This window comes from Ovis canadensis, chromosome 22 (assembly GCF_042477335.2).
Source record: "Ovis canadensis isolate MfBH-ARS-UI-01 breed Bighorn chromosome 22, ARS-UI_OviCan_v2, whole genome shotgun sequence".
In the NCBI taxonomy this organism is placed as follows: Eukaryota; Metazoa; Chordata; class Mammalia; order Artiodactyla; family Bovidae; genus Ovis; species Ovis canadensis.
Window position 1 is genome coordinate 54,540,997 of NC_091266.1, and position 64,856 is coordinate 54,605,852.

General features: G+C 45.6%; 3 protein-coding genes and 1 long non-coding RNA gene across 12 annotated transcripts; 1 reads left to right on the forward strand and 3 right to left on the reverse strand.

Annotated features, from left to right (window-relative positions):
- Positions 1-6,616: 6,616 nt before the first annotated feature.
- On the forward strand, positions 6,617-24,906 carry DENND10 (DENN domain containing 10). Of its 9 annotated transcripts, none has more exons than XM_069567263.1 (10): positions 6,652-6,809; positions 9,435-9,631; positions 11,002-11,081; positions 13,982-14,130; positions 15,079-15,190; positions 17,314-17,414; positions 17,542-17,703; positions 19,575-19,682; positions 21,800-21,894; positions 23,360-24,906. In XM_069567263.1, the coding sequence occupies exons 1-10, from the start codon at positions 6,755-6,757 to the stop codon at positions 23,534-23,536; spliced, it is 1,236 nt and encodes a 411-aa protein (XP_069423364.1). In that variant the 5' UTR covers positions 6,652-6,754; the 3' UTR covers positions 23,537-24,906. The 9 variants fall into 9 exon arrangements, with proteins under 9 accessions (XP_069423371.1, XP_069423373.1, XP_069423364.1 ...); XM_069567266.1 differs by having other exon boundaries at positions 6,661-6,809; positions 9,415-9,631; XM_069567270.1 differs by lacking the exon at positions 17,542-17,703 and having other exon boundaries at positions 6,617-6,809; positions 9,415-9,631.
- On the reverse strand, positions 24,613-26,298 carry LOC138427612 (uncharacterized). Its single transcript, XR_011252083.1, has 2 exons — positions 26,137-26,298; positions 24,613-25,627 (listed from the first exon to the last, which is right to left on the reverse strand). It is a non-coding gene; the product is annotated as an uncharacterized lncRNA (long non-coding RNA).
- A 1,067-nt stretch (positions 26,299-27,365) lies between these two features.
- Positions 27,366-43,879, reverse strand: SFXN4 (sideroflexin 4). The gene is made up of 14 exons (XM_069567273.1): positions 43,347-43,879; positions 41,591-41,656; positions 40,319-40,393; positions 39,376-39,402; positions 39,238-39,292; positions 38,250-38,275; positions 37,290-37,343; positions 37,149-37,205; positions 36,951-37,016; positions 36,215-36,293; positions 34,886-35,001; positions 31,997-32,082; positions 29,411-29,528; positions 27,366-27,777 (listed from the first exon to the last, which is right to left on the reverse strand). Exons 1-14 carry the CDS (start codon positions 43,383-43,385, stop codon positions 27,700-27,702), a joined length of 942 nt encoding a protein of 313 aa, XP_069423374.1. The 5' UTR covers positions 43,386-43,879; the 3' UTR covers positions 27,366-27,699.
- A 1,879-nt stretch (positions 43,880-45,758) lies between these two features.
- PRDX3 (peroxiredoxin 3) lies at positions 45,759-54,990 on the reverse strand. Its single transcript, XM_069567274.1, has 7 exons — positions 54,836-54,990; positions 53,245-53,380; positions 51,470-51,611; positions 50,326-50,461; positions 49,354-49,457; positions 46,926-47,091; positions 45,759-46,616 (listed from the first exon to the last, which is right to left on the reverse strand). The coding sequence occupies exons 1-7, from the start codon at positions 54,869-54,871 to the stop codon at positions 46,563-46,565; spliced, it is 774 nt and encodes a 257-aa protein (XP_069423375.1). The 5' UTR covers positions 54,872-54,990; the 3' UTR covers positions 45,759-46,562.
- Positions 54,991-64,856: the final 9,866 nt, after the last annotated feature.

Genomic DNA, 64,856 nt, shown 5'->3' on the forward strand with positions numbered 1-64,856 from the left:
CAATTCAATAGTGATTTATTTCAGATTACAGGCTTCCCAGGTGGCACTAGTGATGAAGAACCCGTCTGCCAATGCAGGAGGCACAAGAGACATGGGTTCAGTCCCCGGGTTGGGAAGATCCCCTGGAGAAGGACATGGCAACCCACTCCAGTATTCTTGCCTGGAGAATCCCATGGACAGAGGAGTCTGGTGGACCGCGGTCCAAAGGGTTGCAGAGAGTCAGACGTGACTTAGCACGCACTTTTAAAGAATGTCACCACCTCTAAATGAAAAACAGTCTTTGTTGACTAGAAATACTTTGGTGCCTCCATATTCTGGGAGAAGAAATTTATCTCCAACTTTCTTGGTAACTGATTGAATCTAAATGCCTGTCCTGCCATGACTCCGGCCACCAAAGTTTAGTTCATTCTCTCCACAAGGCTACTCTTATCTATAACACTAGCATAAAGATTTTTCTTGGTCCAACCCTTATTAAGACAAACACAGAGGAAAATAAGATTAGCCCCATTTGATCACTAAGAAAACATGCCCAGAGAAGATTGATTTAACAGCTGCGAGGGGCAGAGCTAGGATTAGAACTCAAGTTTGTGTCGCCACACCCAGCAGTCAGTCTTATCACCAAAAGTTGGAGTGTCTCTCCTCTCTCCACCCTCTGCTTCTTCCCCTCGACTCTGGAGAACCTGTCTGGCAGGTCTGACCACACCAGGAAGTAAAAGGGGAGGGAGAAAATTCCAGTCACACTTTGCAGAGACAACCTCTGCTCTCCCTAACCTCTGCTCTCCCTAGCCTGTCCCCCTTCCCTCCCGGTGGTATATACAACCATCTCCTTCCAGTCCTTTGGTTCAGTATCTACCTGTCATCATCTCATCCTCATTTATTTTCTGAATGCCTCCGGAATGTGCCAGAGACTAAGGTGACATCGATGGGCCTTGGCCACAGGGGGCTGTCCTTAACTCACTCTTAGAGGAAGTACTTAAGGTGCCTACAGCAGAGCCACCTGAACAGGGCAAGGAAGGGCTGTGCTCTCATCCTGCCCCACCTCTGAGGCTTTTTTCTTCTTTCCACAAGTTTGCCTCTCTAGGTCTGAAGGCCCAGAAGCAATAGATCTGGTCATGTGTTCCCTCTTCTGTTTTCCCGCCTGTTGTGAGATGGTCACAGATATGAACTGTGCTCTACCATCTCCCCAGCCTTTAGTCCATGTCACAGTCTGTTTTGCAGATGCTAGCACACTGAGCAAAGGAAATCAAGTCTTACTGATTCTACATTCTTGTTAATTTAATGGAAACTGGTTTCCCAAATACCATACCAGTTAGCGTGGTAATACTGGTTAGCCCAAATATCACACAAAATTATTATGTATTTTGGGATAAATGTGTCTTTAAGATTCAGCAAAGTGGTGAAGTGGAAAAGACAGGATATCTGGGGTCTACAGATTTAACAAATTTTCTTAATTTTTTTTCTATTTACCATGTTTCACCAAGTCTAGAAACGCCATCAATGATTAAGCATATCATTTTATATAGCATTAAGAAGAAAAACACTTCCAGTAATAATTATAGGATGTGTCCCAATTTCAGAGATGTAAAAATTTGAACTCTTGGATGTAAAAGAAATATAGCATTTTTTAAATTGTGAAATAAAAGCAATAAGAGGAGAAAAAAAAATGCTGAAGTCTTATCTACCTAAAGAAAACCACTATTACTAACATTTGAATTTTTTCCTGTATTTTTACAGTTATGGACCTTTGTTGTTATTGTTTAGTCATCCAGTCCTGCCGACTCTCTGCAACCCCTTGGACTGCAGCACGCCAGGCCTCCCTGTCCCTCGTCATCTCCCAGAATTTGCCCAAGTTTATGTATATTGCATCTGTGATGCTGTTCAGCCATCTCTTCCTCTGACACCATCTTCTCCTTTTGCCCTTAATCTTTCCCAGCATCAGGGACTTTTCCAATGAGTTATCTGTTCAAATCAGATGACCAAAATACTAGAGCTTCAGCTTCAGCATCTGTCCTTCCAGTGAATATTCAGGGTTGATCTCCCTTAAGATTGACTGATTTGATCTCCTTGCTGTCCAAGGGACTTTCAGGAGTCTTCTCCAGCACCACAGGTTGAAGGCATCAATTCTTTGGCGTTCAGCCTTATTTACAGTCCAGCTCTTATAATCATACGTGACAACTGGGAATAGCCTTGACTATATGGATCTTTGTCAGCAGAGTAATGTCTCTGCTTTTCAACACACTGTCTAGTTTTGTCATCGCTTTCCTGCCAAGAAGCAATTGTCTTCTGATTTCATGGTTGCAGTCACCTTCTGCAGTGATTTTGGAGCCCAAGAAGAAGAAATCTGTCACTACTTCCACCTTTTTCCTTCTATTTGTCATGCAAAAATGGAGTTCATTCTAAAACAGATGAGTCCTGAGTGTTCTTTGGAAGGAATGATGCTAAAGCTGAAACTCCAGTACTTTGGCCACCTCATGCGAAGAGTTGACTCATTGGAAAAGACTGTGATGCTGGGAGGGATTGGGGGCAGGAGGAGAAGGGGACGACAGAGGATGAGATGGCTGGATGGCATCACCGACTTGATGGACGTGAGTTTGAGTGAACTCCAGGAGTTGGTGATGGACAGGGAGGCCTGGTGTGCTGCGATTCATGGGGTCACAAACAGTCGGACACGACTGAGAGAATGAACTGAACTGAACTGAACTGAACTGAACTGAACGGAGCTGAATGCCATGATCTTCGCTGCTTTAATATTTAGTCTTAAGCTGGTTCTTTCACTCTTCTCCTTCACCTTCATTAAAAGGCTCTTTAGTTCCTCTTTACTTTCTGCCATTAGAGTGGTATCATCCACATATCTGAAGCTGTTGATGTTTCTCCCACCTATCTTGATTCCAGCTTGTAACTCATCCAGTCTAGCATTTCTCATGATGTGCTCAGCATATAGGTTAAACATACAGGGTGACAGCAGACAACCCTGTCATACTACTTTCTCGATCTTGAACCAATCAGTTGTTCCACACAGGGTTCTAACTGTTGCTTCTTGACCCACATATGGACCTTACAGATAGTATATTTAAAGCCTTTATGTACTAAATATACAAATTTATAAATATTTGTAAATATATATACTTATGCACTATACACCTTACCCTGACTCCTGAGAAACCTGTATGCAGGTCAAGAAGCAACAGTTAGAACCAGATATGAAACAACAGACTGGTTCAAATTTGGGAAAAGAGTATGTCAAGGCTGTATATTGTCACCCTGCTTATTTAACTTATATGCAAAGTACACCATGCAAAATGTAGGGCTAGATAAATCACAAGCTGGAATCAAGGTTTTTGGGAGAAATATCAACAACCTCAGATAGCAGATGATATCACTCTAATGGCAGAAAGTGAACAGGAACTAAAGAGCTTCTTTATGAGGGTGAAAGAGGAGAGTGAAAACACTGGCTTAAAACTCAACATTTAAAAAACTAAGATCATAGCATTCAGTCCCATTACTTCATGGCAAATAGATGGGGGAAAAGTGGAAACAGGGGCAGATTTTATTTTCTTGGGCTCCAAAATAACTGTGGATGGTGACTGTAGCCACAAAATTAAAAGATACTTGCTCCTTGGATGAAAAGCTATGACAAACCTAGACAGTGTAGTAAAAAGAGAGACATCACTTTGCCCACCAAAGTCCATATAGTCAAAGCTATGGTTTTTCCATAAGGTGGAGAAGGGGACAACAGAGATTGAGATGGTTGGATGGCATCACTGACTCGATGGACGTGAGTCTGTGCAACTCCAGGAATTGGTGATGGACAGGGAAGCCTGGCGTGCTGCAGTCCACAGGGTCGCAAGGAGTCAGACACGACTGAGCGACTGAACTGAACTGAACTGATGATTTTTCCAGTAGTCATGTATGGATATAACAGTTGAACCATAAAAAAGGCTGAGCACTGAAGAATTGATGCTTTTGAACTATGGTGCTGGAGGGCTCTTGAGAATCCCATAAACACCAAGGTGATCAAACCAGTCAATCCTAAAGGAAATAAGTTGAAGCTCCACTTTGGCTGCTGCTGCTAAGTCACTTCAGTCGTGTCTGACTCTGTGTGACCCCATAGATGGCAGCCCACCAGGCTCCTCCGTCCCTGGGATTCTCCAGGCAAGAGTACTGGAGTACGGTGCCATTGCCTTCTCCAATACTTTGGCTATCTGATGCAAAGAGCTGACTCATTGGAAAAGGCCCTGATGCTGGGTAAGACTGAGGGCAAGAGGAGAAGGGGGTGACAGAGGATGAGATGTTTAGATAGCATCACTGATTAAATGGACATGAGATAGTGAAGCAAAGGGAAGCCTGGCATGCGGCAGTCCATGGGATTGCAAAGAGCTGGACAGGACTTAGTGACTGAACAACATTTCTAAATATTTATATTTGTATTTTTATTTTACAGTCTATAGCCCCAAACCTTCCTTCACACTGTCCCCACAGCCCCCATGCTCCTCCTCTGAGGAGACCACTGTCAGCACTTAAATGTGCATCCCTCCCATCCTATACACGTTATATATACACATAAGTACACACAGAACTTAGAACTTTACCAGGCAGATATTTTACTACTGAGCCTCCTGGGAAACTAGCAGCACTGTAATGATAAAGTTTATGGGATTATAATGAGTTAGTTCAAATATGTCCACCTCACTTTCCTTCATAGCTTCATAGCATTCTGTTATGTACTATTGTTTTGATTGGCTAATTTTCACGTTTGATTTTGAAGCCCAAGAAAAGAAAATCTGTCATTGTTTCCACTTTTCCCCCCATCTATTTGTCATGAAGTGATGGGACATTTGTAATACTTTATTTCTGTTTATTTTTTTCCACTGGGCCTCACCGGCATGTGGATCTTAGTTTCCTGGGATGGAACCCTCGGCCCCTGCAATGGAAGCACAGAGTCTTTTCTATTGGACCGCCAGGGAAGTCCCTGTAATACTTGATTTCTTAAGCTGGGTGGTAGTCATAAGTTTTTCTTAGATTGGTATTTACGTATGAAATATTTCATATTAAAAACTTTTTTTAAAGATCAAATGAAATGAAGAGTGAATTGTTTGCCTATAGACTCCAAGGGCTTCCCAGGTGGTGCCAAGTGATAAAGACTCTGCCTGCCAATGCATCTCAATGCATGAGATGCAAGACTCAAGTTGGATCCCTGGGTCAGGAAGATCCCCTGGAGGAGGAAATGGTAGCAACCCACTCCAGTATTCTTGCCTGGGAAACCCCATGGACAAAGGAGCTGGGCGGGCTGCAGTCCATGTAGAGGCACAGAGTCTGACACGACTGAGCGCCAGTGCACAGGCTTAGACTAGACTCTAAGGATCCTTCCTTGATGAGTTTTGTGTGATTTGGGTTTGGAGACACAGAGAATCCAGAAGGAAGGATCCTGGAGCCACCCGAATAGTCTGGCTTCTTCCTATCGTTCAGATCTTTGTTCAAATATCCCTGAGGGAATCCTTCCTTAAAACCCACTTCAGATCACCACATGTCCATTCAACTCTTTAACAAACAGCACTATTTTACTGTAAGAGGTTTATCACTCTGGGCTGTTTTAGTCCCCCACTAGAATACTCTGTCTTGGTCAACCCGGCATTTCCAAAGCCAGTTTAAATCCTCAATTATTTTTCGGGGGGAGGGGGTATGTCTGGATGAATAAGCCAATGAATGAATGGGGAGACCTTCCCTTCAACCCGACACCTCTTTGGGGCCAGACTGGCAGGCAGAGGTAGAATGAGGAAAGCCTGAGAGGCTAAGATCATGGCATCCGGTCCCATCACTTCATGGGAAATAGATGGGGAAACAGTGACAGACTTTATTTTGGGGGGCTCCAAAATCATTGCAGATGGCGACTGCAGCTATAAAATTAAAAGATGCTTGCTCCTTGGAAGAAAAGTTATGACCAACCTAGACAGCATATTAAAAAGCAGAGACAAAAAAAAAAAAAAGCAGAGACATTGCTTTGCCAACAAAGGTCTGTCTAGTCAAAGCTATGGTTTTTCCAGTAGTCATGTATGGATGTGAGAGTTGAACTATCAAGAAAGCTGAGCGCCAAAGAATTGATGTTTTTGAACTGTGGTGTTGGAGAAGACTCTTGAGAGTCCCTTGGACTGCAAGGAGATCCAACCAGTCCATCCTAAAGGAGATCAGTCCTGAATATTCATTGGAAGGACTGATGCTGAAGCTGAAACTCCAATACTTTGGCCACCTGATGCGAAGAACTGACTCATCTGAAAAGACCCTGATGCTAGGAAAGACTGGAGGCGGGAGAAGCGGACGACAGAGGATGAGATGGTTGGATGGCATCATTAACTCAATGGACATGAGTTTGAGTAAACTCCGGGAGTTGGTGATGGACAGGGAGACCTGGCAGTCTATGGGGTCGCAAAGAGTCAGACAGGTCTGAGCGACTGAACCAAACTGAACTGAACTCAGGAGGCAGAGGATGAAGATCTGGATTAGAGACAGGAGACAGGGCTCGAGGGTGAGTCGCCTGGGGCGAAAGTAAGTGGCGAGGCAGGAAGTCCGGGAGAGCGGGTCAGGGAGGAGGTGTCTTCAGGGCAGGGGGCGGGGCCTGGATGAGGGCGAGGGGCGGGGCCTGGAGGGTGGGGCCTGCGAGCGGGTGGGGCTCCTGCGTGGGCGGGTCAGGAGGAGGGGCGGGGTCTACGGGCTGGGAGCTAGGATTTGCGCTCTGAGGTGGCGGCGGCTGCGGCGGAAAATGGCTGCTACCGAGGCTGCGGACACTCAGCTGATGCTCGGAGTCGGGCTGATTGGTGAGGACACAGGCACCCTGCCCCGCAGGCCCGCACCCAGTTCCGTCTCCGCCTGGGCCCGGGGCGACCCCTGCTCCCGAGGCCTGCAGCACCGCCAGCGGTGGGGAGAGCGCGGCCCCCTCCAAGTTGGGCCTGGGCTGGGGACTGTGGGCCCGACCTCCTCGGCGCAGGGGCCGGGCTTGCAGTCCTGGGCCCGTGCGCCCGCGGCCTTGTTTGGGGCCTGCCCGGGCTGGGAGGCAGGGCGGGGGGACCCCGGAGACCTCCAGAGTTCTATGAGGGAAGTCCTCCTGGGTGCTCTGGGCTGCAGACGAGATTGGACATGAAAGCTGAACGAGTTGCTCAGGCGAGTCCCCGGTGAGGCCGAGGGCAGCTTGCAGGCCGCACGTCTGTGAGGCTGCAGGGCCGGGGTCCCTCTGAGCGATGCAGAGACGGGCGCCACCCCGGCGCCCGGCTGGCCCCAGTCATGTGATCGAGCTGTTCCAGATGCAGTGGCCTGCTGCAGGCCTGGGGTGTTGCGCGTTCTGCATCGATTGTTTGCCCTTTGATTCTCACCTCGGCTCCAGGGGGTCTGGCTAATGTTTGATGCCCACTTCACGGAACAGATGGAGGCCCAGGGTGTCATTTGTGCAAGAAGGCACACTAGGAAGTGGTGGACCCAGGAGGGGAACCCTTGCAGTCTAGCCCCAGAGCCCCACCTCATACCAGGGGAGACTCCCTGCCTCCGAAGAGAGAAGTCGTGCATGTAACATGTAATATCATCATAGTGGGTGGAATCCCAGTTTCTTTTGAGGAAATCAATGTATAAGGAAGTGCGTTAGGATCTTTGGGCTGCCGGAAATGCATGCCCGAGACTTGTGCAATGGTTTTTGAAGCAACGTCCATCCTACAGCGACAGTGAGCATGGGGTTGGTTTAGGTGAACGTCTGTCGTTCTCTGCATGCCATTGTCCTTTGCAAAAATATTCTCCAGAGATTTTCACATATACCTAAACCCTAGTGCACAAGTAAGTTGCTTGGAATTAGCAAAACTGGTGGAAATGTGACTAAATGTTGCTGATTATTTTCACTGTCTCAAAGGAGTGCATTTATCTGGGAACAGATTCTGTGTTCACTTTTTTTTTTTTTCCTGTGTTCATTTCTAATGTGATTTTAAAACTGTTTCAAAACAAAACCTAAGTACCTAAGACATCTTCCACTCCAGTGTTCTTGGGCTTCCCTTGTGGCTCAGCTGGCAAAGAATCAGCCCGCAATGCGGGAAACCTGGGTTCGATCCTTGGGTTGGAAAGATCCCCACTCCAGTATTCTGGCCTGGAGAATTCCATGGACTGTGTAGTCCATGGGGTCCCAAAGAGTCACTCATGACTGAGCAATTGTAGTTAAGACTTGTTAGTCCTTGTTGTTAAGACTTCTTAGTCCTTGAAGGTACTTTTGAGTTAAGACTGAATTAAACCAAGACTTTATCTGGTATCAGCAAAGAAAGATGACTAGCTGCATTTTCAATTCATTAAAAAAAAATTTTTCATGTTTACATGAATTTAAAAGGGATTGGCTTAAAATAATGGGGCTGAGTGGAACTCCTTCCCCTTATGACCGGAGGAGGACCAGGTGTTGATAATTGCTGAAGCTGAGTGATGGAGGTTCATTTTATCATTCTCTACTTTTTTTTTATACTTGACATTTTCATAATAAAAGTTTTTTTTTTTAAGTCTGTTGATGAAAAACTGGATTTTTACTGATATATGTTCAGTTACTGTTTCTCTAAATTTTAGGCTGCTTTTTGCCTGGAGTTGTTTTTATTAGAAATTGCTCCTATTTTGTTATTGAGGTGTTGACTTTGGTGAAACTTCATGTATGACTGTAAACCATTATTATTAAAATTTTAAATATAGACTTCATACTATCAGTACATAGGATGATATTACAGAGATTTCCCCATTTTCTTAATTTTCAGTTTTCAACAAACCCTTTCTATGTATTTATTAAACATACTTCCAACTAGATTGTAAGGTAAGGTGATTATAAGTTTATGAGAATTTGTATGGGAGGAGATAGGGAAGACCCTGCTGCTGCTACTGCTGCTGCTGCTAAGTCACTTCAGTCGTGTCCGACTCTGTGCGACCCCATAGACGGCAGCCCACCAGGCTCCCCCGTCCCTGGGATTCTCCAGGCAAGAACACTGGAATGGGTTGCCATTTCCTTCTCCAATGCATGAAAGTGAAAAGTGAAAGTGAAGTTGCTCAGTCTTGTCCGACTCTTAGCGACCCCATGGACTGCAGCCTACCAGGCTCCTCCGTCCACGGGATTTTCCAGGCAAGAGTACTAGAGTGGGTTGCCATTGCCTTCTCCAAGGGAAGACCCTACCAAACCTCTAAAGCTACATTTTCACTCATGAATTGTTAGAAAAGCTTCTTCAGGTGGCCTAAAATTCGAAATCAGGAGAGCTAGCTAATGGGACCAGGAGAGGTAGATGAGAACTGAGGGATGGGGGTGGGGGATCTCACATGCTCTGGGCTTCTTTGTAAAATGGGGTGTTGAAACTGATTCCACGAAGTGCTTATAAGTAACCAATCAATTCACTTCCTTGCTGCTGTTTGACATTCTCACAGTGACCATCTTTCCACCATAGAAAAGGACACAAATGGAGAAGTTCTGTGGGTGTGGTGTTACCCTTCCACCACAGCTACTTTAAGGAATCTGCTGCTGAGAAAATGCTGCCTTACAGATGAAAACAAACTGCTCCATCCCTTCGTCTTTGGTCAGTACAGAAGAACATGGTTTTATATCACCACAGTTGAAGTTCCAGATTCTTCCATTTTGAAAAAGGTATGACTGTAGGAGGGTCAACAAAATGGAAAAATATTCTAAGTGATGTAAGATTATTCCAATAACCCTTAGCTTTAGACTTCCTCATTCGTAATATGTTTTGGGAAAATATTAAATACATGATTTTAATTGGGAATGTTCTCTTTCACATTTCACTCTCGATCATTACGTTGATTGGTATATATATATTGTTTGATTGACCTGTGGTTGGTATAGAGAAGCTTTTCCCAAGTTACACTGGATGGAGTAGAAATGTAGAAGAGTTTTCAAAGCCTTGACTCTGATTAAAAGTGGGAAGAAGTAATTTTCTGTAATTAAAAACTATTTTGAAGGATATAATTATCCTGGTTAAGAAAACTTTTTTATTGGTTTATGTTTGATAAGGGGATGTTAAGAATAGAGAAGATAACTAAGGAAATTTGTGTGTTCAGTAGACTTTGTGTGTGTGTGTGTCATTTGATATGGACACCATCAAGGTGACAGGCTAAAAGCCAGTAAGTGTGTGGTCATTTTGGACTTTCCTAGTCCTGCACAACCAGCAGGGTTTCTCAGAGAAAAGAATATTGGTACGGAGTGGCCGAGCCCCTGGTCGGCTTCCGGGTGACGACTTCTTTTAGCATTTTGGGGCTATTTCTATAGTCAGTCACCAGATGGTGTGAAGCATGTTCAGGATACCAGTTTAAATGTAAGGAATTACATTTAAAGTAAACAGGAAGGCAACAATTTAAAAACTGTAAGAGGTTTAAGACAAAACAGAGATTAATAATTAGAAAATGTGAATTGTAAAAAGATACTAATGGGAATAACAGGTATATGATGATCAGAAATCTGTGTGTCTAGTAATCGAGGCATATAAATAAATGAAGGTTATAACAATGCCCTTTAGCCTATATAACACCCTACAGAGACTTGAATATTTGCGGAACTGTATGATTTTTACTGAAACGTATATATGTTGTTTTCCATCCTTCTATTTCATTAATGAAAAATAGTCACTAAGTGGTAGGTCTGATATAGCATTCCTAATTCTGCTTTGATGAGGATAGAGGGTTTTAAATCAAAATTCACATTTCTGACATTTGAAATATTTTTATGTTTTTGAGGAAAAGAATTCTAACTAAAAGGAAATTAAATATGTATATATAATTTTTATGTATATATACACATAAAATATTTTTTATGTGTGTATATATTTATAAATAGTATACACATAAAAGTATAAAGAGGCAAGTGAGGACTTGTTACATTTTGGTCTTTTCTTTTTAATGCTGGTTTGTCTTATACAAGAGGCTTGTTAGGATGTAGTAATAAAGATTAATTCTATTAAAGTGTCTTTAAAGAGTGTACTTTTTTTTGTTTGTTTTGGACAGGTGACTCATTTTTCTATTGTTCTGACCGCCAAAGATTTTAATCCAGAGAAATATGCCGCCTTCACTAGGATATTGTGTAGGTCTGTATGAAAACTGTATTAAATGCTGATATACAAAAATGAGGCTCTTACTCAATAGTCATGTAGCAGATTTCTACATGAGGAAGCGTATTTCAGCCTTCTGTTTGGACACTTTTCTAAAGAGGAATTTTGTCTTACTTCTATGGTACTGCTCCTGTTATCAGGGAAAATAATAGACGGGGGGAGAAAAGGCAGTTTGCGCAACTGTTGTAGGTGCTGGCTATTTTGAGTCACTTGCCACTTTTGGCATTTTACTTCTGCTCATTTCCAAGCTGGAACTTTCCTTAGGACGGAAGTGGTAAGCTGGTTCATCTGTGTCAGTCTCTGTGTGGGAGTCAGTGGGGAAGGCTAACAGGCATTTTGAATTATGCTTAAGGACAGGAAAATATTTTTTATCTGGAATGCTAAGGAGCTGAGAAACTGATGAACTGGTTAATCATGATTCAAGTGGACTCCTTCAGTTTCACAAGTGTTGAAAAAATTAATCTAAGTATACTAGTTTGCTTTCTTGCCTTGATAAGTATATCTAGTGAAATCAATGAAATCTCTCTTATATATGAGAGACATGATCTTTTTCTTTAAACAAGACTTTTGCAGGGTTTCGGGTTTTGCTTTTTTTTTTTCCTAATATTGTCACTAGATAGAATTATAATTATAGTTCTAATTATAATTCTAATTCTCTCTAGTGACAGTGTTATGTATTAACCTCAGGTTTTTATGGGGGGGCGGGATAAGAGGCGTCGTTTTTGTTTTTCACGCTATAAGCCTGACAAATGGTTGCATTTTTGCCATTTTTATATATGTATACACATACATACACAAAGTGTAAGAATACTGTCTCCTGATCTAAATGTTACAGTTAGGGTATGTTTTGACAAAATGAAGTTTTACTGTTTTTGCAGTCAGCTGTGATAAAAACTTCTTGCTCTCCATGAGATAAATTCTAGGAGTGTGGCTCGCTGTGGAATAGACGCAGCTGTCTGCAAATAAGGCACTGACGCAAAGGGAGATTGTTACTGTTAGGGTCACTATCCAGAAGCCATAAACTAAAGACACTGCAGAGGTGTTTTTGAACAAACGGTGGACTCCCATTTCATTTGATTGAGTTGAGGTTAGGTTACTCAACTGAATTCACTGGGAGATATTCTGGGCCCTTCTGGGCCTCCAAAGGCCAGGGAGCTTTAGACCGTACTTCCTGCCCTGGAGGAAGCCCAGAGGGTTTCTCAGCTGGTGCCGTGCTGTGACATTGTCACACTCTGAATTCTCTCCTGTCACAGTTACAACAGGAATGAGGACTCAAGCTGATGCCAACCACTTCCTCTGCCCACCCCCCGCTAACACCCTCAAGTGTTTGCCCTGGCACCTGTCCACACGCACGTGCTCTCTGCACACACACTCAGGCTCCCCATGAACACATGTGCCTCTTTACACACACAGAGATAAACACTTTTTCACTTTCCTTTTTTTATTTTTACTAAGGTATAGCTGATTTACAATGTTGTGTTAGAAAAGCACTTTTTGATGGCGGGAAGGTGCCCTCTCCCATTTCTGGTGAGAGGTGCCCTTCATGGCATGCTGCACACAGTGGCCGGGGAATCCCCACATGGCAGGGTCCATTCCCTCTGTGGGATCTGGGCCCACTGCCATGACCCCTTTTTATAATTTTGAATTAATTTTTTAAATTTTATTTTATTTTATTTTTTAAATATGTAATCATTTTAATGGTGCCGTTTGGTTTTCGGCTCTGCTTTGGTAGTGGTAATGTAAGCACATAATAAAAAGAAATGCAAATAACACCAAAGGGTGTACAGTGAAGTCTAAGTCCCCTCTTTCCCCAGTTCCCAGTCTCCAGTTCTTCCTCCTGACCCCCCACCCCAGGGCAGCTCCTGAACTTGCCTGCCTTATGTCTTACTGGAGCTGTTTTCTTCCTCTGTAAGCACTGGATGAGTTCATGGGGTTGACTGTTTTCTCTATGTGACAGTTCACCATATTCATTATCTTTGGCCTCATGTCCCCCAGTGTGTGCACAAAAATAATTTTAAAACACTGACAGTTGATGAAATTTAACAAGCAGTTAAATCCCATGCTTTTTTTTTCACTTAATCTACAATAAATATAGTTTTCAAGTGAGCTGTCTTAAACAGTTATTTTATGTTCATCCCAATTTTTTGTACCCCTTCAGCTACTAAAATGCCCAAGTAGACCCAGGCCTGCTTCTCTAGAAGAGTTCACATTTAGTTTCTCACAGGAAGAGATTGCAGGGGAGGGGCCTGATATCACATGTGAGCTGTAAATGTAGCTGGCTTCCTGTCAGCATTTTCTGGACCTTTTTAATTTAATGAATGTATCTAGTGTGTATTTATCACCAGAAATTTAGAGGAGTTTGATTTCTTAATTATCTAAATATAGCTACCTCTGAGAACTCCAATAGTAAATATATGTTCTACAACTAATTGTTGCTTTCTCTGTGGACAATGCATAAACGCCTTTCTTATGAAAGGAAATCCAGCAATAAAACCGAGTTGTTATGCCCAACAACACCACCGTGAATGTAAGACATAAAAACAGATAAGGATACAGTATTCTTGAGAACAGCGGGGCCTCAGGAAGTCCTTAGTTCATTCTCTTGCCTAAGTGGACCTCACCCGGCCTCCCCAGATGTAACGAGAGCTGACTTCACAGAACTGTTGAAGGTTTCTCCAGTGGTGGTTTAATTTTCTAATATGTTTTCCAAGTAAATTTATGGAAGTAACCATGTCATGAAAAGATACAGGCATTCAGAAGTGTGTTAGCAAGTTGGCTAAGGCTCTTTAGAATGTACCCATGCCTGGCCTTGGTGCGTTACCCCAGGTGGTCTGTGCTAACTAGAAGCACGCTTGCTTTTTTGTCCTTTCTCACAGAATGTACCTGAAGCATGGGAGTCCAGTTAAGATGATGGAGAGTTACATCGCGGTTCTCACGAAGGGGATATGCCAGAGTGAAGAAAATGGCTCTTTCCTTAGCAAGGACTTTGATACCCGAAAGGCATACCTTGCAGGTTCCATCAAAGGTAAAAAAAAAAAAAAAAAAAAAAAAGATGCGAAAAAGAAACAAAAACCCATCCCAACAATAACAAAACCCCAGGCCAAGGACAGTCTCACATTAGAGTGTTATTTCCTCTTTCCACATGTTTTCATCTACATGATATTTGTTTCCTGTGCGGGAAGGTAGTTCTCCATTTCCTTATGTGGTTAGAACTCTGTCAGGAATGCAGACTTGTGTGGTGTTTCTTTCCATATGATTCCAGCTGTCTATGGAGAGTTCTTTCATCTGCACGCTGAAGTTCGCAGGTTGAAGTCTCCACTGATTTCCATCGTTTTCCTTTCCTTAGATCTTAGCAGTGACCTCTTCCTGTGGGGGAGCTAAAGCCTCTGCCCCAGTTCCCAGTCTAACTCCCTGCCTCTTTTTCCTTGCTGGAAAGTCCAGCCTAGAGCTGAGCCAAGAGTTTGTGTCCTTAAACAAGGAAAGAAAGAGGATTCTGCGGGCGATGCTGGCCTTCATTCTCATCCCCGATCCCACTGTTTCGTATGGTATCTAAGCATCCTTGAGGTGTTAGGTGTTTGTCCAGCTGTCTCTCACAAGGACTTGTGCAGTGATGTGTATGTAGGTTTGGGGGATCAGTGAACCTTTTTTCTCAAACTTAAGCTTTCACGACCGCAAAAATGGTGATTCCCTTCATATAATTCCCCTTTCTTGTGAATCTGGCTTCACCTCTGCACCCAGCATCCAGTCCCTTGTGGGAGTGGGTGTAGCTACTGTAGCACCCATCCTGGGGAGCAGATGTACGGAGTGATACGACCATCCACCAACTAAGGTGCTTCTGTACTTATAACATTTACCGAAATTTATTCTCTGTATTGAAAATAATTATGCGTTCATGTGATAAGAATTATTTCTGATAAAAACTTGATTTCCTTATATAATGTTTAATGCACTCACAATTTTTTTTTGTTTTAAGACATTGTATCTCAGTTTGGAATGGAAACTGTTATCTTACACACAGCACTGATGCTAAAGAAAAGAATTGTCGTCTATCATCCCAAAATAGAAGCTGTCCAGGAGTTTACCAGGTATGATCTCTTATCATTAACAAGTGTAAACTTTGTTGGCAGCCACTTTGGGGTCCTCTGTGTCACTGTGGGCCCTGTTGCTTTGCACGTTGGAATAAATAAGATGTGTTAGCTTAGGGGTGAAATGCCACTTGGGTTTAGATTTCATATTCAAGGTCACTGAGTTTGAACAGAGTCTTCTTTAAATTTTGAAATGTGAATATTTTGGAGCAGGAAGTTTGCACACATTCTCTTGCCAGAGAGTAGATATCAGCCTTGTAGCCATATGCTTTCTGTCCCAATTACTCACCTGCCATAGGTTGCATTAAAAACAGCCATGGACAGCCCATGCGTAGATGAATGAGCATGGCTGTGTTCCAGTGAAACCTTGCGTGTAAAGAAGGGCAGCGCACTCATGGGCCGTAGTTGCCTGACCCCTGTTTTTGGCAAGTTGTCCTTCTGTTATGTTTTATCGCAGACTCTTATTTATATAGTAAATATAGATTTGTGTTGTTTTCTTTGCAAAATCTAACTTAGATTTGTTCTTAGATTCTTTTGTAAAAGCAGAGGAGCTAGCATTTATGCTGTTCACTGTATGTGAGGTGTTGTGTAAGCCACTTGGATGCATTAGACTTACTCACAAGAAGAACCCTGGGAGGAAGTGTGACTGCCCTGTGTATAGATAAGCAGATCGAGGCTAAGTGGTTAGATACTGAGAAGGAAAAAGGCTTGCTGGGCAGAAAGACCTGGGGTAAAGTCCTGGGAGACAACTTCTTAGCCTTGTGACCACATAAAGGATATGTAATGTTTCTACACCTCAGTTTCTTTATCTGTGAAATGAAGCTGGTAATACCCACCTCATAAGCTTGGTTTCAGGATTGGAAATAATTTGTATAACATGCTCAGCACATGCCTTGCACATAGTGTGCACTCTAGAAATGACTATGGTTGTTAGGATGGTGATTGCCTTAGGTCACTGTAATGGGACCAGAGTTGTTATCCTGCTCTCACTCCCAAATTCTGTGTTTTTCCACCCATTTTCCCTCTTCCTCTACATTTATGCAAACCTGAGTGTCCTCAGTTTCTGAGATGTCTCGTAGGCCACCAGAGGGTTCACAAAACCACAGGTGCATTCAACGCATACTTCTTCCTGAATGAAGTAGCTGTCTCACTGAAAGTTTTTTAAGAAAACTTATTTTCGTATAAAAACAAACACAAAGTAGTTTGCAAGTTTGGCTGAATTTTAAATATGAAATGGGAGGCTTCAAAAAAATTTCTTGCTTGCAGGGCCCACTTTGGATTTTACCCCCAGACCGCTTCTGTGGCAGCCTGCAGAGTGGGGCATTGGGAAGAGCACTTTATTATTACTGTTGTTTTGGCTGCCTTGTGCGGCATGTGGGATACTGCCTAAGCAGGGATGGAACCCGCACCCCCTGCAGTGGAAGGCAGAGTCTTAATCACTGGACCGCAGGGGAACACTTTAAAAGCATCATTCCTTTCGGCTCAGATGATAAAGCATCTGCCCACAACGCAGGAGACCCAGGTTCGATCCCTGGGTGGGGAAGATCCCCTGCAAAAGGAAGTGGCAACCCACTCCAGTATTCTTGCCTGGAGAATCCCATGGATGGAGGAGCCTGGTGGGCTACAGCCCATGGGGTCGCAAAGAGTCGGACATGACTGAGTGACTTGACTTTCACTTTCTTTCCACCATGGAGATCTTTTGAAACTAATACTTCCAGTTTTTTGTAGCTTATCAGACAAAACACTTGTGCTTCCCTGGTGGTTCAGTGGTAAGGAATCCACCTGCCAGTATAGGAGACTCGGGAGTTCGATCCCTGGGTCAGGAAGATCCCCTGGAGAAGGAAATGGCAACACTCCAGTTTTCTCACCTGGGAAATCCCATGGACAGAGGAGCCCGGTGGGCTATAGTCCACGGGGTCACAAAGAGTCGGACACAACTGAGCAACTAAACAACAGCAAAACGCTGCGTTACTTTACTTTGAAGCCTCGAGGTGTTGGCACAGTGAGCGTTTGTTCTCCTTCTGCATCCGGAAGCCAGTTTCCTCCCCCAGAAGAGGGAACAGGACGGGCAGAGTCCCAGGGGTGGGCTGACAGCCATCTGTGTTCTCACTTTGACTCCCCAGGACTCTGCCTGCCCTGGTATGGCATCGACAGGACTGGACCATACTTCACTCCTACGTGCACCTGGATGCCGATGAACTGGAAGCCCTACAGATGTGCCCAGGTAGGCAGCGGGCTCCCAGGGGAGGAGAAGCTCAGCTTTAACCAGGGTTGTTGTTTGTTTGGGGGAGGATTTTGTTTTGTTTTAATTTTAGAGCATTCCTAAGGAGAATGTTGCCCTTTCTTGGTAGATCAGATAGTAAAAATCTGCCTGCAATGTGGGAGACCTGGCTTCAATCCCTGGGTTGGGAAGATTCCCTGGAGGAAGGCATGGCAACCCACTGTATTCTGGCCTGGAGAATTCCCATGGACCAAGGAGCCTGGTGGGCTGCACTCGTTGGAGTTGCAAAGAGGTGGACGCGACTGAGCGACTAAGCACGACATAGCAAGGGGAATGATTATTTAGTATTGATTATTTAGTATTTCTTTGGTAAATGCAGCCAGTTGTTTTTTCCCTTACAAAGTTTTTTTAATTAAAAAAATTTGTACACCTGAAACTAATAAAATGTTGTAAATCAATTATACTCTAATAAAAATTATAAAATTAAAAGAAATTGATAAAGTACACAAAATCACCTAAAAGTTACCACCATTTTCATTTTCCTTTTTATGGAGTGGTGCATGTTTCAAGACTTGTGGGATCTTAGTTCTCTGAGCAGGGATTGAACCTATACCCCCTGCAGTAGAAGCATAGACTTAGCCACTGGACTGCCAGGGAAGTCTCCCCTCATGGTATCTTTTGATGAATAGAAATCTTAATGTGTTGGGGTGTTTTTAGACTTATGATTTTATCTTTTCTATTTTGTTTAAGAAAATTTCTATCCCAATGGCAGAAAGATATTCTCCTATATTTTCTTGTAAAAATTTATAAAGTTTTTTCTTCATTTAAGCCTTTAATCTACCTGTAATTACTATTTTTGTAAGTAGGATGTGAGTTTCACTATTTTAGTTTTTTCCATCTGGATAGCAACTTGGCTCAGGAACACTTACTGAATAGTGTCCTCTCTCTCCAGGAATCTGCAGTATCATTTTTTTTTATATTTGATATATGATTTTATATATCATAGAAATCATGGTTTTATGAACCATATTTGATACATGACTTTGGTCATCATATATCACATTTTCTTATACCTGAGGGAATCTTTGTCTGGGTGCTCTGTGGTAGGTTTTTGCTTTTGTTACCGCCGTTGTTTTTTAAATGTCCTCACTTGGTAAAGTAAAATTGGTCCAAAAAAACAGTTTATTTTAATTGTATTGATCTGTGAAGTCTAAAGTCAGGGAACCTTTAACACCAGTTCCAAAAGTCTGCTGAATCCTTTTTGCTCATTTGTTTTTGGCTGTACTGGGTCTGCTGCTGCACCCAGGCTTTCTCTAGTTGCAGCGAGCGGGGTTTGCTCTCCAGTTGAGGTGCGCAGGCTTCTCATTGTGGCGGCTTCTCTCGTTGCGACTCATGGGCTCTGGGGCACACAGGCTTCAGCTGTTGCGGCCCATGGGCTTAGTTGTCCCGCGGCATGTGGAATCTTACTGGAGTAGGGGTCAAACCCATTTCCCTTGAATTGGCAGGTGGATTCCTAACCGCTGGACCACCCGGAAGTCCAGTCTGCTGATTCTTGAGTTGCTTTGATTCCTCTAGTGTTTATTGTATCTGATCTAAAGTTGGTGATGATGATGTTGTTTCTTCCATGCTATCCCTGAGGAACCTGAGTATTTGGCTGTGACTTCTTGGCAACAGAGACCTGGGAGGGGACAGTGGTCAAGAGAATCCTTGCTACACGCTGTTTTCTCTGTCACTCGCTTTTAAAGACTTTTTTATTTGGCCGCGCAGATAAAGAAAGACCTGTGGGATCTTAGTTCTCTAACCAAGGATTGAACCCGGGACCCAGCAGTGAAAGCACCGAGTCCTAACCACTGGACCACCAGGGAATTCCCTCCTCTGTCATTCTTGACCCAAATAGCGACAACTAAAAAGCTGATGCTTTACTTCAGTCTTCTTCCTTGACATAAAATCTAATTTGGGGACATTCTGAGGGGTGTGTGAGTTTCTTCAGACAGTTGGCAATAATGTCACCTTAAGAAATACCACGGATACGGCTTAAATGCCCTGGATAAGTAACGCAGAGAAGAAAAGCAGCTGATGAGCTCTTAGACTCACTCCCGTTTTGGTATGTTCACAGTGTGATTTCCTCCTTCTCCAGTAATGCTGGTCCTCCCTGTAACACAGGTTACATCGCTGGATTTGTGGACTTGGAGGTGAGCAATAGATCAGACCTGTACGATGTGTTTGTGAATCTGGCAGACAGTGAAATCACCATTGCCCCGCTCGCAAAAGGTTAGTTCTCTGTTCTCTGTTGTTGACACTGGATATAAGCCAAAAACAGTTGTATTTTTTAGGCTGATTCTCATTGCTTAAATACTAAGTACTCACCTGTTGTGCTGGATGGATTTTTCTGTGTCTAGAACACAGCACTCATTTTAGTAGACCTAACGGTTAAGAATATGTGTGAGTGCTTATGCTGTATGGTATGTATATATGAGTAAGATCAATGGTCTGTTCCTCTTGTTTCCACTTTTGTGTTTAAACAAAGTGTATTTGTTATCTATTGCTGCATAACAGATGACTGCTAAACATTGTGATTTAAAACACCAAATACTTATTATTATCTCGAAGTTTTGGTGGGCAAGAATTTAGGAGGGACTTAGCTAGGAGGTTCTGGCTCAGGGTCTCTCATGAGGTTTTAATCAAGATGTTGCCAGGGCTGCAGTCAAAGGACAGCTCAGCTGGGGCGAAGAGGATCCCTTTCCAAGCTTGCTCACACGGCTGTGGACAGGCGGCCACACCACAGGGGCCTTTCCCTAGCACAGCTTGAGTGTTCTCAGCACGTGACTGCTGGGCACCCCAACAGTAATTCAAGACAGGGGGCCACAGTGTCTTCTGCAACCTAGTCTCGGAAGTCACATACCGTCACTCCTCTGTATTCTGTTTGTTTAAGCAGGTCATTAAGGGAAAAGAATTTAGACTCTACCTCATGAAGGACAAAGTATCAAAGAGTGTGCAGCCATCTTTTACTACGCAAGGGTTGAATATGACTCCTGTGTGGAAAATCTTTTTGAACACTGTCTCAGCAAACGCCAGGGAATGAATATTCTTGGAGGCTAAAGACCAGGAAAGGGTGCTCTAGTGTCATAGGGTCACTTCTGGAAACTGTGAATCATCCTAAATTACAGCTGCATAAAGTAGAAAAGGTTTGGGTTTTACACATTTTGAGCCCAGGACATTGTGAAGTCTTGGTTTTAGATGAGAATTACCGGTAACAGCTTTTGTGTTGTCATTTTATCTTTCTCCTAAAATTGGGAGCAGGTGAATGCTAGCCAGTGAGGGATATTTGTTAGCTAGGTTCTGATTCTGTGAGGCTTTATCTAGCAACCTCCAATTAATAGAACTAAAACCTGTTTTCTCTTAATTCACTTGGAAATTGCAAGCATAATACGTATTCATGGTGAAAAATTCAAAATATAGTATCAGGTCTTTAGGAGATGTTGCCTTTTGTAAAGCTGGAGTGGTAGAAATCTAGCTGTGGCCAGGGCCACTGAAACTGCTGAAGCGTTAGGACCGGAAAGCATGGCCGCTCCCTGCTGTGCCCTGCGGCTCTGAGTCAATGAAATGGGCTCATCCCTGTGGAGTCTGTCCCTCTCGAGTGTTAAACAGAAATCTCTTGTTAACCTTCTTGCTGCAGAAAATAGCAATGTAGATACTGGGTTGGCTAAAAAGTTCGTTACAGAAAAACCTGAACAAACTTTGGTCAGCCCATAATTACTGTAACTTAGGTTGCTGCCTTGGCTCATTCCTAAGGGCCTTTACTCCGTGATTGTTGAGATGCTTCTGCAGAACTCACAGGAAGCACTGCTTTCACAATATTCCTGCCAGAAAGATAAACGTGAATTCCCAACTGTGAAGACGTGGACAGGAAAGTCAGGCTCTTGGCTTACAATCACAACCTACACGTAGTCAGTTTTCATTAGGTTTTTGTCTAGAAAGAAAAAGTTCTTACCAGAATTTTGGTCTGGCGTTGGTGTATTTTTACTTTGGACATGAAGTATATAAATCATGATCGTGCCTTGCCTTCTGTTGTGTCATCGTATTTGTGTGTAGTCAGTTCAGTTCAGTCGCTCAGTCATGTCCGACTCTGCGACCCCATGGACTGCAGCACAGCAGGCCTCCCTGTCCATCACCAACTCCTGGAGCCTACTCAAACTCATGTCCATTGAGTCAGTGATGCCATCCAACCATCTCATCTGTATGTAGTAACAGGATGGAGATGTGGGGGCTTGTCAATTGTTTTTTCAGAATCCCCTCTGTACAGTCGTTTGGGTTGCCATGTAGATGATTATTTTTCATTTTGTAAATGTCTAAACATTCACATAACATATTCTTCTTGATCTCACCAGAGGCCATGACAATGGGCAAACTGCATAAAGAAATTGGTCAGTTAATTGTCCAGTCGGCAGAAGATCCAGAGAAGTCAGACAGCCAAGTAATACAGGTAATGCCTTCATCTTCCCACCGACGGGGTCCCGAAAAGTCCCGCTTGGCAGCGGCAGGTTATCTGCTGCCCACGTAGTGAAGTGAGTGGAGAGGCCCATGGGCAGCTGCTCAGAGGAGGTCTTCAGGATGGGCCCAATGAAGTTGAGCCAGTTGGTCACCAGGCTCCAGGGAGAGACTGATACAGGGGGCTGCTGCCCACATCAGGCAGTTGTTGTGAAAGCTGTAGCCACCAAGGGGCGGGCAGGGCCACAGGTTTGGTGGGCACTTGGCAGCAACGCCTTTCTCTCAGTGCTGGTGGCCCATCTAGCCATGGCCGGGAAGGGTGGGCGGGTTTTGTCCTGAGAACCCAGATTCTTATGACTGTCCTACTGGACAGAGGGTCACTGCCCACCTATTCCACCATCAACATTGGAGTGAAAACAGTGTTGGTGAAATGTGTAAATTTGAGTTTTGAATTACAGTGTTTTTCATGGACTAAAAGTGATCCATAGATGGTTCAGTATAATGTATGACGTAGTGCCTGGTGTGTATTCAGAATTCAAAAATGTCCGAATGAATTAATGATATCAGCAAACCAGGAAAGAGACATGACTTTAATGCGAGCCCTGCTGAGTCCTCACTCAGCGTCCCAAAGGGAACGTCAGTCGGTGAAGGGGAAGGAAAACCTGTGTGGTGGGTGCTGGGCTGCTCATCCCAGGCAGGAGGGGACTCTGGGAAGAGATTTGTTCTAAAAACAATAGCAGATTCCTCAAAGAGCCAAACACAGCATTAATATAGATTTGGTAATTCTATATTAAAAATTGAAAACAGGAACTCAAATAGACCCGTGTCCATAGTAGCGTTATTCACAATGGCCAAAAGGTAGAAACAGCCTAGATGTTCATCAGCGGACGGATAGGTAAACAACATGTAGTGTGCACATATGGTGGCATGTTATTCAGCCTTAGAATGAAGCGCTGACGTGTGCTACAGCATGCATGAGCCTTGAAAACATTATGCTGAGTGAAGGACGCCAGTCACGAGAGGATAGATGTTTTGATTCCACTAGTACCTATTAATAGAATAGGCAAGTTCATAGAGGCAGAAAGTACAATGGTGATTGCCAGGGTCTAGGGGGGCCGGTGGGGGGTTATTGTTTAATGTGTACAGAGTTTTGGTTTAGGATGATGAGAAAGTTCTGGGAATGGGTAGTGGTGATGGCTGCACAACATGATGAAAGTACTTAAAACGCCACTGAGTTGTGCACTTAAAAAAAAAAGGTTAAAATATTCCCCCCACGCCCACCACCGCTGCTGCGCAAAGTTAGCCATGACATTTATTTTTTTTGTTTTAAATTTGTTGCATTTTTTATAATTTACAGATAGAATTAGTCTGATAAAGTTAAAAAATAGCAGGAAAATTTCTGGAGAGCTATTCAAATTATTGGACACTAGTGTATTGTATATTTTCCTATTCTATTAAAGGATATCTCCCTAAAAACAAAAGAAATCTTCACCAACCTGGCTCCATTTTCAGAAGTTTCGGATGATGGAGAAAAGCGAGTGCTCAATTATGAGGCACTAAAGCAAAGACGATTTCCACCAGCCACAGAAAACTTCCTCTACCATCTAGCAGCCGCGGAGCAAATGCTGAAAATCTGACGGTGGGACAGAATGTATCACTGATGACTGATCTAAAGCCCTAGCACCATGATTATCCATTAACTATGTAAAATACTGGAAATAACCAAGAAAATGTTATATTTTTAATGTTTTATTTGAAAGCATTGTAATTTGACCTGAAAAAGCACTGAAACACACATGAAAACACTTCTGATTTCCTATCTGATTAATTTCATGCCTACTCTCAATGTTTACAAAGTGCTGTAACCACCTATCTATGTAACTTTATAAAAGCCCCTCATCCCGGGGTAAGAGCAGAGCAGCTCTGTCAAGTTCTCTGCAAATCGCAGCAAATCTGAAGGCCTTCATTGTTGCAAGTTCCAGTTTATCTCATTGTGTAGCCACAAACTAACGATTTATTTTCAGAAAGCTGCCTGAAAGTTTGCTTTGAATTCTTCTAGGAAGAACTTTAATTCCTCATGAGGAACTCCACTTTCTGAGCCAAACTACTAAGTTCTCTGCAGAACCGTCTAGAAGATCATTCGAAAGACCCTGCAGTTGCACTTTCTTGTAAAAGAAATTTTTTTTTCTTCGCCTTTGAATATTTTGCCTATATTACAAGGGTTTTGCCTAGATTTTATACTTGAGTAGACAACTTTAATAATCCATATTTATACTGTTGCAGAGGTAAGCATTTGGCAAATTTAAGCCATGAGTACTCTTTAATTAACCTAGTTGCTAGCAATATTCTTTTGAAAAAAGAGGCCAGTCCTTATGTAGTAGCATAAGAGAAGCAGCCCATTTTGAATATAAATGTCTGTCTGACTGAAACAGCGACCAGTTATATAATTGGTGAGGGAGTGTGAGAATTAACTTCTTGTAAAGGCCAAAACTAGAGAGTATCTTCAAACAACATCAGTAAAAATAATTTGGCCACATATGAAGGTATCCATTCTCGTTTAGTTAGGTACCTTTTTCATAATTGGAGACCTAAAAATTGCAAAATAAGCATGGGGGTCGAAATTATGTTCTTGTTATATGTATTCATATTAATTATGACAGGTTATTTTTTTCACTCAGTACTCTTGTCCTCAGAAATCTTAACCAGAAAAATGTTTGCAGAAAAACTTGTCTTTATTGGATCTTTCATGTATCCTGGGTAATAGACATTTGTTAAGGGAAAAAATTTTTAAACAGCCCCTTCTTGGTTGGTGTCAGGGGAGGATTTGAAGTGAAATGATGTTTACTGGGGCAAACAATTGAAAATTAAATCTGCACTTTATGAAAATGAATATAACGTCTTTTTCACCCTCATTTTTTTTTCATATATTACTGTATTCGCTCATGATCAAAGTTGTTGAAATGACAAATTTATGATACAGAAATAAAGTGAAATATTTTGATATTCAGCGCTTTAAGGCATAAATTGTGCCCTTTCTCCCCACTCCAACCAAATGAAAGAAAAAACCCTCTCTGTCAAATGCGGACCCTCTGGGGATTATCTGAAGACCTATAGAAATGTTCAAGCAGTCTGGCTCCTTCCACCCCTGCCTTGGCCCTTCTTTCCTTACCTGGTCCTCCTCCACGCCCCCTTCCTGGAGCTGACTGTAAGGTCCAAGTGTCAGGTTTGAAAAGATTCCTCCCATTACTACTGTATCATCGATCAGTGGCTAAATCTTCACTTGGAGCCTTTGCACATTTGTCATTTTGTTTAGGAGAAACTTGTGGCTACATGGAGCTGACTGGTAGATCATTTTGACTGGTTTTGTCCTTTTAGGCTGTGGTGAAACACCTTTTACCAAATTTGGAGATAACTGTCATTGTGGCCTAGGGAAAACTGAAAGCCCCAGGTGCATTGTTTTTTTTTAAGATGTATTTTTTCGGCTTTGGTGAGTCTTCATCACTGCACGCAGGCTTTCTCTAGTTTCGGTGAGCGGTGGCTACTCTCCACTGCAGCGTGAGGGCTTCTCACTGCGGGGACTTCTTGTGGAGCGTGGGCTTGTAGGGCTCACAGGCTTCAGTGGTTTCAGCTTCCAGGCTCCAGAGCACAGGCTCAGTAGTTCCACAGCACGGGCTTAGTTGCTTCACAGCCTGTGGGATCTTCCCAGACCAGAGATCAGACCGGTGTCCCTAGCATTGCAAGGCAGGTTCTTAACCACTGGACCCCCAGGGAAGCCCCACAGGTGTGTTCTGAGATGACTTGGGGCAGGGTGTGTTAGAAACATCCTCCACCCAGTACACAAACATGGGTGCCTAGTCTACACTGTGCCCTGTGTATCGTATCCTGGGGCTTCCTTGATGCCCACGACAATGGTTCTTACTCTCAAGATGCACTGTCTGTAGGGGCATAGGGTCAGCAAACAGGCCATGGCATGGCCGTGTGGCAAGTGCTAGGTGAGACATGAGCACTGTGGGAGCACACTGGCTGCTGCTAAGTTGCTGCTAAGTCGCTTCGGTCGTTTCCAACTCTGTGCCACCCCATGGACAGCAGCCCACCAGGCTCCCCCGTCCCTGGGATTCTCCAGGCAAGAGCACTGGAGTGGGTTGCCATTTCCCTCTCCAGTGCATGAAAGTGAAAAGTGAAAGTGAATTCGCTCAGCTGTGTCCGACTCTTAGCGACCCCATGGACTGCAGCCTACCAGGCTCCTCCGTCCATGTGATTTTCCAGGCAAGAGTATTGGAGTGGGGTGCCATTGAGCACACTGGAGGGGCACCTAATTCAGTCCTGTGAATCCTGGAAGGCTCCCTGGAGGAGAGTGATTGACGTCCAAGTCAGACGTCAAGGCCAGGGAGAGGTTAACCTGGAACAGAGGGAACAGCGTGTGGGAAGGCTCAGAGACACTGATGGATGTCAGTCCAGTGTGAGGAGCGGGAGTGGCAGTCTTCTACCTGCCATGGCAAGGAATTTAGACTTGATCCTGGTGTACTGGGAAGCCGTTTAAGGCTTTTAAGCAGCTGTGGTTTAGCAGAGCAGGCTAGAAATGGATTGATGAACAGTACCAGCAGGGGATGCTGTTGGACTGAGCCATGGTGGTGGCAGACAGGGGGCTGAGTTCTAGCGGCTTAACACAATTGGCTGCTGAGTCTACTGAATGGGGTGGGGGGAGCAGGGGAGTCCGGGGTGATGCCAGTGGTCCTGACTAAGCCGGTAAGCGGCAGTGCCATTTCCTGAGACTGGGAGGGAAAGATGCTCCCACATGTATGTCCGGATGGCAAAGTGCAGGGGACAGCTGGACGTGGGCCTGTTGCTCAGGGGAGAGCCAGCCCCATGACAGGCCTGCCCAGCGGGCAGTGGCCGTGTCAACAGCACTGGGGGCACGGATGACAGCAGCCTTTGCAGTGGAAGGTGGGGTGGAAAGACTGAGGGCAGAAACTCTTTGAAAAACTTTGGCTACACAGAGGGGTGTTTGTTTTTTCATGAGCCAGGTGACTCATGCAGTTGAAATGCTCCTGGGGAGAAGCAGAGGAGGGAGGCTGGAGCCAGAGGGGGCAGTGAAGGCTGCAGAGCCAGGCCCCGAGGAAACAGGCAGGGTTGGTCAGGCCCAAGCCTAGGACACCGTTGATCACGCAGGGAGGAGGGGAGGCTGGGCGTGGGTGGACGGAGGTCAGCAGGCTTTGTGCCAGGAGGCCGATAGCCTTGGCTTTCACCGTGGAGGGCGAGAATGAGTCATCTGCCAGGGAGGAGAAAGAAGGAGCTGGGTAGCAGCTGGCAAAGGTTTTAAGCAGCTGTCCAAACAGGAGTAAGCTGAGAAGGGAAACACCATTGCTTTGGGGGTGGAAGGCCTTCACCCACTCCCCACCATTTTACCTGGAAGTGGGCTAGCAGTTTAATGCCTGTGCTTTGGGGCACATGGACCTTTCTCCTTCGTTTTCAAATACTCAACTCTAGACAAGTTTATTGGTAATTTCACAGTATCCTTTCACAGTCTGACAAACAAATAGAAAACTGAATCTTACATCATGCACACATCCCTTTAGCAACTGCACTTGGTGGGTCAGACAGGAAAGCCCCCGTTTCTCTTCTTCCATCCAAGCCTGTTTAACCCAAGGCAGGACCAGTCTCGGCAGGTGTCATCGTAAGCCATCCTGTCGGCACAGACACCTCTGGGGTTTCCAGGACACTTCTGGCAGGGTTCTTAAAACTGAAACCTTAGAGGAAGGTTTTCACGCAGGAACCAACCAAATGCAGCTAAAACACACACCTACACCCCTCTGTTATAGAAGAGTTCTGTTTCTTCGGTTGCTGACTGAATTTCCTTTTCAAGCTCACTGCACTGTATCTAAAAAAACAAAGTTAAATTCTTAATATGCATATTCAGGTTTTTTGCCTTAGAAGTTAAAAAAAAGAATTTTTTTCAGGAGTTTCCAGTGTTCTAGTGGTTAGGACGTTAGGATTTGGAGCTTTGACTGCCAAGGGCCCCCGGGTTCAATCCCCGGTCGGGGAACGAAGATCCTGCAAGCCATGTAGTGTAGCAAAAAAAAACGTTCAGAAAGCATCTGTTTCAGTCCAAGCTTTTCAGTTATGTCTAGAAAAAAAATTAACCTGGAATTCACTGGCAGTTCAGTGGTTAGGACTCCACTGCAGTCACTGCTGAGGGCGCGGGTTCAATCCCTGGTCAGGGAACTAAAATCCCACACACTGTGAGGCTTGCAGGATCTTAGCTCCCTGATCAAGGGCTGAGCCTGGGCTCCTTGCATTGCAAGTTCAGAGTTCTAACTACTAGACCATCGGGAAAGTCCCTTAAACACTTTGTTATGGAAAATTTCAAATATAAACAAACGCTGCAGCTCACACAATGTCTGAGGAGGTACCCTGGGCAGAGCCCTGGCGGAACCTCTCTTAGTCCCACACTCTATCTGTAAGCCACCCCAGGCAGGACAGGACCACCATTCAGCCACCTGATACCCACCTTGGATCAACAAGTTATGTTAAATGTCCAGCAAATGCCAAGTCTTGCTTGGTGGGGGTTGGGGGTTGGGGGTCGTGGGTGGTGATGGTGACAGCAACAAGCATTTCAGCCAAGAAATGCCGGAAATCTGTATCTACTACATCAGTAATGTCCTTGCTATCAGCAACAAGCCTTTGCAGAAGTATTATGACCTCCATCTGTCTTTAATAGAAACTAAGCCTCAGAGAGTTTAAGCAGATTGACCAGGGTTATGGATGAGCTGGGAATCAGTCCAGGCAGTCTGACTCATCACAGATTATAATATATCCTGCTCTATAGAGCAGCAGGGGCTTCCCAGGTGGCACTAGTGGTAAAGATTCCAAGTGGTAAAGAATCTACCTGCCAATGCAGGAGACAGACTCGGGTTCAATCCTTGGGTCAGGAAGATTCCCCTGGAGTAGGAAATGGCAACCCACTCCAGTATTCTTGTCTGGGAAATCACATAGACAGAGAAGCCTGGTGGGCTACAGTCCATGGGGCTGCAAAGAGTCGGACATGACTAAGCACGCACAGAACAGGTGTTACTGGCTGCACGTGAGCATTTAAGATTAAACTAGGTTAAAAATTCAATCCCTCAGTCATATTAGCCATGTTTCCAGTGCTCAACAGCCAGCTGTGATGAGGGTCTACACATACTTGACAACACATACACGTTTCCATCATTGTGGAAAGTCCCATGGGATGGGGCGTCATATAGTATCTCATGAAGCTTTAAACTATCTCAAAGTTGTTTTTTTTGTTTGTTTGTTTGAATGTCCCAGAAAAACACTTCGGATACACAGTTAAGAAAAACAGAATCCAAAACTGTGCAAGTCATCTGCAGGGTGGGATTATGCGTAAATGATGTTATTTTGTTTTATTCCTCTGTAAACTTGGCCTGATTTTCAGAGAATGAGTTATCTCACTCTGATAATGAGAAGAGAGACATTTTTTTTTTTAGAGGAAGTTGAAGTGGGACACTTACCCGTCCAATCTGTGGGAAGACACTAAAGGAAACTGGCACCATCAATCCCATGACGAGGATAGTACAAGAAAGCTTCAGGGTCCACAGTGACCATGGATTCTGCAGGAAAAACTGGGTCCTGTAAGAAAAAGGTACCAGGGCTTTTTAATTTAATTAAAAAAATTTAAAAGATGGCTTACTTAAATTTTTATTTATTTTTTTTGGTCTCACCACACGGCATGCAGGGTCTCAGTTCCCCATCCTGGGATTGAACCCAGGCCACCTCCCAGGGAAGCCTGGACTCACCCACTGGACCATGAGGGATGTCCCTTCAGGGCTTTTTTAGAGGCCCGCCCTGTGCTCAAACGGCAGGCAAATTGTTTTGTGAGCAGCCGCAGGCGCAGCCTCCGTTCCTAATCACCCCGCAACAGGTGATACCAGCAGCTGCACAGATGGAGTGCTCTCTACACATCAGGCCTGGGTCAAGCACTTCATATGCATTTGCTCACCTGCTATCCCCCGACCCTATGAGGTCTGTGTTATCATCATCTCCTTCACACCAACAGGAGGATGCAGCCACCAACCGGGTAAGGACCTTGTCTAACCTCTTCAAATTCTCAAAAGTGAGAGGTCAGATTCTAGGACCTGCGCCCTCCTCCCCTGGACTGTGACATTCTGACCCTGACCTCTGAGACTGTGGGAAGAAGGTGCAAGAAGGCTAGCCTGGGAAGTCAGAGACCTGGGGTCCTGGGGTCCATCTGGGGCTTGGCCACTGACAGACCCTGTGCCCTCCGGTAAGTCGCCTTCCCCTTCTGAGGCTTGAGATTTTTCAGAGGCAAAAATGAAAGGTTTGAGTCAGAAGGGCCACTGCGGCCAGTCTGTCTTGGATACTGTCATGGGTGTGGGACGAGGTCCCTTCCAGGTACCCCCAAGGCCCACCTGGAAATGAAGATCATCTCTCCCCATCAGGCAGGTGGTACCACTATGCAGGCCTTGGAGGATGAACCTCGAGATCCCAGCTTTCCCAGAATCCCCCACAGAGGTCAGCCAGAGAGGAGCAGGGGGACCCAACCCAGCAGAAGTCCCCACACCCACCCAGCTGGATCAATCATGGGAAGTAAGAGTTGGACAGAACACTGCTGCTTCCTGAAATGCACTCCTTGTGTGGTCCAAGCAGAGGCTTCCTAGCTCAGCAGCCCAGACAGAGCAGGCTGGGCCAGCACCGGGCAGGTGATCAACAGAATCCTTTCCCAGGAGTTTGTGAACTGCATGGAAGACAATCCCTGCCCTCAACCCCCCAAGGTTTGCTGTGTTTTTCTCTCCCATCCAGACACTGTGAGGACTTCCCTAGTGGTCTAGTGATTAAGGAGCCTCCCAGGTGACGCTAGTGCTAAAGAACCCGCCTGCCAGTACAGGTTAGACATGAGAGACGGGTTCAGTCCTTGGGTTGGGAAGATCCCCTGGTAGAGGGCATGGCAACCCACTCCAGTACTCCGCCTTCCAATGCAGGGAGTGTGGGTTTGATCCCTGGTTGGGGAATTAAGGTCCCATATGCTGTGGGGTATGGCCAAAAATTAAAAAAAAAAAAAAAGGACACCGAAGGATACGAGCTGGGAGGTGGCCACAGTCACGTGTCAACGTGAAGAAGCCCATGCACAGAGGGAAAGGAGGGGGAAAACACCCACAAAGGAGGAGAGAGGACTGTCCAGCACAAGAGTTCTGATCTGCTGCCGCAGGCCACTCCCCCCTGCCCTGTTCCTGGTATCTAAACCAGCGCCTCTCCTCCTGTCCTAAGCTACTTCCTGCAAGTGGGGCCTCTCACACTAGCTGACCCCAGGCTTTCCTCCTAACAGGCCATGGCAGGGACTTCCCTGGTTGTCCAGTGGTTAAGGTGCAGTGCTGCTAATGCAGGGGGCCTAGGTTTGATCCGTGGTTGAGGAATTAGATCCACAAGCCACAGCCAAAAGATCCTGCATGCCACAAGTAAAAACTGGCACGGCCAAATGAATAAATATAAAAATGAATAAATAAAGGAATGGCAGTCAACTGATTCTGGGCCACTTAAACTAATTTAGCACATGATTGGAACGAAGAGGGGAAAGAGACTTGAGCAATATCCATAGCACATGAGAGCTGGGAAAGAAAAGTGAAAAAGCGAAAGTGTTAGTCACTCAGTCATGTCTGACTCTGTGACCCCATGGACTGTAGCCTGCCAGGCGCTTTTGTTCCTAGAATTCTCCAGGCAAGAATACTGAGGTGAGTTGCCAGGCCCTTCTCCAGGGCCCGCAGATCCTTCAAACTCATCTTTCTATCAACAGAAACGAGGAATCGAGCCTCAGCAGGTGCAGGGACACGCCCATGGAGTAGATGTAACTGAGGACAGAGCCTGGGGGAGGGTCCAGGTTTGTTGGAATGTGTACATCAGGATTTCCAGACCTGCCCTAAATCAATCTTGCCATCTTAATGGTAATGAAGACTGTTTAGAAGGAAGATTTGTAAAGCAGCTTCTTCCCATCCTGCTCATCAGGTTCAGTATTTGACAGATTTTATATGATTTTGATGGTCAACGTGTTTGTTCCTTCCCAGGGATATAAGCATACCTCTTACCTTTTAAAAAAGTATGCGAAGACTTCAGGGATAAACGCAGAGGTCCCAAACAGCACAACTCTGGATGTTGCTGTATCTTTAACAGCCTAGAGGAAATGAAAAGAAAGCAGCTTAGCACATGGAGTGGGATGATTTCCAGGGATCTTGCAACTCACGACAGAGACTGGCAAGCTACCATTCTTCCCTCTCTGCACGTGCAAAGAGCTGGAAGCATCGCTTGACCTGCACATGTACAGAAGATGCCTGGAGTTGGTGCCTGGAGTGATCGGAGATGAGATTAACCTATCCCTGACTCCATAATGGTCTCCATCCCTGCCACCAGCCACCCCAAATAAAACGTTAAGTACAAGCAGAAGCAGCTGACAGATAAATCCTTACTTAGAACCAAGTGGCAGTCCCCTTGCTGGAAAAGCTTGATTTGCCACTGAGGACATCTCCACGTTTTTCTTTCAGTCCAGGACTCTGCACACCAACCTTCCTCTCCTGAACCGCCCCCAGTTAATCCCACTCCTTCCAGTAGGGGAAGCCCAGCTCCGAGTGCACTGGCATGGCATCATGTCCGCATGTAACATGCATGAGTCTGCCTGCACGCACCCATCTTTTGCTTGTGTGATGAACAGTGTGTTATAAAATTTTATTTTGCATAAACATGTATGTATAGTCTATACCGTGTTGCCATCTTTTCTATAATATACGTTACTCTCTATATTGAACCTTTAAACATATCACTAACAGTACGAGTTATATGCATAAAATCAGGTGTATTCAAGGGCAACATCGGAGATGTTCAAGGGAAATTTTGACTATAGATGACACTTGCATTGGAATGTCAGAACCCAACCCCTGGGTACATGCTCAGTCCAAGATAGACAGGCACTCTGCCCATTCTGCCCTCCCCTGAAATCTGTTTTGTGCACTTCTGGCCTTCTGTGACCCTGTGGCTACAGCCCATTGTCCAGGCTTCTCTGCTGTGGCCCACATGCCTGTTTTCTGCCTAGGACACTAATGCTCAGCTCATCTGATCCCCTGCAGGAATGCCCTTCCCCGACGAGGACAGAGGGCTGCAAGGAGGGTGGCTTTTAAAAATAACCTTTCAGGAATACAAGATAAAGTCACTCGACTCCAAGAAGAAAAGAGTGGTGGCTGAGCCTGGTGTGTTTCGGTGTCACCAGGGCAAGGCCGGCCTCTCTCCATTTGTCTTGTGTGGAAGGGAAGACATTCCAAACCAGACACCGGTCATGAGGAGACACTGTGAGACGTGAGATGGCCTGCAACTGATTACCCAACACAGCTAGTCAACGGGAAACAGCATGGACTAGGCTCCTGAAATCTGATCAAAGGTGCCCTATTACAATCAGATATTGCTGGTTACGCGGTTTTTGAAATTTTAGCTGAAGAAAAGAACCCTTCCGGTGACAGGGAAGTGACGAAAGAATGATCAAGCTTACGCACGGTCACAGACACTTTATTCTTAAGAGGAAGATCAGCTTTTTTAAGTAGATCATCAAACCTTTCTTTCACCCTAAATTGGCCGTGTTGCAAACAAGGAAGCTCCTCTCAATAAGATGGGCTAGATAACTGGGTAGCTAGCAGGGCCTGAGGCTCCCTCCCAGCCCCTGGAGAGAAGCAATGCTGACTGGTGAGGCGGTGGGTCTCCAGAGCCCAGCAGAGCGCCCGAGAGGTGGGAGTGCTTAAGAACAACCTGTGGTTTAAGCATTTGCTCTTGCGTTTCTCACCATGCCCTGCAGTTAAAATTCAGTTGAAGAAAAATGCCAACACACATCCACACACAGAGTTGTACACAAGTGGTCAGAGTGGCATCAGGGGCAACAGCCAAAAATTGGACACAATCCAAATGTCCATCGCCTGAGGAGTAGACAAGCAACACGTGGTACAGCCATACAGTGGAAGACTACTCGGCAATAAAAAGCAACGCACTATCAATGCATTAAAAGATGGATGAACCTCAAAAGTCAAAAGAGGCCAGACGCAAAAATACTGTGATTCACTTGCATGGAACTTCTAGAAAAGGTAAAACAATGAAGACATAAAGCAGATCAGTGTTTCCCTGGGGCTGGGGGTGGGAGTGGGACTGACTGAAATGGGCACCTGACAACATTTTCAGGGGGATGAAAATGTTCTAAAATTGGACTGCGGCAGGACTTCCCTGGTGGTCCAAGGGCTAAGACTCTGTGCTCCCAGTCTTGGTCAATCCCTGGTCAAGGAACTAGATCCTACAAGCTGCAACTAAGAGTTTCTGCACACCGCAACTAAGACCCAGAAGAGCCAAATACTAAAAATTGAAATAATAATAAAATAAATCTCAATATATATTTGGGTTCTCTGGTAGCTCAGCTGGTAATGAATCCAACTGCAATGCAGGAGATCCCAGTTCGAATCCTGAGTTGGGAAGATCCGCTGGAGAAGGTGGCGCTAGTGGTAAAGAACCCGCCTGCTAAGGCAGGAGACAGAGGAGACATGGGTTCAATCCCTGGCTTCAGAAGATCCTCTGGAAGAGAAGGGCGTGGCAACTGACTCCAGTATTCTTGCCTGGAGAATCCCACAGACAGAGGAGTCTGGTGGGCTACAGTCCATAGGGTTCCAAAAGAGTCAGACACGACTGAAGCGACTTAGCACAGCACACACTTAATGTATTTATATAAATGACTGATAGATGGTAAGATATTCTATTGGTTCTGTTTCTCTGGAGAACCCAGATACCATTTAAACATCAGAGTGCAAATGTAAACTCTCTCTGAGCATCATGAGAAAAGACGGATCAGAAAAGGCTGAAGGGAGATGTGAATTTGTTACCAGCTCTCAGACTGACAATTAAATTCTTTGCCCCAAAGGCAGGCAGCTTACAGCTCCAAGGCGTGCATCCCCTACCTTTGTCCCAGCTTTTCTGGAATAACCTATGACATTGCCTTCCTTGTCCATGACCTCGATCCCCCGCACGGGCTCCAAACTTCGGGAGGCAATCACATTCATCCCACTGAGCTGGGCTGTGGGCGTAAAGAAGGAAACAGAGGGATGAGTGAGGGTTCGGTGAAGGGACATGTTTTCGAGGTCACGCCTCTTTCTCTGATGGGTGTGCTTTGCCGATCCATGGGTGGTCACCTGACATGAGGTCAGCTCTCTCCTGGGCTGTAGTCAGGGTCAGAACTGCTGGCCTCTCAGTCTTGGATCCTGACTACAACCCAGCCCCAGGTCCCGACACCCTTGACGGGATTCCCAGAAAAACTCCGGGGCCCTTGAAATATGCCTGCCTTCTTTGCTGAAGCTGGCTTGACCTAGTTTCTATAACATAATTTCCCAGATTTTACCACTGACCTAATTCTGCCAACTCTTCAAGCTGCTTTGATTTCCAAGCCCAAATGCTGAATGTGAATTACTGAACTTGCAGGCTGGCAAATGTAAAACAGTTGGTTGATATCTCTGTCCCTTCCTTGGAGTCAGACCACTGGTTTGAAATCTCCAAGACTACTTCCTCCCTGTGTAACCCTAGAAAATCTCCCTAACCGCCCCTTGCCTCAGTCTCCTCATCTGTAAATGGGGATAATATTACCTGCCCCTAGGTTGTTGTCAAGATTCAGTGAAATAATATATGGACAAGGCTTGTATAGTCTTTACAAAAAGATGGAGACGTAGAAAATGGACATCAGAGAGGGGTGGGGAGGGGGGACGAACTGGGAGACTGGGATTGCCATACATATACTACCATGTGTAAAACCAAGAGCTAGTGGGAAGCTGCTTCGCAGCACAGCTTAGCTCAGCGCTCTGTGATGACCTGGAGGGGTGGGATGGGGCGGTGGGAAGGAGGTTCAAGATGGAGCGTAAATGTATATACACACACACACACACATATAGCTGATTCACTTTGCTATACAGCAGAAACTAACAACATTGTAAAGCAATTATATTCCAATAAAAATTTTTAAAATAATAAAATATTAATTGGAGTATAATTAATATTATAAATATAAACATATATTTATTTATATAAATATAAATAAATAAAATGTAATTTGTGTTTCCAGGTTTGTGTTCATCCTTTGACAACTTAAGGGGTATCTACAGAGAAAGCATCATTTCTCAAAACAAAGATCCCTATCTGGACCTGGGGGCACCAGCAAGCTGTAAATGGTGGCTCTCACCAGCTTCCATGAGGCCCGGGGACTGGGGTACCCCTGAAGATGGAGGCAGGCTCCTGCTTACCGAGGATGATGACGGGAATGACGTCTCTGCTCAGAATGCTATTCATTGAAAGCCTTACTTGGAGCAAACGAGGGAATAACTAGAAAATGAGAGAGACAAATCATTATTGCATGGGACCAGCAGAGAGCTAGTGTCAGCTTAGTTCCTGTTATAGGGCAAGACCCTGCAAGTGTCTCCTCATATTTCTTGTTTTAATTCCTGCGACACTGAAGTGTTCTCCCTGATCATCAGAGGAACACTTGGAGACTTAGGCTACAGAACGTGTCCAGAGTCACTAAGATGTTAAGGATTTGAGCCAAGATGTGAACCCAGGCTCACCAGACTCTGAAGTCTACATTTTCACTCATTACAGTATCCTGACATTGAAAGCAACACACAATTTGTATAACATGTTTACAAACATGACATTATTCTTTTTTTGGTCGCATAGCGCTGCATATGGGATTTTAGCTCCCTGACCAGGCATCAAACCTACACCCCCTGCAGTGGAAGTTCAGAGTCTTAACCACTGGACCACCAGTGAAGTCCCCTGAATTAATTTTTTTAAGAAAGATAACAGTACTGAGTCCATGCCTAGAAACTTAGGGGAAAAAAAATCACATAATTTTGGGGTTATAGGATTACAGGTAACTTTGATTTTCTTCTTTATGTCTTAATCATACTTTCTAAATTCAGTTAGAACATAAAGTTTTGATTCTGAGGAGTAAAAGATTTGACACATTTTAAAAATACATACGCCCAAAAAAGTTGAAGACACAATCACTCCTGCTCCTAGTAATAAGCTCTCATATGCACGACGATCCTAGGGAAAAACAAAGGTTCATATTTAGCAAATAGCACAGTTTTACCCAGAAAAGATAATTCCAACAAACACACAAAATCACCAAAAGAAAGACTGTGAAACTGCATGGCCTCTGGGCTTCGTAATACTCACATAGCTTGCATTTCCATTGACGATGTTGAAGACTGTACTGTAGGTGTAGAAGGAAGCCTGCAGGAAGACAGAGGCGAACACGTCACATTTTGGTTTCAAGTGCAACAAATTCAATAATTCTGAAATAGAAAGAATTGCTACCTGAGGTAAAATCATGGACTTCAGATTTTTCACTGGGAGCATTGACAGAAATAGCTGCAAAGAAAGTAAAGCAGATATAGACTACTATATATGAAATAAACAAGGACCTACTGTGTAGTACAGGGAACTATACCCAAGATCTTGTAATAACCTACAATGGAAAAGAATCTGAAAAAGAATACATATATAATGAATCACTCTGCTGTAAACCTGAAACATTGTAAATGAAGTACACTTCAATTAAAGAAAATAAAGCAGAGCTGAGAGTGTCTTGGGGGCAGGGAAGGAAGGCTTGTGGTTCACAGAATCTCCCCAGGGAGATGTGGAACAGTCCCCAAGAGTGGGGCAAGAAGCAGATGTAGATGCTGGGGGCAAGTGGCCAGTGGCCAGGTGGTGTTGGACAGGCCCCCATGGGCAGTGAGAGCTCGGGGCGGTGGGCGGGGGGGGGGCTCACAGTGGTCCCTGTCTCCAGACGTGCAATTGAGCAGGGTGGCTGAGAAGCATCATTTTAATTTATTTTAAATTAAATTTGCAGGCAGCAGACGAGTGCTGTCACTTAGTAAGCATGCCTCATGAAAGCCAAGGTGGACAGCCTCACTGGGGGTGATTCCGGGTCCCAGGGGAGGGCCTGCCTGATTGGGGAGGGGGGAGCTTGGGGAGAGGAGGTGACAGCCAGTGACATGGGCCTGTGCCACAGAGTATGTCCTAACTCATCAACCTTCCCCTTAGCGCTTGGCACATGGTAGGTATTCAAAGAAAGGGTTACTTTGTGACATTGTGTATCCTCAACAGGCCCTGATGCCCGGGGGGATAAGTAGGGGTGGGGTGTGGACAAGGGTCAGAGGTGAGAGGTCCTAAGCATCTATCAGGCAGTCACGGGACAGGGTCCCAGAGCTTAGGAGATGGATGGACGTCCTCCTGACCCCTTGGCTTCTTAGTGGTGAATGGCAGCTTACTCACCGTGGGCGCCGTGAAAGGCAGGAGAGCTGGTGAAAAAGACAAGAGGGTCAGTGACGGCAGAGAGGGTGGAAAACCGCCCAAGCCTGAAGCCTGAAGCCTCTTCTCAGGCACGGGAGTCAAAGGATATTTTTTATGCACTTTTCTTTCTAATAAAAATAATAACTACCTCGGAGAAGGCAACCCCACTCTAGTACTCTTGCCTGGAAAATCCCACGGACAGAGGAGCCTGGTAGGCAGCAGTCCATGGGGTCGCTAAGAGTTGGACACGACTGATCGACTTCACTTTCACTTTTCACTTTCATGCATTAGAGAAGGAAATGGCAACCCACTCGTGTTCCTGCCTGGAGAATCCCAGGGACGAGGGAGCCTGGTGGGCTGCCGTCTATGGGGTCACACAGAGTCAGACACGACTGAAGTGACTTAGCAGCAGCCTAAGGCAAAACTTAAAACCAGCACAGCAGAGGAAGACCTGACCAGGCTTTCTCTCATTGAGGGTAAGTGGTCACTTGTTGCAAGTCTTTGTTCATCCTTCCAGGTGAATTCAATCCATCTGTGACACTGTGGCTTATAATAAGACATATGCATTTGGTCTTCATCCCTATTCCTGGCACAGAGATCCTAAAACCCTTGAAATTTCCGAAGTGAGAAGGGGGATAAAGGTGAAAGGAGTGTCTTATTCTATTTTTTTTTTTTTTAATTTATTTGGCTGCACCAGGTCTTAGCTGTGGCACACAGGATCTAGTTCCCTGGTGAAGGATCGAACCTGGGCCCCCTGTATTGATAGCATGGAGTCTTAGCCACTGGACCAAGTGCCTCTCATTCTTCAAAGCAAGCCCCTTTCAACCACACCTGAGATAATGTCAATATGGTGACTTTGGGAAAGCACCGAAGGATGGGGCTGGTTGCCAGGGAAACCAACCACACGACTTGGCGGGAGGCAAGGTTTTCTAAAGTTACAAACCACTTATGAAAATTAGAATCAACTCACCTGCAGGTCGAAAAGGACCAGGGATTAGTCTGCTATTGTCAGGATGCACTGTGGACTTCAGAAGGGTAAACACAAAGGTGAGTCTGATGTTTGGTTTTGTTATTTTAGGCTAAAAATTAGGATGGGGCTGAAACTTACAAGACTTCTCTTCCAAGCTTCTTGTATCTAAAAAGAGAAAGACCAAGCAGTAGCTTTTAAAGGTGGCTCAGCAGCCAAAATAGCTCCTCTCCAGTTTCATTTCTGGTACCACCTTTGCTCCACCTTTCAGAGAGTGGAGGGTGAAGTGTTTTCTACCACAGAGGGCAAAGCAGATCAAAACAAGTAAATCAAATGAATAAACTAACTAATAAATAAACTAAGAAGCAAAAATAAAAGCCACACAAAAATGACCAAAACATTAAAAAGCCCCCCAAGCCTGTGACCTTGGAGAGGCCAACATCTAACTCGCCCCTTGGGGGAGTCCCTGAACGCAGCCAGCCTCCCCCGGCTCAGAGCGGAGCAGTCTGAGTGCACACCATGCCATTAGCCAAGTCACTGTAACAGAGCCAGGTGTGAGTTCAGAGGCCCCAACAAGTTCTTAGAAAAACCAAGTTAAACATGCAAGCTTTCCGCAGGCTGCCTCAAGGGACTGATGTTTGTGGGCTCTGGAAAGCCCCATTCACTGCAAGGTAGATAACAAACACTGGGCTTAAGACTTTGGGCAGGGGCTGTAACCCCACCCCGTAACACTGCTTCTAACAGGGAGCAGATTCTGACTTCAGAGGCCTGCCAGAATTCTGGAATTTGCCATGGGGCTCAGGAGTCAGCTACAGAGAACACTCATAGCAGATACTGCACCGGCCAATCTCTGTTGCACAGGAGGAACCTATGCTTTTTTCCCCTTAATACTAGTTCCTAACAGTCATATCTCATATTGATCTAGCTTACAAGAAGGAGTCCTAACTATATTTTAAAAGCTAACGCAACTGAGTAGTGTTTATGATGACAAAATCCCACCTGAGTTCAGACCATGCAGTTGGAATTACCTGAATGTAGCCAAGCCCAGCCTTGAGCCAGGCACACCTGGGAACAAGAAACATACCCTTTTGTCCTCCAGGTCACCTCTGGATGCATCCTCATTTGTTAACAACAGTTGCCTCGATTTTTCTATTTTTTCCTACAATTAGATATAAAGAAATCAAGCAATGATCTCAACTTCAGATTTATCCACAGATTTAAGAATCACATGCTTACTAACACCTGATTTTAATTTTTGTTTTTTTTTTTGACTTCTCCAAGAGGCTTGCAGGATCTTAATTCTTGATCAGGGATTGAACCCACACTCAGTATTCCACTGCATGAATATACCATTTTATATTTCTCTATTTCCCTACTGATGTGCATTCAGCTTGTTTCTTATTTTTCTCTATTATGAACAAAATGACAGGGAACATTTATTTGAGCACAAAGATGGGAGTGTCCCTGTGGATCTGGCTGAAAGTGTCATTGCCGATCTCTCATGAAGGGTTTCTCTTCCTCTTCATCCCTCAGCCACACCTGGTTCAAACTCTCATCTTTCACTTAAACAATTGAGACATCACCTGACATGATCATAGTCTGGGTCCCTCTGGTTACTCACATGGCTAAGTAAAAATCCCTCTTGTCTGAAAGATACATAAGAACTGTCTGGTTCCCCTGAGTTAAAAGACCCAGTAACTGGGTGACCTGGGCCCTGTCCCCCTCCCCTCTGCTTACAGTCCTGTCTTCCTGACAGCTCCTCCCTGGCCCACCCTCCCTCCCTCCCAGCCTTCTTTAACAGCCTCCCCCAATTCCCTGCCACAGCTTGCCTTTGGAGCCCTGGGTCAAGGTCTGTGACTAGCTTTGCTAGTCTCTCCTCCATTACCAGGGAGGTTTGTTTTGATTCCCTTTGAAACCACCAGCACCAGGCCCAGTGTTAGGTTGGTTGTTGTTTAGTCAATAAGTTGTGTCCAACTCTTTTGTGGCCCCACGGACTGTAGCCCTCCAGGCTCCTCTGACCATGGGATTTCCTAGGCAAGAATACTGGAGTGGGTTGCCATTTCCTTCTCCAGGGGATCTTCCAAACCCAGGAATTGAACCTGTGTCTCCTACATTGCAGGCAGATTGTCTACCACTGAGTCATTCACCCAGGAAGCCAGGATTTGGTACTACCTGTTAAATGGATGTCTGTTTTTATGTAGCAAACTTCCAATCTCACAAGTTCATTCACAAGGAGTAAAAACATGATAATATACATGGATTCTGCTATCTCAACTGCTTTGAAAAGGGAGATACAACCTTCACATTTCAGAATAAAACCTGAAATTCACTGTTTTGAAAACAAGAAAATACTTACAATTGAAAGGACCAAATTCGTAGGATCCAGCAATTCTGTCCACTGAAGAAATCTTTGAATAAAAGACTTAAAAGGGGCAGGAGCACCAGAGAGGTTAATGGCAGCAGAAAAACAAAAACAGGTAATAATAACAGTTAACATTATTTTCAGAACCTCATAGGGCCTTCTCTTTGCAGCATCTCCTAGAATCCTCACAACATCCCCATCTTACAGGTGAAGACACTGAAGCTTCCAAGGGCTCATGAATGTACTCAAGGAAGCCCAACCAGGAAATGACCCAGTGGCCTGTGCTCTTCACTTCAAATTGCTCTTGAGGATTAAAAGCCCAGACTTTAGAGTCAAATAGAGTCAAATGTTCACTCCCCACATATCACCTTGAAGCACTGCCTAGAAAGGTGTTAGAATCTGTTTCTTCACACCCCTCAGGTGATTATAAGGCTTGTGTGTGTGCTATGCCACCTCCTTGCAACCCTATGGACTGTAGCCTGCCAGGCTCCTCTGTCCATGGGATTCTCCAGGCAAGAATACTGGAGTGGTTGCCATTTCCTCCTCCAGGGGATCTTTGCGACCCAGAGATTGAACCGAAGTTTCCTGCACTGCTGTGGATTCTCTACCAGAGTTACCTGGAAAGCCTGGTTATAAGGCTTAACTCCAGTCATAAAGAACTGAACTCTCCAGTGAAGGCTGAATAAAGGCAGTTTGGTTCACATATGGAGAAAGGAGGCTTGGTTTGCTTCCCAAAGCCCGCAGACTTTGCAGTGACTCCCTCTTTGAGACCTGCCTCTGCTAGGAGTCCCTGGTGGCTCAGAGGTTGAAGTGTCTGCTTGGAATGCAGGAGACCTCCGTTCGATCCCCTAGGGAAGGAAATTGGCATGGAGGGAGGAGCCTGACTACAGTCCATGGGGTCACAAAGAGTCGGACACGACTGAGAGACTTCACTTTCACTTCCTGCTAGGACAGCTTGAGTTCCTTGTCCTTGACTTTCCCACCTAAGAGAACAGAGCTAAGCTCTACTCAAGGTCAAGGATGAATGAGAACACTCTGGAAACGTGCTGTCCAATTAACCACATGTGGCCAGGCCAATTTGACATGTGCTGTATGTGGAAACCATACACAAAAGACTTCTAGAGAAAAGGATGTAAGAAATCGCATTCATAATTTTTTATATCGATTACATGTTGAAATGTAAATATTTTGTTTCTACTGGGCTAAATGCAATGTTATTAAAATTACAAGCTAAAAAGTCATATATATATTTTTAATGTGACTACTAGAAAATTTGGAATTACCCACGTGGCTCCATCCTATTTCTATTGGACAGCGCCTCTGGGCCACTGCCTGGAGGCGGGGCTTCCCGCAGCCCGTAATCTCACAGTCCGGTGGCCGAGCCTATAGACTCCTGGGGAGCTCCTGGGGAGGACCTGTTTTTGTGCTTCTCCAACCTGGTGCTCAGCAATAGCCTGGGCAGCAGAAGCAGACCCCTGAGGGGTGGGGAGTGACTCCTGGTTCGTGCGATCTGCACGGTGACACTGTGTTACCCTCCCTAGCCAAGTCTGCGGCAGAGGCGACGCACGCTAACCGCCGTGGCCGTCGGCATCCTGCAAGCCTGGCTTTCCCTTCCCCTCCCCGGGGTCTGAGAGGGGAAGGCGGGTGCTGCGACCACGTGGCCTGCTCAAGGTCACGGCGGCCAGCGGCGACTCCAGGCCGCGCGGCCCGCGCCCTCCCCTCCCCCAGCTGCGCCGGGCCCAGGCCGTACTTGGCGTTCGGTGATCCAGAAGCGCACGTTGGGTTCCATGTGGGCGGCGGCGCCGCTGCACCCTGGGAGTCGCCCGGCCTCCGGCGCTTCTTCCTCCTCTTCCGGGCTCCTCTTCCTGGGACCTTAAGAGCTGCCAGGAAAGACCGAGGCGACCGGGCCTGGCGGGGAGGAGGAGCCCGGCGGCGAGCTCCGCCCCGGGCGCTCGCGCGTCCCCTGTCCCGGCTCCCGGCTCCCAGGCCCGCGCGCCCTCGGCTCCTCGGTACCGCGTGCGCTCTGTTCCCGCTCCTGGGTTCCTGCACCCCTGCTGTCGCCTGGAGCCCACCTCCCTCATAGGCCAGGTCTTCCCAACCTTGTTCCTTACTTTCAGGTAGGCTGGCCGCCTGCAGGCCTAGACGGGGCACCTATGTAACCCCCATATCATGGGACCTACAGCGAAGATCCGATCAGGGGCGCGTGGCACCTTCCACAGCCTCACCCTGCACTCCTGCAGCGTCTGACCGTCTCGAGCACAGGTTTTTTTACCCACGGAAATCCCTTTGATTGCACGGGATGTAGGGTAGGACTACATAATTTGTGCGGCCCAGTGGTACCTCTTTTTCGAATTTTCAGAAGTCGACTTGAGAGCATTAAACCAAGCCCCGGGGCCCTTCTAGGTTCCCCTAGCCCTGCCTCCCAGGCAATGTCTCTGCCCAAGTGCTTTCCCCCTGCTCTGGGGCAAATCCAGTTTCCTCTGTTGAACTTTAGAACAGGTGAAGTGACGTGAAGTCGCTCAGTCGTGTCTGACTCTTTGCGACCCCATGGATGGTAGCCTACCGGTCTCCTCCGTCCATGGGATTTTCCAGGCAAGAGTGCAGGTAGAGACACTTATGGAGGAAAATGTGCCTTCCTTCTGCCTCCATCCACTTCCGCAGCACTGGGGTGTGTGAGGGTTATGTGTGTTTGTGGAAGGCTGGATGTTGAGGGTGTTCAGGGGGCTCCTCAGGAGTCCTAGGTTAGGGACCTGGTGCCATGGAATACTTGGTTGTGTGACCCTGGTCAAGTCAGTATCTTCAAGTCTACTTTCTCATCTGTAAAATGATGACAATAATTGTATCTGTTGTGTTTTTGTTGTTGGTCCAGTGAGAGAAGACATGTGAAAGCCCTAGCAGTGCTGGGTCCACAGGACGTGCTCAGTCTGGGCCACTTGCAGCCAGTTGGCCTTTGCCCCCTTTGACTTCCCCTCCTGGAATATGAGAGTAGTTCATGGTTTTCTTCAGGCCCATGTGGCCTCTCCGCTCCCACAGGTCACTTTTTCGTATCTCCAAGACTTCATCTCCTCCTCCAGGAAGACTTTCTTGATGCCCATAGCCAGGTAAGGGGTCCCCCTCCTCAGAGTTCCCCGGAATGCATCTATTGCACCGAAGTATTTAGCACATCTGTATTATCCTGCTGGCTCTACTCCAAGTATGTCACAAATCCAGCCCAGCTGACCTGCTTTCCTCTCTGCACTGTTAAGGGGTCTAGTCTTAACAAAGGAGCCAGAGTGATCCTCTAAGAACAAGATGATGTAACTCTTCTCAAAACATTTCTGCCATTTCCCATCTCAGAATAGAATCCGAAGTCCTTAGTTTACCCATAAAGCACTCTGGGCCCCCCATTACCATTCTCCTCCTTCACAGGTCCAGTCACATGGTCCTTCTTCACCCACCCCAAGTCCACTCTTGCCTCAGGGCCTTTGCACCTGTCATTCGCTTTGCCTAGAACCTTTTTATCCCTGCAACTCCCTCACCTCCTACATGTTTTATCTTATTTGACACAAAACCCTAAGGTAGGTACAATTACAGTGCTCATTTTGCATGAGAAAACAGACCTGGAGAGATTGATTCCTTGAAACCCTATTAAAATACCTGCACGTCTCTGCTCTAGTTCCTTGTTCCACTTTATTGTCCTTCCAGACATTTTATGTAATGTTATTGTTTATTCCCTCTACAATGTAAGTGCAAAAAGGAAGAGTTATGTCTTTTTTGTTCATTCTGCCTCCAAAATAGTACCTAGCATATAGTAGGCACTCCAGGATTTGACTCTAGCCTGCCAGGCTCCTCAGCCCATGGAATTCTCCAGGCAAGAATACCGGAGTGGGTAGTCATTCCCTTCTCTAGGGGATCTTTCCAACCCAGGGACTGAACCTACGTCTCCCACATTATAGGCAGATTCTTTACCATCTGAGCCACTAGGGAAACCATTGAAATGAATAAATGCTTCCATATTTCTTTTGTCCAGTTCCTTGGATGTGGAGCCAGCATCTTATTCATCTTTATAGCCAGTGAATTAAATGCTCAATAAATGTCTGTTGATATAATCAGAGAAGGAAAACTAGAGAGCCCCACAATATAAGTAAGCTGAAGCAAGAATTAACGGTGTTAAAAATCCAAGTATTTTAAAATATGTTTATTTTTTATTATATTTTTTACATGAAACACTTCAAGAAAGAAAATAATTACAATAATTCAAATTCATGAATGATTCAAATTCATACTGCAATCCCTGGATTCAATAAATATCCTTTCTAATTATACCCAATCAATATTAGAAATGTATGCAGACACTAAGTCAGCTAACAAAGTAAGCAAAATAACTATATAAACTATAAATCTCAGGAATGGGGAACATGCATGATCAGTTAAGTCACTTTGCCACTGTGTTTTTTTTTAAAAAACATGATTCACATTTCCTTCAACCATACATTCATTGCCAAGTGTTAAATTAGATCACTGATACTAACAACTTAAAACTATGTTCTTTAAAGAAAATTCAGTTTAATACAAAGAAATTCAAGAGGAAAATTTCAGGACCCTTGATCAGAAGTTTTTCAATACCTGTCATACTACTCTGGTATACACAAAGGTTCAAGTAAGGCTGAGGAAAGAGATCTGTTTCCTTTTCCCATTGAAGACATGATTCAAGAAACAGCTGAACTACATACACACTCTGTAGAAACTAGCCATCCATCCACACCTTGCCTTGGACTCATGACATTAGTAACTGAAAACATTTTAAAAGCCTTGGCCAACATTACAAAAACAAAACATTTAGAGTAATACTATTTATGAATATAAGCATCGTTGGGTTTGTTTTTTTTTTTTGCCTGCTATAAATACTAATCTTTGAAAAGCTACAAGTGAGTTCCCACTGTGGTTCTTTTCTGGTGTGGGAAGCTGCAGGTGTGCACGGGATGGTCTACTGATTTACCTTCTCAAAATATTCTCTGGAAGCAGTTGGATGGGGCTTGATCTGAAAATACAAAAGCATTTCACTGTAAGTGACTTCATGATCTCAAAAGGGAGCCGAAGGACCCCAATTTTTAACCTACAGTTCTTTAACTTAAAAGATTGGTCTGTTTCCTTTAAAATACATGGATGAAACTGACATGAACAGCATTCCTGGGGCCTGGTCCCACCCCCACCTGCAGCAGCTTCACGCATTTGCACACCACCTCCACCCTTGCTCCAACGTGGATATTCCAGGCCAGCAGCCCTTGAGGCAGTGAGGACCTGGGACCCTCTTGGCTGGGCTCCCATTGCTTTGGGGAAAGAAACCTACTGTAGGAGACTCGGGTGTCCAGTTGGCCGGGCAGACTTCTCCATGGGTTTCCACAAACTGGAACGCCTTCACCAAGCGGAGGGTCTCTTCCACGCTTCGGCCCACTGGGAGATCATTAACGCTCAGATGCTTGATGACTCCATTGGGGTCAATTATGAAGAGACCGCTGCATAAAGATTCATCCTCATCAGAATATCAACATCACCAGAGCTAGAAGACTCTACTTCTACTCTGCCTTTAATTCTCCTTGATAGAGCATTTATTAAACTCTATCATGTGCTTAAAAACCAGGTTTTCCTTGTACAGAAAGCTTATCATCTCTTACTGATGACAGATGCTTTAACAAAGATACGACTGGACTAGGCCACCACGGAAAACAGGCGGTGTGTTCACATTCACAGATTTGACCAGGATGTCTCACAGTATCTGAAGGTCACTGAACTACACAGAGCAAAGACTTCTCATTAGTGATGCAGTAAGCATTCTTTGGGCAGCTGTATCAAATCTTGGCAAGAAACCATAGGCGATTGAGAAGGGACAGAGATGTATTTTATCTGTATTCTATAAATACATGAGTGAATTGAGTATCGGGGAGAAAATCCCATGGGAAAATTTACTGGCCTTAAGTCTAGGCAAAGCAGAAATCTAAAGGAAAACAATCCCATCACTTTTGTTTATTTTTCGCTACCCTGAGGTACAGTTTATATAGGAAAGACAGAATGAGTGCTTAGTACTCTTCCATTATTAAGTTTTCAAAATAATGAACTGGATTCCTGGAATTCTTCAAACCTTGGATTTAAATATATTTGATGTGTTTCAATCACTTACAGTTCTTATTTTGATCCACAGATTGTCCAAGCCCATCACAGTCACTTAGCAGCAATGTAATGAGGTAACCCACCACCCTCGGGTCTGTGCTTATCTTCTACACAGGTGAGGGTGATACTCTGACTTATGCAGAGGTCATAACACTCAAGAGGTTTCTAACAGTCCATCTTTAAAAGGGTGTGGCATCCCAAACATTGATCACTCAGGAAAAAGGCAAGTTAGAAAAAAGTCAGAAGATAAAAAGGTTCTCCCTCCCTGGGCCTGGACTTAGCGGGTCTAGGCTCTGAGGCTAAGGGGCCCTGGCGCGTGTTCCTTCTGGGTGCAGCCAAGCTGGAGTCCACCGCGTAGATGCGGAAACGGAGAGCTGGGCTGGAGATGGGCCCACAGCACAGTCTCCAGAAAGAAGGGCTTATCTTACAAGCCAGACTCGACCCCTCTCCCTTTGTCAGTCCTAACAGTAAAACCAGTAGGGAGGTAACTACAAAGTTTGTGAGACGCTACAGGGGATTCTGGGAGGAAAACACCAGGACTCTTCTCCTTCCCTTGCCAATGCTGTCAGAGCTAGGCTTCCATTTATTAAAGGAAGGCAGTAATCTCCTTGGAGTCAAAAGGCCCAAGTTCCCAGGTGGTTCCAGAGCCAAAATTCCAGTGTACCCCCAGCAGGCGGAAGATCAGGTACAAGGGTGGGCAGGTTCAAGCCAGCCCCCAACAAAACTGTGAGGCCCTTCAAAGTAGGATCCTCACTTGTGTCCTGGTGGTCAAGTTCTGTCCTGTCCCTCCTTCATCAGCAGCCATCATGACGCCTAGGTTCTCGTCCCACCCAGGAAGGTGGAAGGTCTGGGACGGGGCTCACAACAGCTACAAGGACCTGTGGCACAAACTCTGTAGCTGCCTCACGTTACTCAATCCTCACAACCAACCCAGGAGGTACATTCTCATTTTAATTATGGGGAGAAAGGGACTCAAAGAGGTTAAATATCTTGCTCAAAGTCATACACAGCTATTGAGCAGCTGAGCTTAAATTCAAACTCTGGTCCAGTTCTAGCGCTGTACAAGATACCAACCATACCAGGAAACTGACTCCTACCCTTGCCGGCTCCCTCTGCCCCCCGCCCCCCGATCTCTAAGCAGTCTGATGGCTTCACTGCGAGGAGTGGCTCCCACGTGGTCAGGAAGAGTGAAGCAGTGTGACCATAAGATATGGTACTGGCGACTTCCGTGGTGGTCCAGGGGCTAAGACTCTGCATTCCCCAATGTAGGGGGCCCTGGTTCAATCCCTGGTCAAGGAACTAGATCCCATGTGCTGCCACTAAGACCTGGTGCAGCCAAATAAAATAAAAATATATATATATTTTAAAAGGGTATGATATCCTTCTTCAGAAACAGGCCCAGGGAGATGCAGGGGGCACACATATCACAGTCATTTCTGAAAGACTGCCAACCCTCACAGGAGGCATCCACTGATGCTTATTACAATAAAAGACAAAATAAGGGTTTGGGGTTCTAAAAATTCCCTACCCAGGCTTCTGTAAATTCCCTGTGAAGTATGATAATGCTAAACACAAAAAACAATTTTAAGTTCATACGAAATGGATCTTACCGTAGTGCAAGGCCAGGACCTTCTAACAGCACACCATAGTCTCGGGCAATCTGTTTGGTCAAATCTGACAAGAGTGCGATGTTCATATGGCCCAAACCACCATTCTGATAAAAATACAAATAAGGCTAGCGGTTACACTGTGGCTCCCACAGCCTCCTCAGCCAGGTAACAGGACGACTGACCAACACCAGACAGCAGGAACTGAGCACCCACAGCGGGCCGAGTGCTGCTTCTAAGAGGAGAAGATGCTCTACTGCCTCACTTCCTCCTCCGGCAACCCGGAGTAGCTACTATCATCATCACCATTTTACAGATGATGAAACTGAGGCACACACAGGTTGAGCAACTTGCTCCAGGTCCCAGCTAGAAAGGGGCAGAGGCAGGATTTAAACCCACCGAATACTACAGACTTTTCTAATTCTTAAAGTATCCTTTTGGTTGAAGATTCATTTCTGAAACATAAAGATGGAATAATAATTTAAAAAAAGAATACTTTGACTAATTTGATATTTGATAGTCCAACATCATAGCTAGAAACTGATTCTCCCAAGCAAGTTTTGAGGCAAGAATACTGATCATGCAGAAGAGTAAAATCAGAGAACTTAACCACTGTCCCACCTGCCTACAGGGTATGGGGATCTACAGGGTCTGGGGATCTACAGGGTCTGGGGATCTACAGGGTCCAGGGATCTACAGGGTCCAGGTGAAGAGGGGAGACAATGGAATCCAGCTGTTTCCCCTGTCCTGCTGAGTCTGTTCTCTGTTACTGGTTGGAAAATACAAGTGTAGCGAGGAGTAAATACATGCAATGTTACAGGAGACATGGATAGAGCGTAACAGAATCTGCCAGTAGGTTAGGACTGACAGCCCATTTCAGACTAGTCATGCTTTAACAACTTCTAGGCTGGTCTTTCATGGGACCCAGCAGTTTCTAAGCTCACAAGCGCAGAGGCAGTGTGGGTATGCGTGTACCTTCCTCGGCGTGTTTATCCAGGCCAAGTGGCTGAAGTGGGAGTCCACCGACACTGCAACAACTTCACAGTTCACATCATGGAATTCATTGGCTTTGTCACTGAAAGCAATAATTTCTGTAGGACACACAAAGGTGCTAGGGAAAAAGGGCAGGAATTCTCATCAGAGAATTTTTTTTAGAAGACTTTTAAAATCTGAACAACAGTTGTCTAGAGAGTAGTTCTATTTTCTTAAAGGAGAAAAAGGCAAAAGGGTTAATCGTCCTCACTGAACTCCTGGTCACAATGATACTCCAGTTAAAAAAAAAAAAAATTAACCAACTATTTTAAGAATCATATCAAAATATAAGGGTGGCAGAGACATACTCCAAGAATAAAGACACATTTTTATTTAAATAAGTAGCTTCATGAGAAAATTCATTTTATTATCCTTACTTTTCTCATTTCCCCCAGACCAGAGGAAACTTCCTCCCTGACAGGCTTACAGGAACCACCACTTCAGAGTAGAACGTAGGCTCGAGGGCACGTGGGTTTAGTAATACAGTTCCCGGGCTGCAGAGCCATTAAGCAAGAGCCACAGGGCTTCTCTGGTGGTCCAGCGGGTAAGAATCTCCTTGCAGTACAAGGGACATAGGTTCGATCCCTGATCCCAGATCCCACATGCCACAGAGCAGCTAAGCCCGTATCCTGCAAGTATTGAGCCTGCGCTCTAGAACCCAGGAGCCGCAACTACTCAGCCTACATTCTGCAACTACTGAAGCCCATGCGCCCTAGAGCTCTTGCTCCGCCGCACGAGAAACCACTCCAATGAGAAGCCCAAGCACTGCAAGAGAGAAGCCCCCGCTCACCACAACTAAAGAAAGCCCACGTGCAGCACCTAAGTCCCACTACAGCCAATACACACATACCTACATCTTAAAAAAAAAAGCCATATTAAAACCCATTAGAAGGAATGCCACTCCACCCCCTATACTTATCTCTTGTGAATTAACTACAGATGCAAGCTGTATCAACAAGACCATCAGTGACAGAGTCAGCAATAACCCTCCCCTTGACAAGAGTAAAGATAGGCAGTGTCAGTGGGAAGGCAGCGATCTTCGCTTGCTCGCAGAATGATGTTACAGCATCACAGAAAATACACTTACAAATCCAAAGGATAGAAGAAGAGCACCAAATATTTCCCCTTAAAGTCATCAAGGCTAATTTCTTTGAACTCTCCGCTGACAACAGCTGTACCCTTAAAATAGGGTGCGTGCTGGGTGACGGCGGGGGCACGGTATGAGGAACCTGAAAAATACCCCCAAAACATGCATATAGTTCATTCGTTAAACCAACTACTTATCCGATTTTACTCAAACCTCTCCCAGTAATCAGTAATATAATTAAAAGGTTCAGTTTAATTGTACATCTTACAAAACTGTTTCTCTTTCCATAGGTCTAGACTGTACACTAATTCAAAGTGCTATGGAAACTAAAGAGACAGGAGGGAATTCCCTGGGAGTCCAGCGGTTAAGACTCAGTTCCTGCTTCAGGGGACATCAGTGTGCTCCCTAATCGGGAAACTAAGATCCCACGTGCCATAAGGTGCGACCAAAAGGCAAATAAATAGATAAAAGAAGACAGGAGAGTGTAGGGATGGATGAACATAGAATTAAGGACCAATGAGCCTGAAGGTGGGTTCTAAGCACGGTCTGGATTTTTGCCAAGACCAGGGCGGATGGCACAAAGGAAGGAGCAGGGCAGGTGTGGGGAATGGGCGGTAGCAGTTTGCTTGATGTAGAGAACAGGTATGCATGGAAGGAAGACGCATGGGGGACAGAGCAAGGATGCTGGAAGGCCACGCTGAGAGGGCCCTTATATATCAGATGGATGAGTCTGTTCTTCAAAGGAGAGATAAAGGAATCACTGGAGGCTTCTGTGCAGGAGCTGGGTGATGCGTTGGCTGTTCTTAGGAAGATTAGTCGGGCAGGGGAGAGTGAGAGGAGCAGGGAGAGCCTGATGTTAGGAGGTGACTGCACCTATCTATTGAGCGGTGAGGCGGGCAAGGTACGGCAGAGGGGACAGAAAGAAAGGAAAGGATGCAAGAGCTGTGTCAGGACTGCAGAGGCCAGGCTTCAGGCTGGGAAGGCAGGACAAAGGAGGCCAGGTGTCAAGATGCCTGGCTTCAGAGACAGGAGGAGCTACTGGGAGCTGGGGTTTGGGACAAGTGACAAGGAAAGTTAAACTCATGTCATCAAGCTGATACCAGAAATTCCTTAAAGCTCCGAGAAAACTAAATTTTTTTAGAACACTTCACCAACAAACAAAGGTTTTGCTAAAGTACATCCCCCACCCCCACCCCCCGCAACCAATACAAGTTAAATAGTCTTTTTAAAAGGTGGGACAAACCTAAAGGAGGCCTCTTCAAATGTCACTCATTATCTGAGGCTGTGCCGAGCAAATCTCATACTTTAGAATGGAGTATAAATCTCAGGAAACAGCTGTGTGCCACTCAGATCATGGAGGAGTCCAACAGATTGGCCTAACGTGGCCATGCAGGTCTGAATCCTAAAGCCTCCGGAGTGGCTGCACAGTCCGTCCCCAGTCAGCTCACACCTTTCACACACAGCAGGCCCAGAGACCTCTGACTGTCCCCACCCTCCTTTCATGTTCCTCGACCCAGGGAATTAAAAGCTCTGGAGTCAACAAGGAAATGTGACAGGCTGCCTAAGTGAGTTGCAACCCTTGGCTGCACAAAACACACGATGTTCTGGTCCCACCCCCAAGACTGACTTAATTTGTTTGGAGTGGGACTAAGAAAGTGGTACAACAGTAAAAACTCCCCGCATGAGTCTAATATATGGCCATAGTTCAGAGCTCCTGTTCAGAGGTGATAAATGTTTCCATTATCTGGTTCAAACCAAAGCATAACAACACTTACTGGTGCTAAAGGAGAATTTTGCTTGATCAGAACCAGACCACAATGCATTTGTCAAGCACATTCTTCGAGAAGCAGCAGGCCTAAGGGCTGCAGAGGCAGAAATGCCCCAAGGAATGGCACTCACATGTCGGAAGAGCTAAAAAGAAAAACACTTTATATCAGAACGTATTCCCAGAATGGCGGCTGAAACCCTGCTGAAAGGGCATCAGGCCAGTAGTGGCCTCTGCTGGCCTTATTCCTATGAACAAAAACTCCAAACTGCAAAAGCATGGATTGAGTCTACACGTTCTTGAAACTCCCTTCTGCTTTCTTATCCTTTAAGACTGTAAAGGAGACTGGGAAGACAGGGAGATGCTGGTCAAGGGTACAACGTTGCAGTTACGGAGGATGAGTAAGTCTAGAGATCTAATGTACAAGCAGGTTGACTATACTTAATAATACTGTATTGAAGTTGGAAATAAGAGAGTATTATTATTGTAACAGAGTAGACAGATGCACTCATCACACACACAAAGGCTAACCACGTGAAGAGATGTTAATTAGTTTGACTACAGTACTTATTTCATTACTTATATCATGATGCATACTTCAAAATGTAATTTTATTTAAAAAAAAATATAGGGAATTCCCTGGAGATCCAGTGGTTGACTGTATATGTATATACCATATACATATATAATTACCGGGTTGGCCAGAAAGTTCATTTGGGTTTAACCTGAATGAACTTTTTGGCCAAATCGACACATATTTATTAATGGGAAACAGAAGACTGAAAGGTAGAGGGAAATTACAAGAATATGAAAATTCCATGTTTTTAAAAGGAACCCCGAGCACTCAGACCAGGAGACTGGCCAGGCTCTGTGTATTAAGCTCTTTACCAGCAGCTACGCTGAGCATGTTCTACCATGTCAAGGTTTTCCCTTGGAAAAGACAAGGCCGTTCTGGCCCACAGAGAAACAAACAGCAAAGTTCAGCCTCTGGGTGTCTGACAGGGGTCAAGTGAAACGTTTGCTCAACGTTCAGGGTCCAGCGTGACTCGAGAACAAAGAGTCTGGGTGGAACCCCACCACGAGAAAGGGGAGGGCGAGCAGCCAAGAGCCTTTGGCTCTCCAGGACTTTGATTACTTTGGCATGTTGGTGTCCATCCAGCATTTAAGGGGATGCTCACGGAAACCCTTGGGGTAGGCAGTCTACATGCTAAGGTAAGGAAGTTATCTGAGGTTTGGAAAAGAAGGCAATGGCCCAAGGTCATAGAGTCATTTATAGAACCGGGACCAGGGGACAGGTCGCCTACATCCAGAGCCAGGTGCTTAGGCAGAGAGTGGACTGGGGTCCACCACTGGGAAAGAAGAGGGATTTGGAAACTGGAACGCAAGGCCGGGGGTGGGGGTGGGGGCGGGGGTGAAGGGCGACTCTGCGCAGGCGCGGGGAGCCTGCCTTAGAGGAGGCGGCCCCTGGTCCATTACCCTCTGACATCCTCCAAGCAGGGTGAAAGGCTCCCAGGCCAAGGGAAGCGGCACCCCACTTGGGAAGCACGTTCTCGAAGCCACCGCAGGGTCTCCGCGCCTGGGCCCCGCAGGCAGCCACTCACCGAAGCCCGGAGCAACCTTCCCGCCGCGGCCGCCATCTTCGGTGTGCAGGGGACCCGCGGGGAAGACAGAGACGTAGAGGAGGCGGGGCCTTCGGGGCGTGGCCAGGGGCGTGGCCTCGGCGGGCAGGAGCAGGCCCGCGCCGGAGACGCGGCGTGGAAGAGCTACGACCTTCTGGTCGGTTTAGGGGCCCTCTGCCTGATACACTTCTCGGTTGTGGGGTCCCTCGATCCCACCCAGAGGATTAAGTCCTGTTAAAACTCCTAAGTAGCTTCATGCTTGGGAAAGCGATACTTTGCCTCTGTCGCCCCAGGCTAAAAAGATCCAATCCAGGGTGGGAAGATAGATATTTCCATATTTGCTACTGATTTAAGAACTGACTCATTTGAAAAGACCCCGATGCTGGCAAAGATTGAAGACAGGAGGAGAAGGGGACGACAGAGGATGAGATGGTTGTAGATGGGATCATCGACTCAGTGGACATGAGTTTGAGTGAACTCCCGGAGTTGGTGATGGACAGGGAGGCCTGGCGTGCTGCAATTCATAGGGTCGCAAAGAGTCGGACACGACTGAGCGACTGAACTGACTGAACTGTGAACCTGTGGATTACTGTTAGTATAAAAGGCTCCCTTTCCTATTTTGGCTGGAGGTAGAGACTTCTGGCTTCTAGTTCAGTTCAGTTCAGTTCAGTTGCTCAGTCGTGTCCAACTCTTTGCGACCCTATGAATTGCAGCACGCCAGGCCTTCCTGTCCATCACCAACTCCTAGAGTTCACTCAAACTCACATCCATTAAGTCGGTGATGCCATCCAGCCATCTCATCCTCTGTCGTCCCCTTCTCCTTCTGCCCCCAATCCCTCCCAGCATCAGAGTCTTTTCCAATGAGTCAACTCTTCGCATGAGGTGGCCAAAGTACTGGAGTTTCAGCTTTAGCATCAGTACTCCCAATGAACACCCAGGACTGATCTCCTTTAGGATGGACTGGTTGGATCTCCTTGAAGTCCAAGGAACTCTCAAGAGTCTTCTCTAACACCACAGTTCAAAAGCATCAATTCTTTGGTGCTCAGCCCTCTTCACAGTCCAACTCTCACATCCATACATGACTACTGGAAAAACCATAGCCTTGACTAGACGGACCTTTGTTGGCAAACTAATGTCTCTGCTTTTGAATGTAATTAATCATGAGTGCAATTTCAGGGACTTCTCAGTGGCTGAGACTTGGTGCTCCCAGTGCAGGGGCTGGGGGTTCCATCTGGGGTCAGGGAACTAGAGCCTACTTGACTCAACTAAGAGTTTGCATGCTGCAACTAAGACTTGGTGCAGTCAAATAAATAATAAATGTCCTTTAAAAAATCATTAATGCAGTTTTTCTGTTAGTAAGCCAAGCTGAAGAAGGAAATGGCAACCTACTCCAGTCTTCTTGTCTGGAGAATCCCATCGACAGAGGAGTCTGGCAGGCTGCAGACCATGGGATTGCAAGAGTCAGACACGTCTTAGCAACTAAACCACCACCACCAATAAGCCAAGTGGGTCAGACACATCAAGGTTTTGTTGTCCTGAAAAATCTTTGGGATGATGTGTGGGCTTCCATTTTGGCTTCTCTTGCCAAAATTGGGAGAATTAAGACAAATTTAACATATATTTTCTGCTGATTAGTAAAGCCAAGTGCTCAGTGGTGAGCATGGTACTTTGAAGCATGTTCATCAAACAAGATAAAAATCAAGTAAGTGTGATAAAATGTAGATCCCAAGTGGTATTTTCCAAACTGGGTTGGTGGGTGTGGAACCAAACGACACAACCTAGGCGAAGATCAGGAAAGGGAAGGATTTATTACTTGCAACAAGTAAGATTTTTTTTTAATATTTCTTTGTCTGTGCCATGTCTTACTTGTGGCACACAGTATCTTCCATATTCATTGAGACATTCAAACTCTTAGTTACAGCATGTGGGATCTATCTAGTTCCCTGACCAGGGATCGAACCTGGTTCCCCTGCATTGGGAGTGCAGAGTCTTAGCAACTGGACCACTGGGGAAGTCCTAAGTAAGGAGATATTTTCCAAAGCATTGTCTCCTTAAATAGCAAAATTAGGGAAGTTTCAAGCTAAGGGTATGTGGATATGCATGAAGGGGCTTGGGTGATAGATGGAATCCAGGCTTTAGTTGATTGAAGTTACGAGGGTCAGAAAAGGTCAATATCATTCATTGTTCAGGTTCCAGTGATCTGGTGGTTGAACACTTCAGGCCAATCTTTATCATTGAAACAGACCTGAAAGTGTTTATAACTGAAGTATCCTTGCTATAGTTACTTCTATTGCCTGATAAAGTCATTTGCTTCTGCATTCTTTTGTTCCCTTTAGATCATAAATTACTAAGACCTGTTCAAGGACAGCACTGTGGCCAGCCTTAGATCACAAAAATAGCTTAGGCCAAAAATGGCTTTTCTTACATCGAGAAAGTCATGCCTGGTTCTCTTTCTCCAGGGAACCCCTACCCTATCTGCTTACAGGTCCAACGTGCGTGCGTGCTAAGTCACTTCAGTTGTGTCTGACTCTTTGCAACTCTATGGACTGTAGCCCTCCAGACTCCTCTGTCCATGGGATTCTCCAGACAAGAATACTGGAGTGGGCTGCCAAGCCCTCCTCCAGGGGATCTTCTGACCCAAGGATCAAACCCCACTCTCATGTCTCCTGCATTGGCAGGAGGGTTCTTTACCACGAGTGCCACCTGGGAACCCCTACAGGGTCCACATAGATGCCCAGTTCCCAGGTCTTTTGGCTCCTGGAGACTTTTCACTGCTTATCACTTCTTTTCCAAATAGAAAGCTGAAGCAGTTGCCTGTGGTTCAGCAGCTTGCCTCAAGTCACATAAGGATTCATTGACTGGGGAACGATGAGAATGGAGAACTCCTCACTGGACACATTGGTCTGCTAATCTTTGTCTAAAGCTTATCTCCCTGGTCCTGAAAAGAATGAAGTACCCTAGAATCTCCAGCCCAGAGGCCCAGAAGGAATTTCACACCAAAGCCTTTCAATATGCTGTTCAGAAATTGCAAAGTGAGTGTCTTTCAGCTAATCTTTGGCTAGAGCCAAAGACATCCTCTGGGAAGATAAGCAGAGTCCTCCATTTGTTCATTCCAAGAAAAGATAACCTTAGTTGGAATTGATATTTGAGTACTGTTCTGCCAACCCTTCTCTGACTACCTCCCCCATGGGTTGTTAGAGAAACCTCGAAGGTACCTAGAAAGCTTTTCTCATTCTCATTTCTCATTCTCATTTCTCATTCTCACTCTTGATACATCATGCTGGGATTCCCGATAGTCTTGTCTGGGGCTTCCCTGATGGCTCAGCAGGTAAAGAATTTACCCACAATGCAGGAGACACAGGAGACATAGGTTCAATCCCTGGGTCAGGAAGATCCCCTGGAGCAGGAAGTAGCAACCCACTCCAGTATTCTTGCATGAGAAATCCCAAGGACAGAGGAGCTGAGTGGGCTACAGTCCATGGGGCCCCAAAGGGTCGGACACAACTCAGCAACTGAAAACACACGCACATATACAGTCTTGTCTAGATCTTAACCATACTGTGAACTTCGTGAGAGTAGAGCTCGTATCTTACTCAGCTCTGTGGCCACCGTGCTTACGCTAGTACCTGGCTCATAAATGCTCAGAAAAAGTTCATCGAACTAATGAATAATCAGTGGCTGACATAGTGGCCAAAACGTTCTTTCCACATTCATTCTGGGGGGAAAAAAAAATCTCTTTATTCAGTTTTCTCTAGCTGTCACAACAAGGACATAGATTGTTCCCCTAAAGGAAAAAGACAAACTGAACTTGTCTTCATTACCAAAAGAATAGAAAATAACTGAAATTCTCCTTTTTGAGTTTGGGGGAAGAATTTTTGGACCTAGACGAGGGAAAGACAAATGAAAAGATATATGCTACTTTTTTATGATGATTAGGAAAATACCTCCCTGGAACCACAAGTTAATATTCTGGTAACCGGGGCTACAATTAGAGATGGCAGACATTACTCTGGGTTTTACCGAGTTCTTCCTCTTTCCATGGCTAAAAGCATTCGCCTTTCCCCTTTTTTCCTATTGATGAGGGCCCAAGATTCAGCTGTCTCCTGGGTTCTGAGGAAGATGCACCCTCAATGCTGAGCCATGTATCCTGGCAAAGGCCTCTCCGGACAACCTCATCCCTGAATTCCCACTGCCTGACCTCAGGCTGCTCCACGGCAGCGAGTAGCAGATGAAGTCAACCTGTCCTCCGTTCAGAACCCCACAGATTATTTCACCTTTCTGAGTCTGAGACTTCCCGTCCTGCCCCCAGCACACCTCGCCTTCCTTCTGAGCCTTTCCTGAGTCTTTCCTTTGCTATCTTTATTGCCTGTCCCCCAACTGTTCCCTGGAGGAGTAGTATAGAATCCGCCTGCCAGTGCAGGAGACTCAAAAAACACAGGTTTTTTTCCGATCCCTGGGTCAGGAAGATCCTCTGGCGTAGGAAGCAGCAGCCCACTCCAGTATTCTTGCCTAGAAAGTTTCATGGACAGAGGAGCCTAGCGGGCAACAGTTCCTGGAGTTGCAAAGAGTCAGACACAACTCAACATGGGTGTATGCATCTATTCCCACCCCGCCTCCTTTTTCAATAGACTATACATATATATGTGTGTGCATGTGTGTATATATATATATATTAAAAAAAATTTTTTTTGAATGCACTGCAGGGCACATGGGATCCAACTGATGCCCCCTGCATGGGAAGCATGGGGTCTTAACCACTGGACCACTAGGGAGGTTCTCAATAGACTGTATTTTTTAGAGCAGTTTCAGAGCAAAATAGAGTGAAAGCCCAGAGACTTCCCATGTATTCTCTGGCTCCTTGCCTGCACAGCCTCCTCGACCATCTGCCAAGGTGGTATATTTGCTACAATCCATGAACCTACACCGATAATGTCATGATCACCCTGAGTTTACATTAGGGTTCACCCTGCTGTTGTACATCCTATGGGTCTGGACAAATGTGTGCTGATGTATATCCATCATTATAGTATCACACAGAATAGTCCACTGCCCTAAAAATCCTCCTCCTAACTCTAGGCCACCTACCCCCTTTTTAGAGTGGTGTCTCCCAGCCAGCCTGCCAACATCTCATCTCGGATATCTCTTACTCAGCCCAAACTCAACAAACACAAGACCAAATACTTGCTTTCTCTCCGCAAACCTATTCCTCACTACCTCCTCGCCGCCACCACAGCCAACCAGCACCCAAAAGATGGATGTCTTCTTTGTCCACCGTCCACCTCAGTCCAGGCCATCATCATTTGCCCCTGGAATTTTCATAGCTTCTTAGGGCCTCTTGGTGGTCAAAAAGGCTTAGGTCACTTCCATGATGTGAGGTTGTTGTTTTTTTTGATGCGGACCATTTTAAAAGTGGATTGAATTTGTTACAATATTGCTTCTGTCTTACATTTTGGTTTTCTGTCTTACCTTTTGTTTTTTCGGTCTGGAGGCCTGGGGGATGTTAGCTCCCTGATTAGGGACTGAAACCAAACCCTATGGATTGGAAGATGAGCTGTTACCACTGGACCCCCAGGGAAGTCCTGAGGTCTGTTTTAAAAGGGAAAGAAAGCACAACACAAAGTCAATGCAGCTGTATCACAAGTCTCTGTGTCCCTCAGACCCTGCTACTTCTTTGGACCCCAGAGATTCCTAACTGCCCTTAGCTGCATCTCTGTGTTGAGGGCTTTCAGAACTGGGAGAGCTGGACCACCCACCCCTGCAGAAAGACAAATTTAAGAGAATTAATCCTGTTCTTGTTTGGGAAATCCCATGGACAGAGGAGCCTAGCAGGCTACATTCCATGGGGTTGCAAGAGTCGGACACAACTGAGCGGCTAAACCACCACCACCATGGCAGCTTTCGCAGTGGCCAGATGGAAAGAGCTGGTGTCAAAATACCACAGCTCCCCTGCTCCTGGGTAGATAACCTGAGGTATGTTTCCTGGAGTTTCCAGAGGGATTAAGTTGCAGTTACCTATGGAGGTTACTTAACACATTTTTACCAGCTGCTTTCCTGTCTGATCTCCCCGTGCCTCACCTGCACTTCTGGTACCTCCCAAACAAGCTCCTTGCATTGAATCCTAGGCTCAACGTCTAGGAGAACCCAAGCTTAAACAGGCCTCTGCAAAAATTGTAATACAAAGTGCTATCCACAGGCTGACTGCAGGATTTAGGCATAAATATTTAGTCGTAATTCATTCCATACTGGGAGAGCTGGTGTTGGGAACCAAGTTGAAAGGTGGAGGGTGGAACTTCTCTGGTGGTGCAGGGGTTAAGAATCTGCCTGCCAGTGCAGGGGGACACAGGTTCGATCCCTGCTCCGGGGAGATTCCACAGGCCTCGGGGCAACGAAGCCAGCACGCTCCAGCTATGAGCCCACACTCTAGAACTCATGTTTGGAAACCAGGGAAGCCGCCGCTGCAGCGGGCAGCCGAAGCGCTGCAACTGGAAGCAGCCCATGAGCAGCAGTGAAGACACAGTGCAGCCGAAAATACATAAATAGATGAGAATATGGTGTAATTCTAGAATAATGCAATTTAAGAAAGAGAGAAAGGTAGAGGATGAATGCCATCTTTCTCAGTTCTGTCAGCCTCTCTGCAACGAACTTTATGCAGAGATGTGCGAAAGTCCACACATGAGGCCCATCCCATCACCCCATCTGCCTCCTTTCCTCCCTGCCTCCCATGATTGGTCCAGAAGCTTCCTAACCTGTCCTTCTGCTTTCACTGCCTCCCTCCGATGCATCCTCAGCAGCAAACACCAACCAGGTCATTTCATCTCCTACATAAAACTCTTCAATGGCTTCCTGTTTTTTATTAGGGTAAAACCCCAACTCATACAGGGTCCTACACAGTCTGTGCCCCTGCCTCTTTCAGACCACTCATTTTGGGCCCATCCACCCCATTCCTGCTCCAGCCATACTGGTTTATTCCTGCTTCCCCGACACCCAGTCCACACCTTGGCACCTGCTGTACTCTTTGACTGGAATTCTCTCCACTCATGTCTGGCTGCAATCACCATCTGCAGTGATTTTGGAGCCCAAGAAAATTAACTCTGCAGCCATGAAATTAAAAGACGCTTGTTCCTTGGAAGGAGAACTATGACAAACCTATACAGCATATTAAAAAGCAGAGATCTCACTTTGCTGACAAAGGCCTATAGAGTCAAACTATGGTTTTTCCGGTAGTCATGTATGGATGTGAGAGTTGAATCATAAAGATGGCTGAGCACCAACAGTTGATGCTTTCTTACTGTGGTGCTGGAGAAGACTGTTGAGAGTCCCTTGGACTGCAAGGAGGTCAAACCAGTCCATCCTAAAGGAATCAGTCCTGAATATTCATTGGAAGGACTGATGTTGAAGCTGAAGCTTCAATACTTTGGCCACCTGATGTGAAGAGCTGACTCATTGGAAAAGATCCTGATGATGGGAAAGATAGAAGGCGGGAGGACAAGGGGATGACAGAGGGTGAGATGTTTGGCTGGCATCACCGACTTGATCAACATGGATTTGGGTGGACTCCGAGAGATGGTGAAGGACAGGGAAGCCTGGCGTGATGCAGCCCTTGGGGTCGCAAAGAGTCAGACATGACTTAGTGACTGAACAACAAGCAACATGTCTGGCTACCTCCTCCTCCTTTTAAAAAAAATTTGGGCCACACTATACCCGCATGTGGGATGTTAGTTCCCCGACCTGGGATCCAACCCATGCCCCCTGCATAGGAAGCACAGATTCTTAACTACTGGCCTGCTAGGGAAGTCCCTCCTCCTCATTTAGGACATGGCTTGGCTGTCATCTTCACCAAAAGGACTTTCCTAATGGCCCAGTCTGTTATTCTCTATCTTGGCCCTTGTTTACTTTGATTGGAAATTACAATTACTTTGTTTACTAATTATTTGCTGGGTTTCTTCCCAAGGTAAAAGCTCCACCAGGGAAAGGTCCATGCCCATCTTGCTCACTGTTACATGCCCAGCCTGAAGCACTATGCCTGGCACATGGCAGACCCCTAGCAAATGTAGATGAACCTGGTTGAAGATCTAGCTAAAAACTCACAATGTGCAGCCATTGCTGACTACCCATTCCCCTACCCCAGCTGATATCTCCTTCCCCTAAATGCCTTTGAAAGTTCTCATCAACATAATTCTCTTGGTGATCAGTCCTCTGTGTTTAATCACAGATCTTGCTCTTTTGCCTTGAACTGTTATTTGAGTCATGTTTCATTTCTGAATGATCTCTGATGGCTCTCCTGGTTTGCAGTTTGCATAACTAAGCTAATTCACTTTTTAAAACTCCGTCAATACTTGAGGGCGTATTTTCAAAAAACAAGTACATTCGTATATAATCATCATAATGTTCAATACAACGATCAAAATCAGGAGTGTTAACACTGATCACTATTATCAAATCCACTGCCATATTCAAATGTCATCAACTGTCCCCAGTGATCCAATCCAAAAATTACACATCGCATTTAGTTGTCTTTTAGCTTCCTTCAGTCTTTCTTTATCTTCCTTTGACCTTCACAGTTTCAAGGGACACCAGCTGGCTCTTTTGTGGAATGTTCCTCCACTTGCTTGTCTGATATTTCCTCGCCATTCAATTCAGGTTAAATATTTTTGACAGGAATACCACTGGAATGTTGTTCCATAATTTACTTAACCAACCTGATATTACTGAAGATTTGGGTTGTTCCAAAATTTTCTTTATAATCAATATGATATTGACACATCTTTGTAGCCAAACTTTTGCACACATTCTTACCTATTTCTTTAGGGTATATTTCTGGAATTGTAACTGCTATGACTAAGGGCTGTGTGTGCTTTAGTGATTTTTGTTGTGTATTGCCAAATTGCCTTCCAGAGGGGTTGTGCCAGTTTACACTCCTTCCACAATGACTGCAAGTGGTTTCTAGGCGATTTTGCTGACACTGAATCCAGGCAGTTTAAAGCAGGCTTCTTTCCGCCCTCTGTACATCTCCTGTTGATCTATCTTCCACTCCAGTTGCTTACATGTGACTGGTTGTCCCAAAACACTAAAAGCTGTTAAGAGGTAGAACCTACGTGTCTTACCCATCTCTGTGGTCTTACTCATCCCATGGTACCTAACTATGCTTCCTACTTAACAGTCACCCCGTAAACGTCAAAGGAAGGGAGGAACAAATGGTGATGATGATACCTTGTGTGACTGTTAGGTTCTTCTCTGGCATGTTGGGCTACTAAAAATGTCGTTAAAATTAGCATCCCAAAGTCCAACAGCCAGAATCCCTCCTAGCCTAGATTAGAAAGTGGTCCAGCCTTTTACCAGTCCCCATTCCCAGGACCTCTTGGGATTCCCAAAAACATCTTTATGTCTTGTCCATATTGATCCTGGGGCTTCCCTGGTAGCTCAGCTGATAAAGAATACACCTGCAATGCAGGAGACCCCAGTTTGATTCCTGGGTTGGGAAGTTCCCTTGGAGAAGGGATAGGCTACCCACTGTAGTATTCTTGGGCTTCCCTGGTGACTCAGATGGTAAAGAATCCGCCTGCAATGTGGGAGACCTGGGTTTGATCCCTGGGTTGGGAAGATCCTCTGGAGGAGGGAATGGCAACCCACATCAGTATCCTTGCCTGGAGAATCCCATGGACAGAGGAGCCTGGAGGGCTGCAGTCCATGGGGTTGCAGAGAATTGGACGCGACTGACCACATACATATCGCTCCTAGGTATGCCCTTCACCTCAGGCATCAGGACTGCTCTGGGCTTCTCAGCTCCCCTCTTGCCCAGAGGCTTTTCTGGGCTGCTTGTCTTCTTGTTTACATTTCTGGATCCCAGGATGGTCACCTGTCTTTCTCTCAATTCCTGGATGCCAGCAGAGATGAGTGATCATTTTAAATAGAAGGCTTGGGGATTACAGCTGGGGATTATAATGCAAACAAGACAAGCATAAAGCCGGTGGACGCGATCCTTTAATGCTGTCACCTTCCCAGC

What these genes read in the sequence shown, in the direction of transcription:
- DENND10 (XM_069567263.1), top strand. Translation starts at nt 6,755, where the DNA reads ATGGCTGCTACCGAGGCTGCGGACACTCAGCTGATGCTCGGAGTCGGG. An exon ending in CCTTGCAGGTTCCATCAAAG is followed by an intron (nt 14,131 to 15,078) that starts GTAAAAAAAAAA and finishes TTTTGTTTTAAG; the next exon opens with ACATTGTATCTCAGTTTGGA. An exon ending in GCTGTCCAGGAGTTTACCAG is followed by an intron (nt 15,191 to 17,313) that starts GTATGATCTCTT and finishes TTGACTCCCCAG; the next exon opens with GACTCTGCCTGCCCTGGTAT.
- SFXN4 (XM_069567273.1), bottom strand. Translation starts at nt 43,385, where the DNA reads ATGGAACCCAACGTGCGCTTCTGGATCACCGAACGCCAA. An exon ending in TGCCTTTCACGGCGCCCACG is followed by an intron (nt 37,344 to 38,249) that starts GTGAGTAAGCTG and finishes CTTTCTTTGCAG; the next exon opens with CTATTTCTGTCAATGCTCCC. An exon ending in TCTTCCCACAGATTGGACGG is followed by an intron (nt 27,778 to 29,410) that starts GTAAGTGTCCCA and finishes TTGTTTTTTTAG; the next exon opens with ATACAGTGCAGTGAGCTTGA.
- PRDX3 (XM_069567274.1), bottom strand. Translation starts at nt 54,871, where the DNA reads ATGGCGGCCGCGGCGGGAAGGTTGCTCCGGGCTTCG. An exon ending in GGTCCTGGCCTTGCACTACG is followed by an intron (nt 47,092 to 49,353) that starts GTAAGATCCATT and finishes ATCTTTATGCAG; the next exon opens with CGGTCTCTTCATAATTGACC. An exon ending in GGACACCCGAGTCTCCTACA is followed by an intron (nt 46,617 to 46,925) that starts GTAGGTTTCTTT and finishes TTGTATTTTCAG; the next exon opens with ATCAAGCCCCATCCAACTGC.